The 72,089-nt window shown below is 39.6% G+C and overlaps 2 protein-coding genes across 2 annotated transcripts; both read right to left on the bottom strand.

The window, feature by feature from the left end:
• Positions 1–16,822: 16,822 nt before the first annotated feature.
• On the bottom strand, positions 16,823–49,553 carry CPZ (carboxypeptidase Z). Its single transcript, XM_032186773.1, has 11 exons — positions 49,396–49,553; positions 38,193–38,216; positions 36,563–36,937; positions 35,572–35,784; positions 33,274–33,470; positions 32,074–32,235; positions 26,885–27,043; positions 23,672–23,807; positions 22,468–22,607; positions 19,361–19,460; positions 16,823–17,503 (listed from the first exon to the last, which is right to left on the bottom strand). The coding sequence occupies exons 1-11, from the start codon at positions 49,496–49,498 to the stop codon at positions 17,157–17,159; spliced, it is 1,956 nt and encodes a 651-aa protein (XP_032042664.1). The 5' UTR covers positions 49,499–49,553; the 3' UTR covers positions 16,823–17,156.
• A 13,379-nt stretch (positions 49,554–62,932) lies between these two features.
• GPR78 (G protein-coupled receptor 78) lies at positions 62,933–70,319 on the bottom strand. Its single transcript, XM_032187412.1, has 3 exons — positions 69,387–70,319; positions 68,804–68,917; positions 62,933–64,946 (listed from the first exon to the last, which is right to left on the bottom strand). The coding sequence occupies exons 1-3, from the start codon at positions 70,052–70,054 to the stop codon at positions 64,709–64,711; spliced, it is 1,020 nt and encodes a 339-aa protein (XP_032043303.1). The 5' UTR covers positions 70,055–70,319; the 3' UTR covers positions 62,933–64,708.
• Positions 70,320–72,089: the final 1,770 nt, after the last annotated feature.

The raw sequence follows: 72,089 nt of genomic DNA, 5'->3' as shown, positions 1-72,089 counted from the left end.
GTCCTTTATTTTTGGGCAAAGAGAAACTAGCCTGTCTTAGCAAACTTCTCCCTTACTTAGTGCTGATCTTGGACTTTTGCAAAACTGACAGTATTGCTAATCTAATCCTGATGTCTGCAATGAGATTTAACACTTGGAACATCCAAGTGGAGTTTAACTGGAGCAATTTACTGAACTTTTAGGTCCGACATCTTCTGGGTCATATTCTGCTTATAGATTGAATATGACAGCATGTCTTGATTAGCCTAGTGTTGTGAAATAGGGAACCAAAGCCTCATTTCAAGCTGGGAATCACAAAGTAGGTGCTTACCAGGTACTACAGCATTCATAACCATACTGAGAGTTTGACCACAAATGCACTAAAGATTTGCTAGGGCTTTTGAGGAACCAAATTTTTTTTTAATTTTATTTTATTTTTTATTTTAACGGAAAACTAAAAAATGGATGCCAATCTCTGCTTAGTATTATCAGGCTTTTTTTTTTTTTTTTTTTTCTGACAAACTAAGTGCAAAATGGTTATTTCTTCTCTACTTCCTCTACCCACATTTTCTGGAAATGCATTTCACTTCAAGATAAAGCTTTTGCTGCATGCTTTTCTCTGGTAGAAATGCTCACGCTGCTCAGCATTCTTGATTCTGGCTTTTAAAATATCTAATTTCCTTCAATAATTAAAAAGACAGTTTAGAAGAAATTATTTCTGTTTCCTTGCTACCTATTCACCTGCTCCCCTATCAATTTATTTTCCAGGATTTTGATCTCTGTTTTGTTGGAAATCACTTTTAAAGCAGACCATTAATAAAGTAGCAATGCTCCTGCTCACAGTGGTATTAAGAATACCAATTCTGGCATTCTGTAACACTGAATCTAACATAGCAATAACTGGCAAGCCCTAAAATTGCTGCAAGTTTTGCCAGTACAGTAGGACACCCTGGTACTCCAAAAACTGGGTACTCACTTAACCTAGTCAAACTCTTTTAAAGTTTAGAAAGCCAGCTGCCTTGCAGTGACCATCAATTTTATTGTACAAATCAATTTGTCTCCACTGACGGAAAATAATTGCAAAGCAAACAAATTATCCATGCTACATTGAACCCTATTCACTCCAGGGACGCTGAGCTTACAGCTTGAGAAGATTTTCCCTTGCCTGTCTAAAAAACAGAATTTATGATTTAAAACAAACAAAAAATCATAATAAAAATGTATTTTTGTTCTTATTCTTACTGCTGCTGGAGAACTTCAGTATATTAATTTTGCATTTCTCTAGGCATTAAGATGCCATTATGTGGAACTTTTCTGAGTGTATTCAAATCCTAGTCCATGATATGGCTTTATATACTAAACTTTTAGTACAAAGAGCACTGTTGTTGAACGTGAGGGTTTTGGAAGCTGCTGAATGCTTACAAAGTTGCTCAGGATCTTATGCAAAAACACAGTCCAGCAACTTTGTTTATAGGCCAATATCCACAGAGGGTTTTAAACTCCTGAATTGAATGTAGGCTTGGAGTGAGTTTACTCAAATTTCACTCCTTGAAACCACCGCCCTCTTGTTGGCTGCCACTGGAAACATTTAAATTCTGTTAACACGCATAATACCCCAGCAGTTCTGCTCCTGAAAACTCCCCAAAGTATGTACAAGTCTGGCTGTCCCAATTGGAAGACGGAGAACTTTAATCTGCACAAATTGTGAGTACCCCAGAAAATTTGTTACTGGTAACTGTGGTTCCCCAGTAAAGGTGGACAGACTTGTGCAATCCCCTGTTTCCTCTTTTTCCCTCTGGCATTGCAACTCCATAAGTACTTTGGTCAAACAGAACACACTGAACTGCCTCCAAGGGAAGACTGGCAGACACAGGCCTGTCCCCTTCTCCATGCCCACATGAAGCCTCCCTGAGGACAGAATAGCCTCCAGTGTGGTGGCTCCAGCTTCTGGGACGATTATGATGATGTCAGCACCAAATTCCAGTAAGATTTTGAATAAAGTGACCTACCTTTAGGGAAGGGTCTGACTGTAATCCCTGAGGAGGGGAAGCCATACAGCTACCAGAAGAAACAACTTGCACCTTCAGCACTCACTAAGGAGTTGGAAAAGTCCATGATTCAAAATTAGGTGTTGGAAGCTGAGGTAATGTATCTACTGGAAGTAGAGAGCATGAAGGTCAGTTCACAGACCTAAATTAAGATGTCTGGTTTTGGATATTTACAGATTCTTGCCCTAAATTTAGTGAGTGGGGAGTTCAGGCCTTGCAGAGGCCTCCAATAGCCAGTGGATATATACAGACATAAACACATATATGCATATATATATGCATACAATTTACTCTCTTCTGTTTAGATTTCAGGTGCTGAAAGTGAATATTTATTTCATTTGAATTACTTTGTCACTTTCTGATTTAATCTACCTGGGCTTATTTATTTATAGAAAGTCTTCAGCAGTATGGCAGAAAGAAACCTTGGTATATTTAAGGGTTTATGACATCTATAAATTTCAAAAGAACAGTAGGATCACTTCACCTATTTTTAAATAAAACTGAGGGCTATATACAGGGCTACTACTGGTATTCCCAGTCTCTCCTGAAGATTGCCTGGGTGGTAATTTCTTGTCCCAGTAAATCAGCTTTTTATGCTGGTTTTCTTTCCAGAATTAGCTATTTCATTTCACTGCTGCATTTCAGAAATGTTGTGCTAAAAGCTGCATTTTTTCTGAGAATGACATTAATGACATGGTGACATACAGTGTTTGATGAAATGTATCCCATGTGGTTTATTTTTTTTAAAGGTTTTCTAAGAGAATGAATGCTGTTGTATCATTCTACATGAATATTAAAGCCTATTGTCCATTTCTTTTTACAAATTAGTGGAGAAAATTAGCAAAATTTACCTAATTGTACTGATGTAAATTTGACAGGAGTACACTGGAAGAGATCTCAAATTTTCTAAAATATGAAAATAGGTATTCATTATTAGGAAAAAAAAAATAATTAAAATTAGCTCTGTTAGGAAAGAGTTACAGCAAAATCCCTACCTCTTGTTTCACACTGTAAATCCTCCCTGAAAGAAAATCCTTAGGAAACATCTAAATGCACAAAATGGGGCATGGACTGGGGTAGAACTTCCTTCTTCTTAGGTATCAAAGCCAACAAACCTTTAGACAAACAGCAAGGAGGAGCCAGACTTCCTAAGTTCCAATGTTTGTGAACTACCTCGTGTTACTCAACAGACATGAAAAAAAAAGAGAGGCCAAGAAGTCAGTGGAGGGAGTTACAAAATACTTGGTGGTGTACAGCCTAAATTCTTTAATGACATTTTTAGTAAATGTTCTTGCTGCCAAATGTGGTTTGCTTCACCATCAGACCTGTCTGCATTAATAACATGTTACTCCACTTCAAAATTATTCCTATAAAGCACTTTCTTAATAGCATACACCAGCTTTTTCATTGCTACAGAAGTCAGTAGGACTTGATTTTTGTGAATGTATGGAGTTCTTTATCTGAACATTCGCAACTTAAAGCATCTCTAAGAACTACAAGAATTCCTGACAGAAATCCATCTCAAGAGAGAGGCTAATGTCAAATCACTGGAGACACATTTCTATGATCCTGACCTGGGAAGAGCATTACCCAATCTAGTCTATGATGGGCAAATATTTGAAACAGGGACAAATTTCTCATTGACCTCTTCTTCCCCCCACTGAGCTCACATTCTTCACCTTCACTTCATAATTTTTCACGAAGCCAGAAGAACATCACGTATTTTCTCCATGTGTTTCTGCTCAACCTCTAGTTGTGTTTGCAGAGAGGTTAGCTTTCCAAATAAGAGGAAAAAGTATATGTCCCTTAGATATTTTTAGGAGTAGAAGGTCTGAAAAATAATTGAAAGATTTTCAAAACAGACCTTTCATGAGATTTCCATGAGAACCTTCAACAGCTTCCTAGATAAAGTGAAATATTTTTGCCTATCTTAATCATGTGCCACTTTATATCTACTTCCTGCTGAAATTATGTGAAGTTTTGAAAATTAATATCTGGGAGGAAAAAAAACTACAAATGCAAAACAACTGTGAGGAAATAGGAAACAAATATACAAAAGAATTACTTTCACTCACTCATTAACATCCCAGGAAAGGTCTGTGAACCATCTTTATTATCATCGTAAGCTAACACTAAATATTATGTGGGTTAAATTATATGTTAATTATCATAGCCCTTAGTTGGCATGTCAAAATAAATTCTATCTGTACATCTGACATTTTTCTTTCTCTTTTTGTATCTCATTCATCTGCTAAACACTAAAAAACATTAATTATGTGGTTATCATAACATCATTATGTAAAAGTGGCTAAGATGAGTACTAAACTCAATCATGTGTAAAGTAAACATACCACAAACATGCATTTGGGACCTGACTTCGCCCTGTGAAGTCATTTACTGTTTTAAAACAGAAACAGCAAATTCGGTATGGTCTTTGTCACTGGTTTAGCAAAACCATTTTAAAACCACCTTTTCACTCCAACTGGTACAACTTTGCTGGAAATGGCCATGCTTCACAGGCTCTGTACATAAATTTATGAAGCATAGCTCTTAGATCTACACTTATTTAACATTCAGGTAACTCTTTTACCTTTAATGTCTTTCCTCCCAATTCCCACCTGCAACTCTGAGGGCTAAAGAAGCCTATTGCACTCATTTAATATTTCATTAATTGCATTTTAAGACCATTGTATAACCACGCACTGCTACTGGGAGGATGAAAGGAAACACTGTATTAAGAGAATATTGATTCATTTAACCAGCATAAAATGAACAAAAGGTCAAACTGGGGCAAAGCTGGTGCAAGCAAATACATCCCTGGTTGTTAACAGTTGTGACTCAGCTACCAACAACTGCAGGAAGGACATGGGAAGAGACTCTCCAATGCTCAGTAAAGTGTGCCATTAGTGTGTTGTTTGGAGTCATCAGACTGCCTTGAGTTGGTTTTTGCCCCCTAGGCAATCATCACAATTAATTGGGCATGCAATTTATCATAGACTAATTAAGTGGCTTCTACTGCATTTATCACTGCTTGTAAACTGAAGGGAGCTCATTCTGGCTTTTTATTTTTGTATCACTGGCAGAGCAATTTAGAGCACATGGATTCATCACTTCTTGATAGATCCTAGATTCCCAGCAATTGAGCACCCTTGCACCTAGGAGGGAATGGCAGCTCGTCCCAGTAGTAAGGAGTAGGTGTAGGAGTAGTAAGGAGTAGGATTTGTAAGAGTATTACACTGGCTTCTGTAGGAAAATACCTTGATATACTCTTGGCGTTTCTGTTTGATTATATCTACAACTCCTGACTTTTGGTCAATTTCAATCAAAATTTGAGAGAGAAATATCTCAAAAGAAAGAAACTCTGCTAAGGCTCCCACTAAGAAGGCAACTTTACAGTGTGTTTAGCCCTTCTTGGGCATGTGGGAATCTTTGTGGGAATTCTCTACTGTGTCACAAATGAAGAGATAACAGGTAGCCTGGGTTCCTGTGGTCATGGAGTAATCGGTACTCACTGCTGCTCTTCTGTGCTGTTATTGCATTCTGATTTTATTGGAATATTTGCTTTGCTCATGCATCTCTGGGAGTCACTCTGCAGTCAAAAAGAAGATAACAATTTCAAAAGAAATCTCCAAATATGACCAAAACCCCAAATCTACAGTTATATCTCTTTTAAAGACAAGCATGTTAGTGGTGCCCACATAGTCATGGTGGAGTACAGTTGCTTCTGAAAGGTGTCATATAATCAGAAAGTTTATGAGCAGAAGTTCTGGTAGCTTATTCCTGCTGGCATTATTAATTAAAAGAAAAGCATTCACATTTGGCTGGTGCAGTATCCTGCATCATCGGCCAGTATAGGCATCCCAGTCTTCACAACATTATCTAAAAAATAAGACTTGAGCCATTTCCTTGGTCCACCACTCCAAGATCAATGTTGTTTTAGCTAGTCAGACACTTGAAAAATTCCAGGGAAGGGTGTACAATTTTTATTTTTATTTATCATTATTTATTCTAGAGGTTAGCTGACTGGAATCATACACAGAGGAATGAATTACGTAAGGTAACTGAGGATGGAAGAATTTAAATCTAAATGAAAAAAGGGAAAAAAAAAATATTCAGCATTATTTTTGCTATTGGAACAGGAAAGCAAACCTCTTTCCAGCATGATAAGGCATTTTAGCTACTTTAGTCAATTATTAAGGCATCATACCAAATACCAAAAGTAGTCCTCATAAGGACTACTACCACGTGCCCCAAAGGGTTGTGCTTCTTTTCTCAGTCTGTGCACTGCAAGGTTGACTGCTGTTCTTTACAAAAAGAAAGTCAAGATTGCAAAAGCATTTCTCAACATGGAGATATTTCCCATTTGGTCCTCAGCTCCTCATTGTATTTCCTGTCCATTTAACCACAACACTTATTTTTATAAAACAAACTGCCAGGAGCAGGCCGGCACCACCCTTCTGTGTTTTTAACAGGGAAAATAGAAGGAAACTGTCTTGTGTTATGCCAGCTTCAAATCTCTGCAATTACCTCTCAATACAAACAGCTTTCCAGTCATCACTGAGGGCAGAGGATGTATTTAATGGCATGGTTATACTGCATACTACTATGTGAGGTGAGTGATGGTGAGTTCCTAAGTTATTTTTAAGCCAAGTATATGTGGGCACTGAAGTTCTCTAACCAAAGCTGCATTGAGCGCTCTAAAGCTCTCTTTTTCCTTATGTTGCGCCATGCCACAATTTTCTCCCTTTTGCAGCAGAACAGAAGCAGGATGGATATCAGCAGCAGTAGGAGGAAAGCAGAAGAGTCCTTATCCTTTACTCTACCCCAAGGTGTGTCTCTTAAGTCTTTACTTCTTCCTTAGAAAAAAATAAGCAGTAGGATGCATGTTCATTAAAAAGCAGGTACGGTAAGACACAAAGACTGAGGTCTGTTTCTTCTTATATTGATTGAACATAAACTAGACCAAGCTGTGTTCTCTTACCAGTGCATATATGCTTTGTACTTATGGCTGGGTTTTATTAGAGTTTTTTTACGTATAAGCATATCTTTCTACATGATAAAGTGATATAAAAAAGACTTGAAATGGTCCTCAGTACAGTTTGACAATATCCATTGAAGTACAAGATCTTCAAAAGTCACCTAACACCTAGGTATTTGAAGACTACAGATTTCTTAATTTAGTCAGTAAAGTTCTCCAGTAAACTCTATACCTACTTCTGTGTATGCCAAGGATTGTACTGGAAAGAGTCCATGTTGGAAAATGCTTTATTCCCTACTTAGGACCCAGTTAGTGTTGGTACAAAGAGATATATATACATCCTAGTTATTCAGCTCATAGCCTATGGAGAGAAATGCATATACTTTTGGGCCAATCCATCCTATTTCAAAGAAGACATGAAGCAGACCTCTAGGTTAGACAGTTAAAAATGTTTAATTCCATACATTAACTATATACTCAGCCTACAGCTATTATCTTGGTCACACACATTTACATTAAATTCTTGTGAGGTGAATCTCTCTACAAGTACTCCAAGTCCTCACATGTCCAGTCTGATAAGTGTATTCAACACAATGTACTAAAATTGAGCAACCCCTTGAAAACAGAGAGCCATGATACACGGTTCTTCTGTCTTTTTGTCTTTTTGTTGAAAACATATTCATAGAAAATTATAAGTAAAATCAAGTAGTTTACCCAGCGTGGCTTAGTGATCAGAAAAATGGTCCAGTTAGAGGGAAAAAATGGGACCAAAGCAATTTTCATGGAGAGAATAGCTGAATGTGTAGTAGCTATATTATTAACATTGGGCTATTGAAGACATAGTTCTGCCTTCTCTAGTTGGGATTTAAATGAAAGTTGACACAGATGAGCCACCTGAGCGCTGAATGGACCAAACGTTTCAGGGGAGATAGTAAGAGGAAAATCCAATTTGTGAATCCCAGCAGAGACTGAAATCGGAGTCTTATCCCTGAGCACGCAAAGACTGATGCTTTTGAGCAAGCTGACAAGTAGACATTTAAGTGAGCATTATTAACATTAGAAGAGAAGCAACCTGAAGACTTTTGGTACAGAGATGCAAGTAGCAAAGGTTCCAAGAATTCAACATTTGGGCTTGTCTAATTCCTATGACTGGAATGAAGTGGCATCCTAGTCAGAAATGGCTTTTTACATGCCTTCTACACAAATAGGACAAATGTATTCTTAGTGATTTCAACCAACTGCAGTGACCAGAAAAACTGGTCTGTGTTCAAATTTTTATGTAAGTTTCTCCTTTCTCTCTTCCTTCCCTAACATTAGCAAAAGAATAGAGATTTTGTCAAAGCAATCTTCCAATTTCCTAGTTCCTTACTGGAGGGCAGCAGCATTGCCTAGAGCATTACATTAACCACATAATAGTGTCATTTTAGGTTGCCATGTCTCTGCTTTGTTTGCTCCTATGAGCTCTAACCACTAAGCCTTAACACTGCTTTAAACTACTAAGGTTTCACCTTTGATTTCATTGGCAGTCTGTTTACTGAAGGATTGTACCTTGTGAACTGCCAACATTTGATATTTTACATTAATAGAATCAGCAGAGGTAACTAAATCACTTTTACAGAAGTAATTTTTGGCAGGAAACCCACATATCCATATTTTGGCCACTTCAGGGTTTCATTCAGTTTAAAATAAATAAATTCATGAGGAAAAACACCTTAGGTTTCATGATTCACCTGCTTTTGAAGCCTTGTTTTGGCTTCAAACAAGGCATATTTATTGTGTCTTCAAAAATCACAACCAATGAAACAAAGGCAATATTTTTATTTCAGAGGGTCAAATATATTTTTGATGGCAATAAAAACATGAGTAGTATGTTATGTAGTATTTTACTTGTATATTGAGTAGTATAATAATGTAATTTATGTCAATGTTCATGTATTCATTTTATATAAATATATCTCTATGTCTGTGTGCATGTGTTCATGTGTATGTATGCTGTGTGTGTAAATTAAGAGATGTTCAAAATGAGCGTTCTAATTTTTGGAGTTCTGGTTTTTGATATTTGTGTTTAGTAAATATAAAATCCTTTTTCCAGTCCAGCTTTTCATTTAAAGAGCAAAGCCTGTTGTGGGTTAATAGAAGCTCATGAGATTTCTTAAAGCCTAAGAAGGACTCATGTCATGGGCAGAGGGACACAGACGGAGACACACATGAACCTGTCTCAGTGTTGTCCCAGCCCTGGCAGCAAAGCATGATGCCATCCAAAGCTAAGCCTGGCAAGGCTGTTCTATCAGTTCAGTTGAGCACTGCACAGACAAAACCACCTTGCTCTCTTCTGCTCTCCCCAAAGGGCTGGTAAAATCAGTTTAAGCATCTTTTCTTGGGAGAAGCAGTATACAATGAAATTTTAAACCAAATGCAGCCACATTCAGGCCCTGCCTGAAGCCTTTAAAGGATTTTTTTTTTTCCATGGTCATCGCCTTTCCCACCTGGCTGGGGAGAATCAGCTGCCATCCACAGGGAGCACCTCATGGAGATGACCACTTGTATGATTCAGACCAGAGTTTCCTTCATCCCTCTCCACTGACCTGACTGTCTCAGTAGACATTACTATTTTCCAGCTGAGCCAGCAAGAGCTTGCCTGTGGATGCAGCCATATCAACACACAAGTGTGTTTTGTCTTCTTTCCCCAGGGAAAGTAGATTTATGGATTATTTTAAAATTACATTTGTGACTGACATTAAAGTTGACTGAAACATCCAAGGTATGACTTAATAATATTCATTTGAATACTGAGTTATATGGTTCAAGTATATATTTAGCTGAAATACTATTACAGACATAAAATGCTAGTTAATGTCGGTGTAAGAGCTATGCTGTCTTGTTTTTTTTTTTTTTTGTTTGTTTGTTTTGTTTGTTTGTTTGTTTTTTTAGTTAGCAGTGCATTGCTTTCTACAATATACTGCTGCATACTTGTCTGTGATTTTTATCTATGAAATTTTATTTTCTGATGACAAATGTTATCTTTATTCTTGTTAAAGATGAATAAAGCAGTGAATTCTGAAGTCATTTTTTATTAATATGACTTACATACGTTTCACCAGTCTACTCATCATGAATCATGTATTACTGGTAGCATCTGCATTAGCAGTTACACATGTAAGTTTAATAGGAACTATAAGTTTAAAATGGATGGCTACTATTTGACCTAAACAAATATTATTTTGTACCTGAGGACAGCAGGCTACAGCTACCACTGCACGTACCTGAGTGAAGAATAAGCACAGGGCTATTTCAGCTATTTTCCTGGTTAACAAATGAAACAAAAGCTAAGAGAAATACATGCTGGAAGAGCCATCGTTGGTTTCCATTTTACTGACTCTATATGGTAATGTAAACTGGATAGTTAGAGTTTTTTTACAGTAGACCCAGCACAGAAAAGGCCAAAAAGGCATAAGATCCAATCCTTATTCTATCACCTTCATGCATAGCCTTAAACATTCCCTTAGCTTTGTCAGCAGCCAGTTTTCCCAAAGGACTGCCAGCAGGAGACAGTAGGAAACACCTCAGAACTACCTAAGTAGATTCACAAGCAAACTTCATCCTCATCATGGCAACACCTTATTTTCTAAGACCCTGCAGCTTAGGGGAATCCAAATCCCACATTAAATACCTGTTCATAATACACAGGGCACATCACTTGGTGCAAAATTCATTGATCTGTACACTAAACTGATGGAAAACCAAGAGACAGAGTTTCCACTTTAGTGTACAAAGTATGTGCTGGATGTGCTAGAGGTTACAAGATTACAGTCCCTTCAGAGCCTTTGGAAGTATTTTATTGCAAGCAATCATTAAAATTGAAATTAATTAACATTAAAGTTAGGGAAAATGAGAGTCAAAGATGAGGAGCAGGAGCAGAACACTCCTAGAGCTGAAATATCCTCATTCAAAGCACACAGTGGAAAAGAGACCCCTGAGCATGGAACAGCAACTGCCTTGCATGGACAATGCAGTGTGGAGCCTCTGCACCCTGTGGCAAGTGCTTGCACTCAGCAGCAGAGGGAAGCAACAGGCAAAACTAATGTGGGATGTTCACAGGTTGTGTGAAACAGTCATGATTCTTCCCCTGCTGCAGTGCTGGGTAAGCCAAGCAGAAAAGCTAAAATAGCTATGGCATATTGACAGCTATAACTTAGGAAAAATAAAACCTTAGAAGTTTGGATAAAACCTTCGGCAGAGATTCAGAGCTTTTACTTAAAAGCTCTGTGCCAAAAATGACAATTATGTTCTTAAAGTTACTTGTAAATTTATTCCTTCACCTGCTTAAGGTTTAATCATTGTAACACTACTCTCATTTTTTATAAATGTAGCTGTAGGATAAAAGGTAGTACCTAGGCATATATTGCAGAGCATATATTACATTGACAGGTCTGAGGCTCCATGGTGAATTTTTAATGAGAAATGAACAGCTTTTGCAGGAAAAACCTTTCCTCCAAATGGTAAAATGAATCAAATACTGCAAATTAGGACTTTTATCAGATTATGCATAATAATAATTATTAATGAGGTGAAAGAGAAAAACAAACCTATGTTTCACACAATAAATTACAGTTCATAAAAGAGAAAGAGTAGAAATTATGAAAATACTCTTCAGAATGTAACTGGCTACAAGTTGCAAAATGAAGTTGCAATCCTGCAGGAAACCAGTATTTCAGAATTGTGTTTCTGTGTGAATCATGTAAAATGAAATATCCTGACTTCATAAGAATGAAACTTTCCACTCCCTCCTTCTAGCAAATTTCATTAAATTAGTAGTTTTTTTTTTTTGTTTTGTTTTTTTTTTTTTAAGCAGAAAACATCCTAAAATGCTTAATCAGATCCAGTGTAGAGCAATGCCAGTACTAATTGTATGAAAATAAACAGTATGTATCTTGTGACAGACAAAGAAAACTGAAAGGCATGAGTGTGCATTACATTACTGAGTGCACCAAAAATACTTAAATTCCATTTTCAAATATGGACAGTAAAAACAATGTCAGCATCCACTACCACTATTATTTTAGGTTAGTGAAATTTGCCTATGTTGTTAGAAGGTGATATAATTCCTTAGAGAAATATTTAACTTTGAAGACTCCTCTCCCATCACTTAAATAATTCCTGATAACAAAATTTAATTATGGATGTAAAAAAAAAAAATAATATATAAATATGCTACTTCTCTTTCCATAATTTGGTTCCACAAGACACTGCAGCAACAAACACCTGTCAAAAATTCCTGCATTTCATATATTTATAAAATTATTAATTTTCCTATTCACTGATACAACCACATTTTTTCCAGCTGGCCTTATGAGCTGCTAATGTCTCTGAATGAGATGTGAAAATGATGTTATACTTCCAAGCTCTGCCCATAAAAGCAATCCAAATCATTCCCAGTTGTACGATGTACTTACTGATTGATGGTGTGTGCTCTTCCCTTTTAGTGCCATGGCACCAACACTGGTGCTGCTGTATCTGTGTGACACTGGTAGCTGTGGGAGCTCTGAGTAGCTGCCAAATTGGGGGAAAATCCCCCATTCATCAAACACTCACTCAAACAGACCTACAGGCCACCAAAAATCCCCTACAGAGAAACCATTCTGGTGTTCCCCCCCTCACTCAGGGCTCAATGGGTGGCTGGAGGCAGCCCACCTCCTTGCTGAGGTCCAGCTGCCCCATCAAGAAAGCCAACTTGAAGCCCTCTGGCAGCACTACTGGAGACTGCATGACATCAGAGAAGACAAATGTCAGACAATCTCTCATCCAACATGCTGCAAAGACAGAGCAGGGAAAGGGTATTACAGACTCCCCATCTACTCCTTTTAAACTTTGGTAGCTTCAGAATACAAATATTATGCAGCAAAGGAAGAGAGCATGAGAGTACCACTGTCAGGAGCTTTGTTAGGAGGTGTATCAGCTTTGGCTCACATTTCCATCCAGGCCACGCGAACATCTCCATGCCCTGTTGTTCCTTGGCTCCTGAAAGCAGACTGCAGTGCCTCCCCGCAGGGGGGCAGCCCACCCACTACAGACACCTTCCAGCCTGCCTGCAGCCATCACCACAGACACATACAGTTTTGTTTCCTCTTCGCTCTTTGATGGCCACTTTCATAACCGTTAAAGATATCTCTGGCTTGTTTTTGAATTGCAGTCTAAGACAAGAATGATAGACACAAAGAAATGGCACTGGCCTGGCAAACCCTGCTTGACAGCTGGTTTGCAGGACTTCCAAACAGACTGCAATATTGCTTTGGAGTGCTTTCATTATTCTGTTAAGCTGAGGCATGGAGAGGACAAGAACAGTATAAGCACTATAAAAAATGATGGCAGAAAAAGCTTTTTTAGTTAGCGATTTTTACATAACTTGTGTTTTTAGACGGTTAGCTTAAAACACTGTTCTCTTCTGCCTTGTGGAAAATAAAGATGCTCCTTCCTATGTGTGGGTGGCCCAACAGTGGAACATCATTTTGTTACAGGAGATGAAAATGTCGACAGCTGCAAGCTTTCCTCCCTTTGTTTATTGTTATTATATTGATCTAAAAATTTTTTCTGAATGGAACAAAGAGACCCAAAGCTTCTTCGGTGTAATTCATATATGCAACTTGTAATTTATCTCCTGATATTTTCTGTATGTGTTCTTTTATTTTTTCTGCAATAAGAATGAAAGATAAATTGTACATATGATATAAACATACCTTCCTCTTTGTTGCTTATGCTTGTAATGGTATTATTTAGATTTACATACTTTGACTTGTTGGGAAGATTGATTGTTGGCAGACTGACAAGGTCTGGGTAGCTGACAGGTTGGAGCATTTATTAATGCTCTTGCTTTGTGCAGAAATAGTTTGGCTCCATGGTAGAAAGATCCCCTCAAACATGGAGACTGGGAAATTAATTATTAAGAAGGATGTTACGAAAACATATGTCAATACTGTTCAATATGTGGCTGGAAGGTAATTGAAAAAATTATGTAGACTCTGACTTAAAAGGATAGGAAGTCTCATGAATATACACTGTAATTCCTGATAACACAGCTTAACTGCTGAACATGTCTCCCTCTGGAAAAAGGCCAAGCCAAGTCTGTAAGGCATGGTTTAAGCATGGTGGAGACTGTTGGGGTACTTTAATTGTTTTTTACTTCTTTCCTATAATACTTGTACTTCAGCTGTTGGAGCCCATGTTTCACTGAAGCATTTCAGTGAAATGCAATGAAGCATTTCCTAGTCAGAAAGTATTTAACATGCCCCTAACTTTATATTGCATGAACTGCTCCACATAATCATCTTCCTGAGAAGTGCACAAAAAAGCTGATTATTGTGTTCATTTACATGCATTTGTTACAGATCTTCTGCTTATAGCTTCTATGATGCTTGGATTTCATTACTACAGTCTTTTAAAGCATATTTTAGTTTTTATTTTTTTTTTCTTTATGTGCCCTATCTGATATTAACCACACATTTCCTTATTGAAATGAGAATTAAAGAAGATTTTTGTAATCCAGCCCAGGGTAGAAATGCAATCCAGTTCTTTCTCTCCCAGATAGATGTAGAACTGAATCGATATCTGTATCTAATCTCAAATAAAATTTGAAAGGTGATACTAATTTTGGCTGCATTGTTTTCAGCTCGTTTTGACCAATGCTTTCTTTTTTCTTTTTGTAGCCTCAAAACACCAATAAATACATCTTAAATCTAATCTAAACTCAAATGGATTTTTGAGAGCCACCCAGAGAATTCTGGCAGTCTTTCCCACTTCTAAGGAGCTGAAAATGGAAGATTTTATCTTACAGAAAAATTAAGTAGTTCCAGAAGACTGAGGCATACCTTTCCCCAGGAGCCTCATAGTGGTTTCAACACACTTTTATACTTCCCATCTATACGGGTTTCTGTGTACAAACCAGCAGAAGTCTGCTCTTAACCTTCTGTCTGCTGGACACCTCCGTTTATGGATGATGTAGAGAGATGCAGGGAGGTCAAAAGGCACCTCTTTTTCTATTGTGCCAATTTCACATGAGGAATAGTAGTCTAGAATAGCTGCTTCTCACAGTCTCTCAAACTTAACATATCTTTACAATCTTCCCAGGAAATCATCTTTCCACAGTCTTGACTGCCATCTACTATTTCATCATGGGACTCGGGGAAAGGAATGGATTTTCTGCACAGTCATTCTATTTTGTGTTTCAATTGGATTGGTTTTACTCTGGTTACTTGAAAAAATTCCAAATAGCCCTGTGAGAATCTGGGATATATTTATAGAAAGCATCTTTCTAAGTGTGCAAGAGATTATATGCATAAAAAGAACAGCTAATAGCCAGCAATTTAGCATATTGTTCTGATTTTGCTAGCTTTACCACTGTTTTCACAGGATACTGGCTTTGAAAGCATTACCATAGTAAACACTAGGAATACCTGTTACAGGAAATACAGTCTGAAGGTATTTCTCCTGCTTGCTTCTCTGTGACAAATGTAGGATTTGGTGTTTATTTAAGTTAGCAAGCCTGGGAAAGGAACACATCAGTGTGCATGCAGTACATTTGGTCTGATATAATTACTTTTTGTTAATGCTATGAATTTGTTTTATTTAATTTTTTATATAGTCTTCAGTCCTGCAAACATTCAAGCACATGAACAACAGACTCCTAACTTCAATCAAGTTACAACAGGGAATAAGGTATTCAGGCATGTGCAACATCTGGTTGCAGAATTAAAGTCATTCATCTCCTGGGTCTTCCTAGGCAATTATAGGTTGGACATGTGCACATGGACTATAGGATTCATGCAATATGTTTATGTGTTTTTTTTGTTTTGTTTTGTTTTTGTTTTTGTTTTTGTTTTATTTTGTTTTTTTACCTAAGATAAGGAAACAAACTTTTAGAAATCAGAGGGCAATCTAGACAGCTAATGCAGCAGTTCCTGCAGGAAGTTTATCAGCTCCAAACAAGCACCCTGTAGATGAAACTACGCTTCATCAAAATTAAGGGTATCCAAAGGTATTAAGGATTTCTGAGAGACTGCCATCTTTCAAGACCACTATTTACCTAATGAACTATCTTAAAAAGAACATAATGAATGCTTTGATATTTACTAATTCCATTAACAATCATCTGAACTAAAGACACTCCACGTTAACATCTGGATAACAAGATGTTAACATCTTTAGCAAACTGTGTCACATTTGAACCTAAATTCCTCTCATATTATCTCATGTATTTTTCTATGTCATAAGTTGTGCACATTTCCAGCAGTAAATATGTATTTCAGTATTTTGCATTGTTTAAGAACTTTAAAACCTTCAAATTATATTAATATTTATATTTCATAAAGATTGGATATTCACACTGCTTGGAACAGAATCTACTTTCCAAACATTTTTCTTGATTTTGCCTAGTGATGCAAAAGAGTTCAAGAGAGGAATAAAAAGTATTTATCACTTTTGTTACTTATGACTTCAAAGCATAATTTCTAAAAGAGCACTTGGGAAAATATGGTATTATTTAATGATTTTTCATTGTTTCTTACCTGTCTGTGAGTACCCCATGCTACTGAACATGTTACTTATTTGGACAAAGATTTATTTCCATACTCTTAATGATTTCTTTTACTGCTCCCAATCAACATTAATATCACATGGTGGACTTCAGAAATCATTGTGAGCTCTATCAGAAGAGTTAATGAACTGAATTTAATGTGCTAAAATAACATAAAAAGAGAAGAGTTTTCTGAATGCTTCTGAAAGTTGATTTTAGTATACAGTCATTAATGTGTTAAGGCATGTACAAAAATACATTAAAGGATCAGGAATATATTCCTGCAGGTACTTAGAACTTAATAAATAATGAATGCAATGATTAACTACATGGGCAGAAGTACAGGACATTCCTATGAAAAAGGCTATATACAACCCAGCCTTTGGATGAGTGTGCACCATTGTTTTTAATATATAAAAACACTTGAACAGACTCAGTTGTATGTGAAGAGAAAACAAAAGTAAGAGGGCTTGAATTAACATTGTATTTTCACATGAAACATTTAGATATTGCCAAGAGCAATCAGGGTGCCTGGAGCCAGGTGGAAGGACAGCAGAACAAGGTGAGCAGAGCACAATGGCACCATTCAATGCTGTTTAAGCAGCCAGAGAGGTTTGTGCAGGTCTAGAGAGCTGAAATAGGACCACCACCACGGCTTCTCCCTGGGCTGTGGTGACCCTCCCTGAGTCCCAGGCTGGGCATGAGGATCGAACAGTTCCAGTGGGTCGTATTGGTCGTGCATGTCCTCCATGGGCCGGCGGAGAAGCTTGTTAGGCCAAACCTCAACAGGTCGCAAGACAAAGTCAACTCTCCCAGCCCGTTTCATCTTGGTGGGAAGGGTGACCCTCTTCATCACCCTGCTGTATCCCGCAGCTTGGGCACTGATTATGTATGTTCCTGGAGGCAAGAGTCGCCAGTAGTCACCATCGGCAGCTTTGGAAAGGCAAATTCACAAGAAGACAGTTTAGTTGGTCTTTCTTTCTGTATAGATGCATACTCATGTATACATGCATCCAAGGACAACACAAACATTTAGGGGATAGGTGTTTAAAAGAGTCTTAGAATCAGGTCAACTCAAACTTTGAAAAAGACTCAGCCTGTGAAAATCTGACCATAGGAGCTAAAGGAGTAAAACTCGCGTACAAACTTTCTGCAACTGCTCTGCCTGTATAAAAAGGAAGTGAAGCTTTCCTTCTTACTGCTTTCCCAGGGGCACAAGGAATAACTCCAAAGAAATCAAATGAATGAAAAACTACGTGAAACTTAAGAAGGTGAAAGCAGAATCCAAGCTGTAATATATATATATATATATATATATATATATATAGCATGTCTAAAGAGCTAAGAAATCCCTTTTTTTATTATATTACATTCTATTACTTTGCAGACATTATAGCACATAAGACTGTGGAGTCAAAGCTGCAGCTGGTATAAATTTCCATTAGTGTAAAATGGGTGTAAATTTCCTCCAGCTGAAGGTTAGAGCCTGCAGGCAAAAAGCAAGGAGTTTTAAAACACATATTTATTCTCCATTTTATATTTCCTTTATTTTGAATGTTAATTTTCTTAACTTAGTTAATGTTGTATTAATGTTTTTTTTTTTGTTTGTTTGTTTGTTTTTTCCATCTTGGAACTTCTCAGTCTTTTTTGACACTGAAGTTAAAAGACATTTTAATCATATGACATTCTTAACCCCACCTAACACAAGAACAAATTCTCCTTTTTCCTTCAATGTAAACACATGTTTTATTCAATTCTTAATTCTTTAAATGTCGATTGCCATGGACAATGTCCAATGGAAAGCCATTGTCTCGGAAGAAGTTTGAAAGAGACCCTAATTCATGCCAGAGTCTCCCACCATCCTCAAAAATCTGCATCATCTCCAGTATTGTATCCCCTCTAATGTTAAGTTTAAAAAAAAAAAAAAAAAAAAAAAAAAAAAAAAAAAAAAAGCTGGAAAGCATCCACTACATTATAAGTTATTCTGGCTTTCCAAATTGATTCAACAACTACCATTAGAGTAAAATGTTACCATTCACGTCTTCTGTTTTGTGCTCCTATGGCCTACCATATTCTCACTAAAGTCAGTAATAAAATGGGAGCATTGGTTCTAGTGAGAGCTCAGAACTTTGCAGCTGCACATGGCTCAATACATGTTTTTCAGCTGGTGACAGTGACCATAATTCAACATTCTAGCTGGCCTTTTGGTTGGTTGGTTTTTGGTTTTGATATAAATATTGTTCACAAATTGCATATATTTATCGTTGTTTTTTTTTTTTTTTTTTTTTTTTTTAATGTTTGTTTGTTTGTTTTCATGAACAAAAGAGGTTGCTTGCCCTTCAATCACTGCAGTCATTCCAGTTGTTAAAATCAGTGTTTTACACCTCAAGTTCACAATATTTCTACTAAGTAATTTTATCTGCTCTGTGAGTACAAGATGGACAGAGTAGACTTTTCCCCCCAGAAGGGCTATTGATCTATTCCCCCAAGCATGAAATATGTATGTCAAGGTGGATTTCGGAATTTTTCTAATACATGTGGTCTTTGATGGCTGGCCAACAGCTTCAGGTGTTTTTTTTTTTAACTGCAAGGACTGAGTCATCCCAGAGACATCACAGGTTTAACAACCAGTTTGATGTCTTCTCTCCTACTTTTCTAGGAATAAACCCACAGATGAGCCCTGAATTCTCCATTAAGGTGAAATTTCCATCAGATATGACAAGACTTTGTGGGTTCACTTCTCAACACTTTCACTCTGCAGCAGGAAAAAGCTGGAACAAAAAATATTACCTGTGGTGACATCATGCTGGATGCCCCTGACTGAAATGCGAGCATTTTTAATTGGATTTCCAAATTTATCAGACACAATTCCTTTTATTCCCCGATGAACCTGGCAAGGCAAAGCAAAGCAAAGTTAGATGGGAGCCATTTGTTATATTACTACCTCCTAATATTCTACAAGAAAACCATGTAGAGAGAAAAATCTTTCAAGAGATTTGGTGCAAGAGATTTGGAACCTACAGAGGTTCTTGGGTGCTAACATCCCTTCAGATCACATTCTCTGTTTTGGGCACTACATAGTAGCCGTAACATCTCGGAGGTAACTGAGGAAAATAGCTAACTTAATGAGTGCTTTCTTGGGCTAGGTATGTGGTCTTGCATTGCATTGAGGGTCCTTTTGCACAAATCAGTAGTATCTCATTCTTCTGTACCTAATACATCACCTAACTAACAGTAACAGAACAGTAACAATACCTAAAGACTGTTTCTAATTGCCTGCCATAGATCCAGAACCAGAAAGAAATGAAAAGTCTGTAAAAACAATCTGATGCACACAGTGAAAAGGTATCATTGGTGCTATGAGCAGAGTCAAATCAGGATGAAGTAAATGGCCATTTTTGAGTACATGGCCATTTACTCAAAGTGCAGCATTAAAACTTGTGTGAAATAAATCAAAATCATGCATAATTATTAGCTTTCAGACAATACTATACTTACATACAATCCTTAATGCCATATTTTAAATCACTTTCAATAAACATTTATGAATGCAAATCGATATATAACAATATAGTTATGAATCTGTTCATATTCTTATTTAATATCAGTGAATATGAATAGTTCAGAGAAATCTTTAGCTACTCATCAACTCCATGTTGCCTACACATCACTACACGTCAAAATGTCATGATGGCAATATGTACATGTATAATATCCTTTTTCTCTTGTCTACATGCACAAAACTCAGTTGCTTGAGCCAATGAGAAATGTGTTTGGTGACAAACTAAAGAGCAATGTGAATTCTGTCAAACAAAGAGGTGCACAAACAGCTCATTCTATTTGAAGCTCAACAAAACAAAACCAGAAAAACAAATCAAAACAAAACACTAGAATACTTAAAGATTTTTTTTCAGCTTTCCAAAATGAAAATATTTTATCTTGGAAGTTTTATATGAACTTTTTAAATGAAAAGTAATTCCATTTCAGTTTTTCCCATGAACTACTAAGGTTTTTTTTCTCTTCCTCTTATTTTGACTTCTCCATTTCCTTTGTCGCAGAAGAATGCAAAAGAAGAACAAAGAATGAAAACAATGGGAAAAAAATGGTGGAAAATACAGATGTTTAAAAGTAAGCAGTAAAATATCTAACTTTACAGTAATTCTTAATATAAAGCTTTAAAATTATTCAGTATGGTCCAATAACGTCAGGTTTTTATTCAAGGTGAGACTGTGTTGTCATTGCTCTTGTTAAATAGCTATTCTGTATTGAGTGGAGCTATTCATTGGAGGATTTAGGAACAACTCAGTCTAAGGACTTCAAAACTGTCCCTTAAGAACTATTATGATGAAGCACTGCAAATTGCTTTTCAGCATTGCACTTGAGGATTTATCATATGGATAGTGGGTATATCTGGTCAGAAGAGTCATCTCAGAGACAAATTTAATTTACAGTGTAGACATACTCAAAGTAGTATGACCTCATCCAACTTCAATAATAATTTCACAATTAGAACATGAGGGGATAAAAATGACAAAACTGAAATTTCTTTAATGTTGTTGATTTGTTTTGCTTTAAATACACTATTTTTGTTTTTGTCTCAAACCTGCGCCACATAAGTTTGGGAGATTGTTTTGGTACCACTAGCAATAGGGAGAAGAGATCAGCGTTTATGAAAATGAATACTACTTCTGCGTGTTAAGCCAAGTAGATTTGTACACACACCAAGCAGCCTGGTATATATCAGAATAAGAAAAGTTTGAATTGGTTATGGCAGACTTAATCCTTATCGGGAGTAATTCAGTCATCCTTATCTACAAAGTTGTTTTGCTTACTGTCCTGCATTTACTCAAAAAGCTTTTCCAGCACAGACTTCTCCAGTATCTCACACTATAAAAATCTTTACATCTTGAAGACTTCAAGTGCAATATATATGGATTTAACCCAGCTCCATTTGGATTCTCTAAAACTCATTTTCATCAGACAGCTGTAAAATGAAATGAGTTTGGTGGTCTGTACTGTAGACTTTATTGAATGATGATACTTACCACAAGTAGCAAGAGGTTGCTTAGAAAGGCCATAAAAACACTCCTAACAATTTTAAATTACTGCATACTCTATCAAAATAAGGCATGGCAGAAAGCTAATCTACTAATGGCTGAGAGAAAGATGAGCAACTTCTACTTCTGTGTTCACTTACTTATTGTCAGTGAGGTATTTGCTTTTGCTGAGCTCAAACTTATTATTAAAATAATATTACTATAAAATAGGTTGGTTTAATGCTTACAGGCATACAGTTGTCTCTTTAGAAGATAAGACCTCCAATCATTTTAAATATCAAGAAATTGAGGTGGAAAGTGAGTAAACAACATTTCTAGTAAGATAACTATAACCTCCCCATTGCAACCAAATCTTCATCTCCTGCTCTTGTACAGTGGGTTTAAGTCCAGGAACATGGAAAATGAAAATGGAAAAATTCCCAGAGGCTTTCTGGAAAGTATCTCTTGGTTTACTCTCCAAGAGAAAGGATGATTTTTAATTTTCTGAATATACGGTTTTTTTCTTAGCATTCAATTTCAGACAGTTGATTTGTAATATTGCACAAACTATTTACAAACAATTTCCTTTTGAATTGTTTCTAAATCATTTACAAGTTTCTAAGTCCTTTACAAGTCCTAAGCTCAATCATTCCTGCAAGACAACAAAAACATTATCTGTGTGTCCTGTCAGACAAGCAGAGGCCCCAGAGCTGCAGGTGAAATGTGATGACTGATTCAGTGCTATCTCAGTGATAACTAACAGGTGAAACAGCAAAGAAAGGAATATCAACAAAAACAAAAAGATTTTATTCCAAAGAAGAAAATTCATAAGCACTAAGGTCTGCAAAAGCAGAGCCATACCATCTCCATATAGTTCAGAAGGGCGTCTCTGTTTTCATGCCAGATTGTAAACAGTTCTTCTTCCAAAGGAAACTTTTCGCATCCTACCTCCACAGTAACTTCAAAGCAATTTGTATGAAGGTAATTAAAATCTGCCATACCTACAGGTTTAAAAAGAAAGAGATCATGGAAAACCCATTTAAACCCTAAATGGAATTTTGCTGTTGCATTTAGTTCAATGTAATGGCCAATGCATATAAATTATTCTACAAATTCAGAATATTACTTGTTTCAACTGTGAATTAACTAATGACTGTGACACTTCTTTCAGGTGAAAAAGCATCATTTTAAGTTATTATTCACCTGACCAAGAAACAGCAATAGAAAGATAACGATTGGCTAATCACAGTAATTGGATAATCAGCTGTATCAGAGGTGATTGCCAAAGGTCACAAGCAGAGAGATGACCTTTTGCCACTAGTACGTTCAAAACTGTTTCTACACAAAAGACATTGGATATAATTTTCAGAAGAATGTAAGCCTAAGATATTTAAACCTGATTGTCTCTCATGCCCCAAAGCTTCCTAAATGCCCAGTTTCAAGAGAATAATTTGGGGAGCTGCTTGAGTCTAACTGGAAAATATGATTGAAACACTTCTGAAATTTTTATGAACATTAGTAGTTCATCCATGAAATCCTGAATAAAACCAAATACTATTATTAAGGAAATCAAATTAGCAACTTAAGCACAAATTAATGGGATGTTAATCTTTCTTGGGTTTTATACTTAAAAATAAATAAATAAATATATTTGAACAACTTGAAAAAAAAAAAAAAAACAACAAAAAACACAACTTGCACGAAGCAGAATGCAAGTCTGAAAGACGGAATCAAACTCAGGCTGCTAAGGAATGATAGCAATGCATTAAGTATTTAAACTTCTCTGATTTTAAAACTAGAAGAATCTTGTATATGCAATAATGTATTTGACCATTGGATAGCATAACTTCTATAAGATCTTATCAGGGCTGAATAAGTCTCTTGGTGTCTGAATATAACTGCTACCAACATACATTTGCTACTTAAATCCCTAACAGGTTACTTTTTGCAAGTATTTGACCTAAAATAAATTGATATGAATAAAATTATCCTGCCAAACCCTTGTGTCTCAGAAAGGTCATATAGAGGTTTTACCTCACTTGATATGATGGTAAAGTGGTTTTACCTCCAGTGAAGCTGTACCACTCAGCACCATTTATAATACCTCCTCGTTTTACAAAATTTCCACCACAGCGAAATTCTGATCTGTCTGAGATGACTGGATGTGCATCTGCATAGGCTTTTGCCAGCATTTTAAACATCTGTAACAGAAGAGGTTGAAATACATTTGGTTTTGAAACAGTAAATATGTTAGCCTTCAGTCACTGATGTTGCTGCCAGTATGTCTTGCTGTTGTGAGCCCAGACAATGAGCCACCCTGTGTCCCTGAGGCTGATGAAGGGGGAGAACCTCTGTGCAAGGATATTCCACCAGGAAGGTTTCACATGCCTTATTCTCCAAGGTGCTTCTTTGTAATCCAATGTATTTAGCCAGAAATAACACTGAATACTTCTTGATTTTGTGATACTTGGCTGCAGTGTATCTGGAGCAGAAGTAGAGGGCTTGTTTTGTTGTACTTAAAGTCATGGGTTTCAAAGCCAAAATTAGCTCTCCCATTATGTCCTAGCTGTTGGGTTTTCAGAAACACCTACACCAGCCTCAGCCCCACCAGATCTTTGCGTTAGCTGCTGGTGTTTAAAATAGACGGCGTTGATTTGCTTTGCACTTATCTCTATCGCAGGACAACCTGCCAGTTTGATCTCAATGACAGTCACTTTTTTGTGAGGCAGAAGCCATCCCCCAAAAAGTGAAGGATAGGATGTGGTGATGGTGGATGTCACCACTGATTTCCTAAGAGTGTTAATAATGATGAAGAGCAGATGAGTCACGACCCAGAAAGGAAAACTGATGGGTACATGAAGTGAAGACAGAAGCAAGAGCAGTGATATGAGGAAACCATATCTTTGGATCTGTTTTGTGCCATTTTATTACAAATGTGTTTGTTACAAATTTGAACAGAAATGATCTCCTTTTTTATTTTATTCAAATCTCAACTACAAAACCTATCACTCCAGATTTCAATATTAAAATGACAGCAATTGTCAGGTGCTACTAGATCAGCTCAGCATCATAGGTTTCATTGCATATTTCTTAAGATAACATGTGCCTTAAGATAACATGTGCAAGCTGTTGGGTGGCTAAAATCCTATTTTTGCAAGTGGCTTAAGATTTTATGCTTGAAAATGTATGGAGACCAAAATGACTATACATATAATTTTGGTGTAATATTGAGGAATGATTCAATAATCACAAAGTTGGACCAATTATGGGATCAGGTAGCTAACTAAGAAAAGGTGGAAACAGTGTTATGTAAGTGTAAAGACAGTTTTCCTTTTTTTTTTTTTTTTTTTTTTTTTTTTTTTTTTTCTATTTGCTCTTTCCCCTGATGAACAGACACATTATGACTTCAAAAAACTCAAATGTTTAGGCATTACATAGATGAACGCAAAGGAGAAAACAGAGGAATCCTTGTGACTTTGAAAGTGTGATGTTCATTTGATAAAATGTGTACATATTGTTATGTTGCCTAGCACTCTGACTCCACTGACGCTCACAATTTGTTTTTTGGGGGACAGAGGGAAGGAAGTGTTTCCATTTGCCAAGGGTAGTGAGGTTGAATTTGTGTGTATCTTTCTGCCCCCATGAACAAAACTTCAATGTAATTTTTTGTGTAACACAAAGCAACAAAAGCCTGCTAGAAAATTCCATCTCCACAAATGCCAAAAAAAAATTTGAAAGTTCTGTATTAGGAGGTGAACCAGATGCAGGAATGTGAGAGGAAGGACATGGAACAGTTTTGAGACTCTGTGGTCCCAGCAGTTACCAGACCAGGCTGTGATAAAGCTTAAAGAGGCTTGAAATCTGCTGCTGCTAAGAAGATCCCCATGCTACCACATATTCATCAAGAGAGACCACCACAGTGGAGGTGGCAGCATCCAGGAGCCTTTGCAAGCTGGGCAATCTGGTTTGAATGTACCTTGAAGAATTTGACTTTTGAATTTCTGGCCATTATCTGCATTGCAGCATTTCACCCTGGGCTGCAGCCAAGGGTACAAACTTTCCTTTTTTCCCCTTGCATTGTGAATTTTGCAGATCAGCACACAGAACAAGGATTACAGCTAATATATGGCAGTTAAGACAAACTGCAATATTTCAGGATGCCAATTCCCCAGCAGCAGATGATGATGATAATGTTACTTAAATACAGGTCCTTTCACAGGAAAACATTTTGTAACTTTCTAGACAAATGTTAAAGCGATACTGGTAGTGTTGTTAAGGTTCCTATGCTGACTCCCTTGAAAAGTTGGTTTTAATTGGGGAAACTCCCAGCCCTCCCCTGTATGTTTTAAATTTCAAAATTTGCGCTACTTTCTAGGATTTTCAGCTACTCACTAGTCAGTAGATATTGTACAGCTCAGAACAAATGAATTGACACAGAAAATGTTTAATAGTGACAAATATTTAAATATTGAATAAATGCTGGTGAGGACTGTTACTTTAGGAGAGCTTCAACCCAGAGACGTGCTCAAAGAAACGGATACTTCAAATCAAAGATCAATTTCTGATGATTTTCAACTGCTTTTCACTATATAAGTAACCACTTTCCCTTAAGAGGTCAGGGACAATTTTAACATACGCTAGAAATCTAAAAAGCTGGCTGTTCTCCTAGTGGACATGTCAGCAATGAATACTAGATTGAGGAAATCAAAGTGAAATAGGAAAGGTGGCAAAAAATTTCACAGAAGATTAACACTAAATCCCAACTGGGGAACCTGAGAGAGGAAAACCGTTGCTGTTCATCTGACCTGGAATAAATATTACAAGGCTGCCACCATATGGCAGCCAGCCTTTTTATTTCTACAGATTTCATCAGAAAATGTGAATTCTGATGAGGTTTGTTTCTTCTCTCCTGGAATCAGTGGTAAAAATAGCTGAACCTTCATACTTTAAATAGTAAAATCCTGACTTTTCCTAAACTATGCCTTGTGAAATCATGTTTGGCCTCACAAAAAATGGGTAAATCTTTACCAATCAAGCTGGTAACATATATTTTAAAGCTAATGAAGTAACTGTATAAATCATATTATACATATGCATATATACATACATATAAATATATAAACATATGTTTTATTTTATATTTAATACATACATAACTATATACATATGTATAAACTCTAAATAAATCTAAGCTGTTTGTTACTTGTTAGAAGAAAATACTCCTACAGTTCCACATATGAAAACTATATCATATACCTACCCTACAAAACAATCTTACCTTCTCATCAGGTGTAGGGGAGAACTCTTTTTCTTCCAGGGGGTGCCTTGAATAGTCATAAGGATAGGTAACAACCAGCTCACCCCCATGGAGGCTGGCAGAGAGCACAAAGGGGATAGACCTCAACCACTTCATGACTGCCTTAGTCTCAGGTGCTACCTGAAATCCAGGAAAAAAAAAAAAAAAAAAGTGTGACTGAACATTCAGCTCTGAAGGAAGTTGGTCCTGAGCAGGATGAAGCCCAGTGGAGAAGGTAGTATATCAGAAAGGGAAAAGATGTGACTCTTCAGCTCTTCCATCCCAAAAGTTAATGGGGGAAGAGCAGCAGTTTGCTCCAGAGAACAGATGAGACATTCTGTTCCTAACTCCCCAATAACCAGAGGCAATCACTGTGGAAAAGCTGAGAAAAGACATAGAAATTTTGATGGGAAAATAACTTTTTTATTACAGAGACATTTTCAGCAGTTCAAAATGATGACAGACTTATGTTAGACCTGAAAATTCCTGGTGGTGTACCATTATTTGCAAGCCAAACCCCTTTTCTAATTTTGTTTCTGAATCAGCAGGATTGACATTGGATGGATAAAACAGGGTGTGGAGATTTGCAATGCTCAGCACTTTTTGGAAAAACATTTAACATCCTTTGGTCCAGGTTTATCAGCAAATAAATGAAAACTAATGGATATCAAGCACAGCAACAATTGCACTTTACTCGCAGAGAACTGCTGCAAATAGGTCACAAAATTTGTGGGAACGGGACCCCGGGGGCACTGGGGCTCCCACCTGCCCATCCTGCCTGCTTCCTAGGTGGGGTTTCCCGGACCTGCTCCGGAGTCAGATCATTCTTAGGGGTAACAGTGTCATCTGGTGGCCAGCCCCTGCAAGCCCGCAGGCCAGCGCCTTTGGAGGAGGTGAAGCTCTTTTCTTTGCCACTTGGGAAGATAGCAGGGAAAAAGCACGTTGCCAATCCAGACTCTGCTTTGCACAAGTGCTGACAGGCAAGTTTGAATAAGTAAATAAATAAACGAGCAAGGTTTGTTATGGTGGATTTACTCCAGAGTTTCTATAGGGCTGCTAGCAATGCACATCACCCTTTGCTTTTATTCAAGATTTCATTAGGAAATCTGTCAGACAGCATCCTGGCATGGCTAATAACTAGAGTCGGTGAAGCAAGTGCCTCTAAAGTTTGTGCCATATACTCCAAACAACAACAGGCCTGGAAAAGTAAGCAAACAAAACCTAAAGAGCTAAAGATTAGGGCTACAACAGCAGCAATTTCTGTTTTCTTTGTATCAGTCCCTCTTCTGCTCCACAGGCAGATCACAGCTTTGGGAATGCAATGGGTAACACACAAACTTAGGAGAAGAGCAGAAACACCACTGTGAAGCAATGGTTCACTGCAGACATATTACAGCTCCCTGTATGAGTCCAAAAGCAAAGGATCTCAGGGACAAGTCATATCTAAATGCGGTTTTACATATATCAGTATAATTATAGCCACAGTAGGAAATCACACCTTTCTATAGCCTTTTAATTTATTCAGCCACTTGTAACTCCATGCTCATCTGCATGTGATTTCAGTGCATTAGCTGTGCTATTTGACAAGGCTATACCTTGTATTGGAAGTAGGAACTTGTATAGGAACTTGAGGTACACTGCTCAAAGTGAATCATTAAGAAATGAGTAGCTCATGGTCAGCATATGTACACAAGCCAGGTTATACCACTTGTCCTCAGGCAAATCAGACCAGATCCATTTTATCTATCAACCTCATGGAAGCCTCTGAATCTGTGTCACAACCGTTTCAACCTCGGTACTATAAAGACTTGGACTCGATGGTCTTGAGGTCTCTTCCAACCTAGAAATTCTGTGATTCTGTGAAGAGGCAACCTAAACTTGAGATGCGCTGTAACCACTAACTGAGGAACACAGAGAATTGGGTTGGGCTCATAACAACTACATTCTTCATTTCAGAACCCTAAAACTAAGGCATTTTGTATAATTGTGAAGATTAGACAGAGTTTCCATGAAGGGCATAACCTGAAAAAACATTTTGAAAAGTCAGATAAAAGGCACTCCAACAGAAAACGGTAATCCTCTGCACTTTTTGAAGTCCTGCACACCTGCTGGAACAATCAGATGTGGGAGAAGGACACAGCCCACCAGGCTTCATGACAATGAACTTGACAGTGTCTCAAAAATGCTACTTGCTGATCTAAGTATTGCACAGTGCCTTGAGCTAGTCCAATAATGATCTTTGTCATGAGGGAATATAGGACTAAACATGCCACTCCCACCTGAACCCTGAAAGCACTGTGCTCATCCTTTGAGTTCATCTCTTCTGAAGAACAGAAGATCCCAGCTGGCTTGTGAGGGGTTGCAAGCAGCACTCACTGCCTTCCCTGTGGGTTCTGCATGGGGGCTTGTGGGGTGGCTGAGAGCTGTCTCTGTGCCCATGTTCTCCCAGCCCCACAACACCAGGGATCTCCCAGAGGCTGCTGCCCCAAAATCTCAGTGGCTCCCTGTACCACCTGCAGCAGCCTGGCCAGAGAGGGCATGCTTGAAGCCAGAAACAGACCTGCTTTCAGTGCTGTCAGATCTCAGTAAGATTTTTTAAGCTGTTTCTGCAATTCAGTGGGCAAGGGTGAAATAAAAAGTTTGACTCAAAAAGTTCCAACATTCATTGCCTCCCCCTGATTAGCCAACTTGCTTGCTAGGTACCTGCGTAAGCTGCGAGACACTGCTGTGTCACAAAGCAAACGTCTTGTTGAAGCAAATGTTGTGGAAAAACAGTAATCTCAATGCCACTATTTTTATCCTAATAGCATTTCAGTGACTTTGTGTACCATGATTAAAGCTTTGAAATGTGCACATCCTTTTTTGTCTTGGTTCAGATCCATCAGATGATGTCAGATACTATCTGTGTCACTCTGGCCTTTGACAATTCATAAACTTTTATTTTACTGTGGTTTCTGTGTTTGTTTTTCTTTTTCTCTCTCTCTCTCTCTCTTTTTTTTTTTTTTTCTTTTTTTTTTTTTTCACCAGGGTTCTTGCTTCTCAGTCAGAGGAGATCAGTCTTAAGGTATTCATCTCACAAGAACAATTTGGAACACAATTAGAAAATAGCTAAATTATTTGGGCACGAGTACAGTGAATGGTCACTACCCTTTTTAAACCTGAATCTCACTTATGCCGATTATAGTGCAATTAGTTACTGTCTCCATGACTTTCAAAGATTTCTTTTCTCCCTTTTATAAACAACCAGACTCAGTTTTCTAAACACTATTCCAGCCTCCACTGGCACAAACCTCCAAATCCCAAGTGAAACCAATTTAACTGAACTCATCTCAAATGAAACCTGAAGTCTCTCAGTCCTAACTCTCAGACCACTTATTACAATAATTCATAATAGCAGGGAACAAAGCACTGTACAACAAGGATTATGGGGAGGTCAGACCTCTCCTGACTTTATGGGATTGGCTGGGACCTCACTCTCCATTTTCTGATCTTTATACAATGCCCTGCAATACACAGATAATTACTTTAATAAGGCAGGTAATAAACACTATTAAGTAAATGAAAGCTGAGAGCCTGGTGTTGAAATGCACAATCTAATGCTTTTGTATGCACAAAGCCAACTTGTGTAAGAGACATGGGTTTGTCTGCCTGAAACTGAAGCTGCTTAAGTGAGAGCTTCTTACATTCGTCATCTAACATGGTCCTGAACACCTCCAGAGATGAGGCATCCACATCCTCTCTGGGCAGCCTGTGTCAGTGCCTCACCAACCTCTGAGTGAAAAACTCAGAGTAAAGAAGAGAGAGGTCAGAGCTATAAAATCCAGAGAGTTATGGGGACTCTGGGCTGCACAAAATGTGACAAGCTCACAGCTTGCACTGGGTACAAAGAGAGGTAAAGGAAACCGTTATCTCTTCTTGGTAGTTCTTGGGCCTTCAACCCTGCAACGCTGGTTGCAGTGAGAAAGCCTATGTCTGGAGGGAACTCTCCATCCCTTCCTTCATACCTCAAAGTCTGCTGCCCAGCCACTACATCCAAACGTAAAGGGCAGAAGCAGACTTCTTGGACACCTCTATGGAAAAGCAAATGCATTTTCAATTAATTTTTCAGGTGTGCTAGGCACGTCTGTATCCTGTCTGCACATACCTCAGGGGAGACTACAGCCCATGAAAGAGCTCCCAGGAGACTGGCACTCTCATTACTGAATCTGCAAAGGGCCATTCAAAGAAGGGACTTAGTCTGGTAAGATGTTACAGACACAGTTTAACTCATCATCTATATCTTTATGCATAGGCATAAAGGTAGTACTTGATGGCTGAGCCACACAAATATTGACAAGAACTGAAGTTAGTGGCAGCAAGTTCATAGAACTGTAGAATCACAGAATCCTTAAGGTTGGAAAAGACCTCCAAGATCATCTGGTTCAACCATCCCCCTACCACCAATGTAATATGGGGTTTAGAACAGCCCTTATATGAGATCACCTGCATCACACTAGAAAGTTGCAGTATGGTCTCTCAAATCTGCTAGTACTGAATACAGCTACTGAAATAGTTTTTCCCTATAGGAACCCTGGACATCATGCAACGTAAAGCTTAGTGATGGTAAGAATGAGGTCCTGCAGTGCTGCCTCCATCCTGCTCCCTGAGATTGGAGGTGGCAATGACTCTTCCTTCCAAAAACATTGCGACCCATCTAGATTTTTCCATTGCCCTAGCTGTTTATTGTCATTTGTAACCACTGTTTTTGTGGAAATCTCATGCCACATGACTTCACATGAAGCCTTTTTATGGTTTCCAAGGCAGAAAGCACTATTGCATCAAACCTGTGCAGAATTTAATGGAATGAGGTCCAAGTCCCCAAAAAAGGCCTTTCAACATAGTGCTGAAATCATTAACATTGAATCATTACACACTTCTGACCTCTCCTGTTATTGTTCTTAATTTAAAATAGCAGAATCCAAATTATCAACAAATTTTCCCAGTGATTTGTGACACTTGCCTCTTTGGCCAGATGTATACCTTTTTTTTTCATGTCAATTCCTAGTCTGTTCAGTTTAGTCCTACATATAAAATTTTATTACCAGAGAATAACTTCAGACAGAAAAATCTCAAGATCTTAATTTCTGAACTGTTCTGTAATAAATGTGATTTATAAAATTTGTAATTCATACCTTACCCCACCAATAGGATTGTGGAATGGGGATGTGGTCTAGGCGTGCTCCACGAATTCCAGCTCTTCTGTAAGCCTCTGATGTCAGATCAGGGAAATTTCTGTTCAGGTCCAAGTTCTGAGCTGTCTGTCGGCCAATGACCCATCCATTGTAACCAGCTCCCTAATTTGGAATACAGAAACAAGTTCAGTATAACTTCTCATCTCAAAATGTCACTTTGTGGAAAAAGGAAGTGTTTAAAATGTCATTTTATAATCAGAAAGTATTAAAAGACATAAGAGACAAGTCAGAAATGTCTATACAATTAAAAAATAAACAAACAAACAGCAACAACAACAGAAAAAAAATAATAAATAAATAAATAAATAAATAAATAAATAACACAAAAAAACATACTTATTACTCATTTTTATTTCCATGATTATTCTTACTAGCATACAGGAATCATTTCACTCACCAGTGATTTGACTCATGAGAGGAACACAGCGGTTTCTTACTCAACTCAGAGCAGCATGCAGAGTGGGTTAGAAGAGAAGAAAAATAAAAATAAAAATAATAATAATAAAAAATTACAGCTCTCACTCCAAGAAAAGATCAGGCAGAATGTAAAACCCCAAATATCATTCTAATAGAGCTCACTGCACAAGAAGCTCAGAAAAAGGACCTATTTTCATGTTAATGATGTTAATGATAGAAGTGAGGTGAAAAGAATGGCAGATATATAATAAAAGTGCTTCTTTTGTATGTCTCCTTCAGACACCAGCTGATCTCTGAAAACTGCCATCCTTATGAAAGCTAGATAGTACAGAAAATATTCCCATTTTATTACACCTGCTTTTCTACAAGAGGAATAATATCTATTCCACAGTATTAAATTACATTTCCTTGCAAATTAATTTAAAAGTCATTAAAGTGAGTCAGTGGGCATTATGTTCTAGAGCTGATAACAGAGAGTGCTAAATGTGTGAAAAAGTAGCAGTCATTCCCACGTCAATGCATGCAGGGAGCAGGAATGACAAACATAGCTCTGGTTGATTTCTAGGTTTGTTCACGTTGTCTTCAGAGACCAACCTACTGCCAAAGCAGCCTGGGAGCCTAGCTGCCTCCCATACATGACACTTCACTCCCAGTTTGTCTTTTCCAAAGGGGAATTTTAGAAACAGGAAACACTGAACTTTTTCTTTATAAAAAGTCTTTTACCTCTTCTGCAGCCAGTTCATATCCGTCTGGATTGAGTGAAGGCAGGAGATGAATTCTGGTGTTATTAATCAAGGTCTGAATGCGAGGATTCCCAAGAAGATATTCTGAACATAGATACTGTGCAAGGTATATCAGCAGCTCTTTCCCCACGACTTCATTTCCATGCATATTGCCAATGTACTTAAATTCTGGCTTGACTGTGGAATATAAAGTACTGAGATGCTTTATTTTGATTATGCCTGGATGGCTTCCAAAAGCAGAGTAACACAGACAGATTACTGATGAAAGTTTTATTTACACTAATTTAATGCATACACTGCTGTAAACAGTATACCAATTCCAGATGAATTTCACTCCATTACAAGTCAGTTCAGCAACAATTTGAACAGCTTTCTGGATGTGCGGAAAAAAATAAAAAATAAAAAATATCCATATCTTCAGAATCCCAAACTTTAAGTGGTAATCATTGCTCTAAGCTTTTGCTGGACTCATCGTTAATTGTGAGGAGAAAATGCTGCAAACAGAAATGTCAAGCTGGTTGGGAAGGAACAAAATACACCCCTGGCACTCTCACTTACCTTGGGCAGCTTCAATGCCTTGTATTGTCACACATCCTAGAAATGACCTGCAGATCTGTAATATATTATCCATGTATTTGGAACAGAAATTAGGTCATGCATAAAAAAGTGGCTTTTAGGCTAAATAGACTTGGAATAAGACTATTAGAAACATAGCCTCATGATTCCCTGCAGTTATTCTCTCAGTTTCCATCCTTCCTTAGAGACTAATGGAAAGTGGAAAATAAATGCCCTTTGGAGACACCCTTTCTTGTCTAGCCCTTCATCTTCATCTCTGATTCTGGCCACCCTCCCGCACTAGACCCAGGAGGGGAGCTGGCACAAAGCTATTATGCCAGCTAACTTAGTCTTGCAAAATCTCAGCTGTCCTGAGCAGCATGAAGCAATAGATTTAGAAGGAAATGTTAGGTAATGTGTTAAACTACCATCTTTTATCATGCTATATCACAGTTTTAATTTAAAAGCCTGGTTCACAGGCTTTGTGTTATCCTGGCAAATGGAGTATCAACTAGAAAAGACACCTGAAACTTCTATTCTTTACACAAGAGAGGAAGGACAATGGGCCAGGAGGTAGGAGTTTAGATCTTTGCTCTGTTAAAGACATCTGGGATCTTGGTCAGAATATATCTACACTATGTAAGTCAGCATGGGAGAGAGTAAAGAGAGCTAACACCAGGCTCAGTTGCCCTCTCTGCCTCCCCAGTGGCATAGTGTACAGAGGATACAAAAGCTTTACCTCAGGTAATAAGCCTGAAATATATTAAGTCAGATGTAGTTCCATTCTGCTACACTGCTGAGGCTACTTTGATACTGGAGCTAGTTTGATGAGAAGGAACCAGAGACTATTGCCATATAGCAGTGGCCGCAGTAGTCTACCCAGATTTAATCGGATTCTGTATTTGAGCTGGGATCTGTTAACTGGAAAATAACATCTAATACCCCCTAAGAAAAAGATCTACATTTTTGAAAGATTATATATGTTTTAAAATCTGATCTCTGCTGTCTCAGTGATGAATCTACAAAATCAGAGAATGAGATTATTCCTCTCTATACTGACAGGTATAACACTGACCAGAAGCTCTGTCCAGAGGATTGTTTTCTGTGCTGAATTGCCTTTTCCTTTATGTATGTATGTATGTATGTATGTATGTATGCATGTATGTATGTATTTATTTATTTATTTTTATTTCAACATTCTATTGTACCTGAGGCTTTCTTGCAAGTTCTAAGGTTGGTTTTTTTTTTTTTTTTTTTTTTTTTAGGATGTGAAGGGTTACATTTAGACTAGAAACAGGCATGAGTTTCAGGAAGTATGTAGGGTTTGATGGAATGACCAAAAGGTGACTGGGGAAGTGGTAAATGATGGAGAGGGCAGGTCAGCAGCCAAAAGATCTCCAAGCTTCTTCATAAGCTGGGCACAAATAAATAATAGTCACACCACTGCACCCACATATATGATCACATATCTGTGGGTGATCAAGGAATGTCAACCCTGGTCATAAAGTTAGTTTATAAAGTTAGGACATTGCAACTGTGCAGTAATTGCTGCAATGACTCATCAGCCATCACTATAATTCGGGAACACAATGGATGACAAATATTTTTGAGTCAACCTTTTTTACAGTTTAAGTGATATCCTGTTCAAAGAACCTGTTTTCACTCAGAGTGATAATATCCTGGATTTCCCTCAAGCAATGCAATCAACATTGATATAACTCACGTAGTTCATGATGTCCAGGCTTGGTTGAAAACTCAATCACAAAAAGGTCCTTTCCTTCAAAACTGCGACCTATGCTGTAAGTTGTTGCAATGTGGGAGCATCTAGAAGCAGTCTTCTTCAATGTGCTCACCATTTGGGCATACGAATGGTGTTTAAACTGAATAAATGTTGCTGGCAAGTCTGAAGGCAAATCTTCTTCAATTTCTACTTCTCCTGAAAAGAGAAATTGTAAATCAGTGTTTAAAAACAAAGGATTTTATGAATGCCTATACTTTTCCACAAAATGTCTTTTTCAGTAGTAGAATTTTAGAAAATACATCTGCAGTCAAAATCTTAAATCTATGTAGTTCATCCTACACTGTTTATTTTGGCATATTTTGCTTGCTTTCAAAAAAAAAAAAAAAAAAAAAATACAAAAAACATACTAATGCATATGTACACTGACACATATTTTGCACAATCTCTGGTTATAATTTGTTCTTTGGCATGCTTAGCACATTTTAGTGACAAATGTACAGATTTTTTCCTTTGAATCTGGTGGATCAAATTCATTTCTGATGTGATTCAAAATGTCTTGAGTTATTTGGATCTTCTTCATCTAAACAAAAGTCTGTACAATCACCAATGAGATAATTTTAATGAGCTTGTCAAGTAGTCATGAATTTATGAGTGCATTAAAGGTTCAGTTTTTAAACAAAGTATTTCAAATATATAGACAGCTGTCAAAACTGCTGTCACAGAGGGCAGGATTTATCTAAATGCAAAGCAGCAGTCCAGACATCTAGTGCTGATCTGTCAATCTTTGTATATGAGAGAGAAATTGATGGTTCTTGAGCACAATTTATTTAATTGTTTAAAATAAGTGGCACAAAATGAATCACAACTTACAGGTGTTTATAAAGATGACAGTCTCAGAGGTTTTGTGCTGTAGCCATGTCAACCTCAGTGAGATGATGTAAGATGTGTCAGCAGAGCTTCCCTGCTTCCTTACCTCGCAGCTTTGCCAGTGGGTCAAAACATCCTTCCTCTTCCCCAGCAAAAAAGCGATCACAGTCTAAGAAGTAGGGCCAAGCCATGTCTATTGCATCAAAAGCTGGGAGGCAATTTTTTTTCAGGTTTTCACAGACATGCCTGCAGGGCTTTATAACTTTGTCCTTTTCGCACTGTGGGGCCAGCACCGAGCACCCCAGGAGCCTCAGATCTGGATTGCATTCTCCCTGCAGCAAGTTGTGCAGAACACTTATGAGAATGTACTCAGAGCTGTACTCAATCACTTCTCGAGACTTCTGATCCAGGAAATTAGGATACATCGTTTGAGTATAGGCAACATCAGTACAAGAACTTAAAGAGATGTCCACGCATTTTGCTATGAAAAGGAGGTAAACATATGAAAAATGACTTGCTTCAACAACACTAAATAGGTAAATGACAAAATAACAACATATTTAATGAGCTTTTAAAGTCATTATTATTCACAGGTAGACTGGAGGCAGTTTGCAATTCACTCAAATGAATTTGACGTTTAACACCACTTGTACAAAAAATGATGGAAAATATGCTTAGTCTGGAGATTGATTGTGAACAATTTGATGCAAGTAGATGTCATTCAGAATTAAAATGGCATCTGATAATTTGCTGGGGCATCAGGGTTGTCTGATCAATAACCACAGCTCTTAAGATAAGATTTATTTGGATAATTCAATACCTAATCACCACTGAAAGGACAAATCCTTGGCCAGAAAACACTGGAGTACCTGGCCCATATGGGATTCAATTTAACAAGTAGATTGGAAAACAGCAAAATTAACAAAGTCTGGTTTCCAAATAAAAGGTTGTCTTATATTCAATCAAATCTTATCATATTTAAATTAAGAGTACATAATGAGTTTATAAAATATTTGAAAATCCATATAAGAAAAAAATCCCTTTTGGTGGTGTTAATTTTCTGGTGTCCAATAAGGTGAAAACTCAGATTTCTGGAAAAAAAAAAAAAAAAGTGTGTTTATGATATCAGTCTCTCCCCTGTTCTTACCTTTGAGTATGGATTCACTAATAACTTGTGAGATCACATAGACTTTTTCTTTAGTGGTGAAGGCATTAGTAAGATATCTCTCTTCTTTGCTTAGCCACATCAAATCTGTGAGTTGAAAATCTCTGAAACTTCAGCCCCTCTGTGAAGTTTGATTGACATTGCCCAAAGCATTCAAAAGTCATTCTGGGTATTGACTCAGACATGCAACCCCATAAATGTGTTTACATTTATATTCTCATAAATCTAATATACTTTAAGAAATCAGGTTAAGGGGTGTTAAGAAGCAAAAATGCTCTTAATATTTACAGCCAACTCAGAGGTAAAAAGGAAGTAATAGATGTCTGATAAAATTACTGGATATTACAGTAGTGGGTCTGTGTTTCAGCTTCCTTCTCTTGCTAATGTCTCTGGCTTGTAACAAATGATACCACTGTCATAACAGCTAAATCCTCCCCAGTGTGAGAGAGATCATCTCTCTTGGAACTAGAACTACTATATTATCAACATCAGAAATCTTGTCAGAAAATAATGAAAAAAATACTTAAGGTTTTGAGATTTTCCAAGGAGAAAAAGAAAAGTCACATCATACCTTTCTGTACAGTTTGGCATTGACCTGCAAATAAAAAAAAAAAAAAAAGCATTATGGGACAGCAGCATCCATGGTACCTTATGTTAGGAGTTGCCCAGTCTCACTGGGGCTGCTGCAACTTCACATACACACAGACATACACACAAACACATATATGATCCCCCAGTAGCTAGGCTCAGTCTACCCAGTAGCAGGCCCCTGGATCCACTGGTGAACTGGTTGGCTCAAGCATTGACACTCACGTTGGTCTCACTGGTTGCTGGCTCAGACCTAGGGCCTCACTGCCAAGACCCAGGCTCCATGGTCTCCTCTCTAGCTAGCTTGGACCTCCAGGTCCCTCAGTTGCCAACTTTGAGACCCTCCAGTGTCCCCAGGATAACAGTTATTCACATACCTCTTGTCCTGTTTTCCTGCTAATCCAGCTTGATGTTTACTAGTAATTATACACACTGACACAAAACTGGTCCACACTCTGGTCCCTCCAATTGCTGCACATCCAGGCACAGGAGGCACTCTGACCTGCGGTCCCAGGCATGCTGCTGGCAAGAGGAGCCCCATTCAACCACAACCATGCAGAAAAGAGGACCCTCATCCAGGCAAAGACTTGGAAATGTAGTTTAATAAGAAGACAGGACATACTGCAGTGATCAGGCACAGAGCACGGTCACACAAGCTCACTGACCAGCTGGTCTTTGGCTCAATTTAAAAAAAGAAGGACTCGATAATATATATATATAAAGTGTAGTTGTATAAGAAATGTGGCCTATGTTTGAAATAAGCATTGTGCTGTGCAACCCTGACATTTCTAGACATATTTAAAAACTATAAGTTATGTGCCTAGCAAATTTCACTCATGGAAATTCAAGAACATGGTTTAGTCCAAAAGACCACAGGAGTCCACTTGTACATATCAAGATGCTTCACATATTTTTGCCTAAAAAATCCATTGGTCCCACATAATGTTGTGTGTGTAAATTTCTCGTAAAGAAATAAAGCCTCTGTTGGATGTGAGGGGACATATTTCTTCCCCATACTACTTCATTCTCTCTCTAGCAACTGCATTTTATAATCCATTTAATAACATCTTGAAACTAATTATTTGCTTTCCCAACTACTCTCACAGGAAAGCTTTTCCAAAAGCTCACTCATCTAATTGCTAGAAATTGCCTTTTAATTTCCTGCCTAAAAGTATTCATGGCCAGTTCATATCCATGTGTTGTTGTGCCAGCATTGTCCTTCAGCCTAAATAGCTCTCTGCAATCCCTGGTGCATGCTGTCTCCACGTGTTTATGGAGAGCAGTTAGATCCCTTTAGCCTTCTATTTACTAGGTCACATAAACCAAGCTCTTCTGACTTTAAGGAACTTGATTTGATGACCCAGGAGAGTCTTTTTTTGCTCATGTAGCCAACAATTCTATATTACCCTTCTCTGATTCTGGCAACAAAAGAAAATACTGTTACTAAAGTTGTTTTCATCAGTGCCTCATAGGAGCTAAGCCATTATGTTTAAGCTTTTTAAACATTGAAGGGCCTTGTGATGTATTGGGGAATCTGGCTACGTTGCTTTTTCTTCTAACTCTCACTGAGAGTACAGGCATCTAGCTCTTTGCTCAGTGAATTGAACATTTGTCCTCACAAGACATTTTTTATTTTTAAAAAATATTTTCTTTTTTTCCTACTAAAGAAAGTTTAAACTTCTCCTCCCAGCATATTTGTTTAAATGTAATAATCTGCATTATGTGTTGCTAATCAGTTGATCGTTCTTTAGCCAAAATAGAATCATTATAATGAGAATAAAATTAAAACCTGGAATTTTATCTTGGAGGCAGACATTTAATTGGAAATGAGTCTAGTTCTATATTATGAATTGTCATTGATCCACATTATCTCATAAAAGAAATGAAGGATCAGACCTATCAGAAGCAACCTATCTCCAACACCAGCAAGTTCTGATAATCAGCAATCTGGAAAAAAAAAGTTATAGCCAAAAAAAGTCATTTCCTGGACTGTTTCATTATGCTAATAGCAATAAACAATACCTGGTTCTTTAACAGTGCCTTCTGTCATAGAATTTGAGTATGTTTCCCTTACTTTGGAATGATCCTTCAGTGAGTTACCTACTAAGGTCAAGGCATTTGTAAAACAGCCTCAGCTCATCCAGATCTTGTATGTAGTGTTACACCTGGGGATAATCAAAGGAGATAATTTTGTGCAGTGTTAGTTGGGAAGGAGAAAGGAGTGATCACTTAGTGTGAGCTCCAGCTATTCTCAATGCTTATAAAATTGAATGTCACTTCCTCGTGGAATCTGGTTAGTTTATATCCTAATGTCATCACACCTAAAGCTACTCACGGGGCCTTGGACACAAGTCTGGAGTCAGCCAAATGTTCCACAAAGGAAAAAATTTGGTGTGGATGGGATCAGCTGGAGTTCAGCCAGGTCCCAGTAAGAAGAGTTATGCTACCTCTGGTTATAGCCAGAGTCATTAGCAATTAACACCCTTCATTACATTGAAGGGTAGCTAAGAAAAAGACTGTATTGTTGCTACCCTTATGTTAGACTGGAAGGTTGTGTGCTGTGAGTGCAGTTCTTCATCCGTTCATTTGGGGAGTATGAATGGTCTTTCTACATGCCCTCATGTTTTCTCACAGATAAGAGCCATTTCCCCTTTGCCATGTCTGTGACCCACTACAAATATCCTTTTTGTTTGTCTCACTGACATACAATGATCAAATAATGAAACTGAGGCATCCACAGTTTTCCATACCACTTGTTGTGCAGGAGTGCTATACTCATCAGTTAGTTTGACACGTTGCACAAACCTATTTTCAATGGTGTCCCAGTATTCTGCTTATTCAGCTGGAGCAGAAAGGTATTCTGGCAACAAGCTGGAACAAGCAGAGTGAACCAAAGGGAAAATGCAGCAGGCAGGGTCTGGGCATGGTGCTGCTGCTTCCCCCTGCTCTGGCTCTCCAGCAGCAGTCTGACTGCTTTTAGCAGATGCTTCTTTCTGCCCAGCTGGCCAGAAGGAAAAGTGCTGGGAAGCAATGGATAGCTGTAGGGAGACGTGAAACTTTGCTAAGTCATATCCTGTAGCTGGGTTCACGAGAGGTCTGGATCACTTTGTGAGCAGGAAAATAAGTTAATACAGGAGAGACAGACAGCTCTTGTTCCAGATTTTCTGCTGCTTAGTTTCTATACTTTGTAGTTTTTATCATATTTATTAGGAGAGGCAATCTATAAAGTAATATGGCTATTACCCATTAGGAAAGACACTGCTTTAAGATGATAGATTTATTTTGCAGGTGAGAAAAACAAATCCACATAAACAGATACTTTTCCTGTGGCAACTGAAGTTGTTCATCTCAGGATGTGATAAGCAGGGGCAACCTTTCAATAAAGGATAAAGCTTTTTAGGATAAACCTATGTTTAGATTCTGTGTTTTCAGCTACTTTTTGGCCTGAGATGTTTCTCACAAACTTGGAGCTACTGAGCCTCACTGACTGACTAGCAGTAAAACTGACACCTTCTTCCTAGGTCCTAAACTTAGATTAAGCCCCACGTATTTTCAGCATACCATGCCATTTTCTCACTGTCTGCCTCTGCCAAAGATGTCTATGCAACTTCTGCCATCTCAGAAGCCAGCTCTGCCCAGCCTTCTCTCTACCACAACCCCACACAGGCTGCCATATAATCTAAACATCAGCCACATCTCTGTCATGTAAACACCCATGAGTGAAACAGCTTGAGCTTCCAGGTTATCAGGAGTTAATATACATACAAGCAAGAAAGAAAAGGTCTGGCACAAAGCAAGCCTTAAATGTGTATGTGTGCTGATGTGGTGTTTGGACATTTCCTATGTTTTCTAATGCCAATGCTTGCATATGTTTGGGAGGGTGTGGCTCTGTGAGGGCCAAAGATAATTCTCCAGTGCCTGTACTTATATAAATAAGTGTGGATGCACGTAGCTGGGCCAGAGCCTCCCCGCGTATTTCTCAGAGGCCAGCCCCAGAGCTGCAGCTGCATACTCTCCTCCTGGAGCCCTGCATCCATGGGCTCTAGGTCCCTGGGCATAGAAATGACAAATCCCCATCCCTACTTGTCACAGCTTGCTTCAGCAAAGACAGCTAGGAGAGTTCAGCCTCCCCCTTTCTCTTTTTCATAAGAAGAACAACAAGCAATGATATACAAAGAATTTCTCAGGCCTCTGGATTAACTTGGCAGGCTTCAGCTGCTGTTTCTTGTGTGCTTGAAAGAGCCTAAAGCTCTTCCATTTTTTGAGCATAGGCTTCTCTGGGCTCAGAGGAAGACAGTGCTACCTCCTCTCATAGTCCCATTTGTGGGCAGGTTGCTACAGAGAGACCTTTTTCTTCCTGACCTAGAACAGTCTGTTCAATTTTTTATGTTTACTTTTCTACTTTAGCTTTTCCACCAGAGGTACAAAAACCCTTTCAGTAGCACAGCTTCTATTTAAGATTATGGACAAAGTCACTTACTGAAGAGGAGAAAAGCCATTTCAAGCTTTCTGAGCCTTCTCTATAATATACGCTTCTGGTTTTAATTTGCAAAAGCAAGCCTGAAAATCTACAATGCAGCACATACGTATTTTACTGCCAAGTTTACATTTTTTCCCCTTGATGATTCAGCACGGAAAGCAGAAAGCTGCTGTGATTAACCCTAACCCAGACAATAGAGCTCAGCTACTACTTTCAGTGCCATGTCTTGGCTGTTTGCCTTTTCAAGAGCAATGCCAACAGGAGACTCATGTGCTTAAGGATATGGAATAAGCCCAAGGGTCAATCTTAAATTCAAAGTATCTAAATCATTCAGTAAGGCTTACACAATTGCATTGTTATGACTGACAGATTGAACAAGATTAGATGATTTATCTTGTACAGACCAGTAACCCCCTACCACGTTGCTGGTTTTCTAACGTTATTTTAAAGTGGAAGACATATGTATTCATTTTAGCCTGTTTATAGTCAAAGCCCCTGCTTTTCCAAACAAAATGTTTCAATTTCTAATCATGTTAGTATTGCTGTCTCTGTGGTTCTACATGGTTCATGGAGTCCCTCTATGTTGTAACACTAAAGAGGCCAAACTTACTACCAGCTGCAAGGTGTGAACACCGAGGGGCTGCATCATTTTGTAAAAGTTTGCAACAGCACCTGCAAACAGCAAAATACAGATGGCCTCCAGAGCTCACTCCTGGCTAAGGCACATATGCAAGGGCAGAAGTGGACAAGATCCCCAGCCACAAAAAAGGATTTCCAGCAAAATTGGAGGAGATAGAATAATAAAGCAGACCATGTGATTAACTTATTTTTCTGGATACATCAGAGCCTTTGTGAGAAGAGGACTATATTCCTGATATTAATCTTCTACTCTGGTAATTACTGTAACTGCCCCAGGAGAGTGATGCTTCTGCAAATGGACAGTAAGTGGTTTGCAAGATCCCAACACGTGGGTGGTAATACAAGCCTCTTTTCAACCCTGTTCCCTCACACGAAGAGGCCTGAAAGCACCTGAAAGAGATTAATGCCTAATCTGCCTTCACTTTGCAGAGCAAAATCACCGCAGGAAAAGACAAGCCGATGCTCATTATTAATCACCCTTCTTTCTAATCCACCTGCATCTTGGCATTCAGTTAAGCACCTATTTTTATTGAGGTGAAGGTGTTCCCACATTGATGATGCTACAGCCAGTTCTTCCAGGCTTGTCTCTATCACAGGGCTGTGGCTGAAGGTTTCCCACAGGTGATGGGATCTCATGTAATCTGCAGACCTCAACCCCAAATCTGTGAAGCTGCTCAGAGACCTGCCACTTGGCAACAGCTCTAAGCCAGCCTCAACAGCGGCCTGCAATTCTCTGCTGTTTCTGGTTATCCAGATGAAACTCAAATAGAGCTGTAGATATAGGAACCTTAAACAAACTGAGGAAGAGCACTACTGCCTGTCCCAACAGACTGTCTTGGTGCCTTTAGTAATGGGATTTCCAGTGCTAGCTCAGCTGTGTCTGTCTGGTAAGTGCTGCTCCAGGGAATCAAAACCCCCCAGACAAAACCCACTAAATGTGGTGGGTGTTTTTTTTGTTGCTGTTGTTTATTTGTTTTTTCTTCCCCTCAGCTGAGATGCTTTCCCAGTTGTGAGGGAAAACCTACCAGTTGAGAAACAAAAACACAAGAAGAAAAAAACAATACCAAAAACACCCAGAAGCTACCAAATTGGCTGAAGCCTTGCTGGGCTGCACACATGATGGTACTGCTATTGAATATGTATTTACTGTGAACCAAGATGAGCTGGCCATGTATAGGAATCATCTCTTGGTGTCTGGCTAGTAAAAGAAAGAGAAATCAGCTCAGATATGGGGAATGCAAGTGTTAAAACAACTATTACAGTGAGCAGGCCGAAGAACTCAGGAAATATTTACAATAATCTGCCAGAGGATCAGGGTTTTGGCAGGGTGATGGGAGAAAGGTGAAACCACCTATGAGGTTGTTAATGGGGAGCTGTGATACTTTCATAGCTTTACTTTGTGATTGTATATAGCCTAGAGTTCAGTTCCCACTCTCTAAGTGCTTTGACCAAAAGCTTACCTTAGAGGTTACCTTTAAGTAAATTCAACTCTGTTGAATGCCACAGGACAGAGGCTTGCATCCAATAAATTGAGGTTTTTATCTTTGATTCCACAATCTTTCCAAAACATTTGCCAAAATATCATTCCACCTTCTTTAGGCAGTCTCTACAGCTCCCTAGCACGGCCCTATCTTTTCATTAGGTTAGGCATGTGAGATTGTAATTGACATCCAGCTTGGTTTTGCTGCAACTAGATGAGTTTTGGTTGAATGTGGTATTTTTAATGTTACAAAAGATTGCTAGTTACTTCAACAGGCAACTAAAATCTTAATAACGCTTGAATTTTAAAGCCATGGCTTAGCTTCGTATTGTCTCCCAAATTGTTGTGTCCTCTGATAACCCTGTAAAACTGAAATAGTGCCAACTAAATCAATGGAGTTACAACAGGATAAACAAAGGGATTGAAATTTCAGGGATTGAAATTGCAATGGACAGACCAACCCTAAATCATTAAACTCCATTGACATGTGACTGCTGTGTCCAAGTGTGATGGTCACTGTCCAAATGAGATTTAGCAGTCATGAGAAGGGGCAGAAGCCTTATAGACAGACAAGTACACGGCCCACCAGCCTCAAACACCATATTCACAGAAAGATAGTTGACTTCCTGGCACATCTGCATGCTTAGCACCTCCTTGCACAGTGACATCCGCAACATTTATCCAATATTAGGCCCTGTTTCGATGAGGGGATGGCTCTCAAATGGCCTGAGCAGCCCAAAAGGGAGCATGGTAGTTGTTAGCCCTGGATAATCCCAAACTAGCTGTGTGACAGGAAAGATGATGTCAAGAAATGCTAAAGAGTATTAATGATTAGTGCTATGGAGTCTTTCTAACAGCCTAGTTGTGTCTCACAGCACTAGATTTTTTTTCCTGAGGTTTTGATTTCTGTGTGTTTACACACCCATACTTTAGAAATATCTAAGAAAGTATTCTGCAGAAAACTTCATCTTCAGATTAAAATCACTCATAAACTATTTCAGCAGTAAAAATGTATGCCCACATATTATTTTTCAATATAAGCTTACTTTCCCCATGTAAGCAGTGGTTTCTGATCCCATTTCCTGTGTTAAATGTAGCCAAAGATCAGTGTTGCTGAAATATTAGTGTAAAAAATACTAGAGCCACTGGTGGGAATCCAAGCAGCTCGCATGACTTGATGATAAAATCTGGGTTTACAAGAGCTGGAATTTCTTGTCTTGTGAGCATGCATGATGTAGTACTGCATTTTTTTGTTTTGACAAGACTTGGACACATCTTTCTCAATATGTCTAAGTAGGCAAGGCTCTCACAGCTTGGGCTTCCCCACACGGGTGTCATGGTCATGGCTACGCTTCTGAACCATTTCTGCCCATGCCAGGCATAGTGGGGTAAGGGACCCAGGTGGTACCACTAGCCCCGGGGTCAAGGAGCAGCACATGAGCAGCTGGAGAAGCTCTGCCTGTGTGAGGACACAGGCATGGTTTCAGTAAGGGAGGAAAAAAAAAAAAAAAAAAAAAAAAGTTAAATAAATAAATAAATGGGGGGGGAGGGGGGGGGGAGGGGCACAGCAGCTGAACTAAAACGCGCAGGTCCCATGAGGCTGGGGCCAGCCTGAAGCTCGTGAAAGGCAATGGCGTTTCTCTTTGTCACTTTGCAGCGAAGCAGGGTACACTATGAAGATTGGAACACTGGGAGGAGAAAAGCATAGTGCCTGCATGTGAAGCTGCTTTTTCAGTCAGTTTGGCTTTGCAGAAGATCTTACTCGCTGCTGAAGCTTAGGGAGCTTCCTCCCATCCCCGTTGGTTAAACTCAGAGACCTTGGGAGGGGGGCAAGAGCAGAGCAGTGGGAAACACCAGGGGGTGGGAGAGGAGGTGGTACTCTGGTGCCAAGCTGCTCTTCCACCTCAGCAGCGCTGGTGACAGCCTCATAAGTGACTTCCAGTGAGCTGTCCCATCTATCCCCCCCCCAAAAAAAAAAAAAGAATTACGGAGCAGGGGATGGATTTTACTTCAAGGCAGCTGCTCAGGCATCCTGTTTGCCTCCAGAGCCGCTCTGCCTGCCCAAAGCCCACACGGTGGCACCCCGGGGCCAGCTCGCGGGTGTTCCCACCACTCTGCCGAGCTAAGTCAGCTGCCTTTTGGGTTTCGAGGCATGTGACCTCAGCCCGCTTCTGCTTTGCTTTTTTTTTTTTTTTTTTTTTTTTTCTCTCCCTGCTGCATTTAACTCATCCCTGCCGGAATATGTCACTGTTCAGAGAGGTGCGTGACGCTCAGATAAAGCGGGAACCTGTGCAGTTAGCTCCCCCTACCAAAGGCTGGCTACCTTTAGGTCAACATGCCAGGCTGTGCTTTTCTTGCCCGAACTACAGGCTAAAAGGCCAGTAAAACTCACTGGAGTCTGGAAGTGCTGCCTCCCCAGGGACACAACGCAGAGCTGAGATGGGATCTCTCCTCTCTCAGTGCCGTGGTCCCCAGCTGTTACTTAAAAGGCTCTCCACACACTCTATGGTGCCTGTGACACACATTAGTGAGTGTCCTGTTGTAGGGCTGGATGACAACAGTCATCTTGTTATTTTACTAAGCAGGAGGGCACAAAGCATCTTGAGTGGATCTTGGTATTGTTAGCCTAGTTTGGGATTGATTTCTTATTTTAAAAAAGAAAAAAAGAAAAAAAAAAAGTCACAGCACACAGCAGAGCAAATATTGAGAAGCCTGCAAAAGCAGCTTCAGGCTTGCTGTGAGCCAGGCAGTAGCACTGCTTCCCTCTGCCCCCACTCCTGCACAAGCAGCTCAGGGTTTTACTGATGCTGCAGGGCATTGTGACTCTGGCAACTGAGGTCCATCAAGATCCACACCTGACATGAGGGATCCCTAAAGAAGGGAGACACTCACAGCACTGCAGCTGAAGACATAACCTACTGCTGCTGAGTATTGAAAATGGGTTCAGCACTGCAGCCCCATCTGTTTTCATGTGGCCATACATGACATTACCTTCCCTTTGAAAAAGGAAGAGGAAAGCTGGCGGGTCTCTGGGTGTCCAGGTTGCTACTTCATTCCTGGTCCAACAATCCTTATCACGAAGTGTCCCCCTTCCTCACATTGCACACCCTGTAACGATGCTGTCAGCTCACTTTCCCTGCCATTAGCCATCCTCTAGAGTTGTATTCAGCAGTCCAGCCCTTTCACGTGCAAGCTGTGTTTCCATCTCCTGCCTCTCCTAACACCCTCCCCTACAGACAGTACAGTTGCAGACACACAGAAAACAACCTGCCACGGAGTTACCCCTTGATGCTCCCTGCTTTTGCAGTCACCAGGATTAATAATACCCCAGAGCACAACTTTGATCAGCTGGAGCTGGAGCAGAATCGGAGCGCTCTGAGAAAGGGCATGCTGCAAACCACACAGCCTCTTCCTGTAATTGGCTGTAAATAGTCAACAGCGCTTCTCTTTGTGCAGCTTTATCCAGAAATAAAATCCCTTCAGGCTGCGGTAGACCTCACTTTGATGTTCATGGGAACAGCACTCTCAAATTATATGCAATACATGGCACATGGGTTGCATCGCGTAGCAGTTCAGTGTTAGTGACAGTCTGTGGCTTATATTTAAGAACTGAAGCATAGCTGAACTTCCTTGGGTAACAAAAAGGTCACTTGCACTGACTTTCCTGTATTCCTGTAAACTGAGTCTTTTTCTGAATCATTTTGAATTTGAACCCGCTGAAAACAGTTTTCCTCTCCCTTATAGTTTTCCTGGAACTGACCTTGTCACTACACAGGAATTACTCCTCACTCACCTCCCCACTGTCCCCACATAAAAGAAATCTGAATTAAGCCAACTTGTTAAAAAAGCCACCACATATTTCTAAAAGTTATTCAATTTTTTTTTCTTTATTAGTCAAGTGGTTCCTGAATTGAAAGCTAAAGAGCTTTCAATTCATTTAGCAGCATGTTCCTATCTCACCTCTACTCTAATGGGCAGATCTGTCCTTCCAGCCAATCTATTCATACAAATTCCATGTTGCTTATAGCAAGCTACAACACACCCTCCAGCTGTCACACCCTAATAAATCTTCTCATACTTTGGACTTGAAAAAAAAAGTGACCTAAATCTGAATATAAGGAAATTTTTTTTAAGCAGAAAAACACACATGAGGTCGAAAGTTCACCTTCCTGTAGTCTGACTGCCACATTCCTAGAAGGCAAGGCCAGAGATGGGGAGAACCCACGGCACTCCCCAGACAAAAAGAGGGACCCTACTGACAGGAGACTCTTTAAGTTGACAGAAAGACATATCTGCACATGGCCTTAAGACAATGATGGGAAAACTTTACATTCCCTTATTTTTCAAGCTTGCTTTTCTGTTTCAGAGCCACACTGCTGCTTTCTTTCCCATCCATGCTTCCAAGGCACAACCCCAATTTCATCACTGGGGAGGGGGGTGCAGATTCCCAAAGAGCTGATCCCCCCATCTCTAGGTGAGGGTGACATCTCCTGCCTCTCTTGTCTTGAAACCTGAGCTTTTTTCTCTGTTCATCAGCAGAAGAAGGAAAGAGAAGGGAAAGGGAGCTTTTGGGGTGGTTATCCTTACCTAGGGTCTCCTGGCCGGTTTCGCAGCGGGGCGCTGGCTCGGTGGCCCTAAGCAGCCCGGTGAGGAAGAGCAGGAGCCTCAGGACCATGCTGGAACCCCTCATGCAGGCAGCACAGTGATGTGGCACTCACTGCCTGATGGAGTGGCTCCTCCACTTGGAGCCTCAGCACGGCTCTGGCTCTCCAAGCCGCGGAGGAAATCAGTGCACCACGAGGGCATGCCCACGTCTCACAGCATATGCAGTCCAGGCGTCAGATTTCAGCTAGCATTTGAGCTTGGAAAGCAAAAGGCTTTGAGGCAGAGAGGGAGGAGGAATGAGCTCTCCCTCCCCTCTGCCTCCCCACAGCCTCCCTGTTGCAGCCTGGTTTGTAATTTCATTAGCGGTGTGAGCAAAGGGGAGTCCTTGCGGGGATGTGCTGCTTTGGCTCAGGGTCCCACACACTGGTCTTTGGGCAGTGGTTCTCCCAAGGGAGAGGGGAGCTGCATTAAAGCCTGTGACACTGCAGCCAAGAGTGACTGCCTGAAGAAAACACAGGGAAGAGGCACAGAGAGAGAGAAAAAGAGACAAACAAAAGCAACTTTCTTCCCAAAGAACAGTGTTTCATAAGCAGCTTAAACTGTGAGTTTAAAATGCAGCATGACAGCATAGGGAATCCAGGCTGCATGTCCTCCGGCACAGCAAGAGTGGGAACCCAGGAAGTGGGATCCTCCTCCACAGGCTCCTCCTGGGCTTGCCAGTTGCTTAAGATAAGATTCAGTTTACATGAGTAAATTTGGAGGGTTATAAATCTTTTCTGTCTATTCCTATTAAAATAAAATGAAAGAAAAAAATCACAAAAATCTGAGGAATGTAAAAACTAAACAATATGTACTTTAACTGGATAGTTGTTCTATATTAAATGTATTTTAAATTATTTCTTTTTTTTGTTATTTATTTTTTAAACAGAAGAATGTTTACAGGTATAGTGGCAAAGCTTGCCATAGGTAGGATGTGAATTCCTTCCTTTTTTTTTTTACCTACACATGGAAAAAAACTTCACCCCCCCCCCCCAACCTGGATTTCCAAGGATTTTCTCTTCAAAAATGTGGACTAAAATAAACTAAAGTATCCTGTCTTTCCAGGCAGTGAATGTTCCCCTGAGGAAGGATACCTGCTTACACACAAGAGCAGAAATCCTCACCTTGCAGTTAGAGTACACCAACTCCCGGTGATCGCTATCAGAGGGATCGGTAGGGAGTTACAGTGCTGTATGATAATGTAATCAAATGAACCACCCTGCAGGGGAAGACACAAAACAGGCTAACAGGGCAGGAGAATGCTGTATGCCTCTAAAAGTAATTGATGCCTCATCATGTTTCGGGGGTTATGCTGAAAGAAGGATTTGGGAGCTCAGCGGTAAAGGAAGTCCTCTGCTGATGAGTTCTGCAGGGGAGGGTGACTTTTCTTATCTCCAGTATTTCCTACTGCATCTGGAGACTGCAGAGCCTGCCCTGGGAGCAAACAGCACCAAAGCCCATCAGGGCTCAAAGAACCAACTTCTAAGGAGGAGAATAGAATTTGGCTACCCTGACCATACAGCAGTGCACCTGGGCTGTCACAAGCACAGTCCTGAAGGGTCTGAAGGGTCTCCAAGGGCAGGATGTGTTCCACCTCCTGTCCAGCTCCCCAGCACCCTGCAGTCAAGCTGCTCAGAATACCAATCTGCCACGTTCATGCTTGATGTGCTCAGGATGCATGTGAGCCCTTGTTGTGCACCTGGGCTGTCATTAGTATTATGGGATGCCTGAAGGGACTTCAGAGGCCATGTAAAAATTATTATGGCATGCTTAGGTGAAGGGTCAAAAGCAGTGCAGGGGAAGAACCAGAGTGTATCAGTGCAACAAGACAAAGAGGAAGGGAATAAATGGGGCAGCTTCATGAAAGCAGGCTGCCAGCCTGTGCACTTAGGTGACTGAGCCCTGTACGTCATTGCAGTCTTGTCTACTATCATATTAAATCCTGCCTTAGCTACTCTTTTTCTTGTGCAGTCTTCCTTCCTATCCTAGACATGAGTGCTGAAAGGTCAAAGTGCCTGCAAACAGAGAGACCAAGGTATAGTCTGCAAGGTCTGGGCTTCAGCAACTGGAGAGACCTGTATGTGTTTATATTTCCGAAGTGAATATAAACATCTGTCCATGTATGTGTATGAATAGTTTGTTAGCAAATGTCAGTCTGGATTAGCAGGCAAGAAGGAGAAGACCCACATCTGGAAAGACTCAAGATCTGAATCAGTGGCTGGATGAGTGACCTGTGGCATGGACTGAGAGCTTGTGCTGATAAGTGAGGGATCTGTGAATGTTGGTGGCAAGCCAGGGGATTCAAGCACCTGTGTTTTCACTAGTGAACCAGAGGGGGAAGAAGACTGGGCTCTCTGCACTTAAATTTCTGAACACTGTTGCTGCAGGGCTTTGTCTGGCAGCATGCATGTATGTATGAAAGCCGCTGTGGGAGATGTGCTCAGCTTTGCTGCTGGCTGAGCCTGCAATTGGGAACAGCGGCAGCAGTCATGAGCCTGGCACAGAAAGACCCGTGGACATCAGAATGTATCTGGGTAACAACAGCCATGTCTCCCAAAAATCTGGACCTGGTACCTGCATCCTGGTGTATCACATCATGAACAAACTCCACTGCACCAACTAAACAAAACCCTCAGCTGCTGACATAAAAAAGTTTTGAATTTCTTTGTTTTGCAGCTTTTATGGACCTTTTATATTAAAACAGTAATTCCGTTTGGTACCAAGATAAAAAAAAAATATATAGCATTAAGCAGGGTAGATGGGGCCTAAGCATGACATTAACGTAGCTAGCAACACAGGTAAATTTATCAGTTTGTCACCATTATCTTTTTTTTTTTTTCCATGTTTGAATATGGTAAATAGAGAACAGAAAACCAAAAAATGTTATTTTGTTTACTGTTACAATGTTATCTGTTCTTTTCAAGGGGAAAATGTTATTTTGTTTACTGTTACAATGTTATCTGTTCTTTTCAAGGGGAAAAGAACAGATAACTATTCCTAATCCGTTCCTTTTCAAGGAATTTGATCCCAATCTTTATAATGTCTATCTGTGAAGTTTTGTCCATTCCAGTGGGTACAGTCAGGAGGATCCTCTGGGTCCTCCTTTAGACTTGCATCTTTCTGAGGTGGATGGTAGTTCAGCTACTGCTCCCCCTATCCATTCAGTATTTCCAGCCAGTCAGCATTTCTACCTTGTTTAGTTATTTTTCAGCCTCATTAATGAAAATACACTAATTAAACCCTATTAATTAGGGCTCTGTATAGAACACTCATCCTTCTCATATGTTTGTTTTGTGTCAACACTGAGTATATCAAATGGCACTACTAACATGTATAGATTAGGTATACAGTCGAAACCTAAAAATATTAAAAACAGGTAGGGAAAAGATGGTTGAGAATATGTGAATGTACTTACCCATCTCTGTCATATCATTTCTGTGTTTTATCAACCTTGTAGGCTTTCCAGGGAGCTGACATTGGGTTATGGCTTATGATATATTCATCCTGATTCTAAAACAATCTTTAATAATAATAATAATAATAATAATAATAATAATAATAATAATAATAATAAACAAAGAAATCCCAGAGTTACAGGCAGATGTAACAGCATCATCTGTGTTTAATCATTTTTATTTGAATCATTACAATATCGTTAAGTGTTAATTTAAATATTTTTACCAGATCTTATTGGGGACTACCTGTTTTCTGCTCAGACCTTATTCCCCCATGTCCTGACTGTGCTTAATGCTCTAGCAGAGATCTGAGAAAGGTCCACCAGGACTTCTATTTCAGCTTCTAGAGCTAAGTTAAAAGAAGGAGTAATGTTTGTTCTTTAAACATATTTTACGCAGATGCAAGTTAACTTTTAGCTAAGAGAAGTGACTATTTTACTCTAATGATATATAGGATATTCTGCTCTGCATTTATTAAGCAGAATATATATTTGGGGATTTTCTTTGTGTCTTCTGGGACCATCTACATTGTACTTGGGGAGCTTTTAACTTTCTCACAGAATTTTTTCAGCCATGCCTTTCATCTCAACTTTCAATTTGTTCCCCTTATGACCCACAAGATGAAACCAACTTTAGAAACTACCACACAAACATCCAGAGCCAGAAATTTGTTGGAGAGACTGAAAGTAGAGAGAGGAGAAAAAGACCACACAAGAATTTTCTTCTTTTCCTACATTGCACTCTAAGAGTTTAACCAAGAATGGTTCATGGACTGAAACTTTCTCCATGTCTCAAATATTCCACAAATTCCCTGTAGCCTGCAGCAGTTATTTTTGATCATTATCAACCACAGTTGTACCAGCACACTAGGGAAGGAGTAGAACTCCAGTAGACCACCCCAGAGTGAACCAGCCTAGACATGATCCAAAAGCTAAACTTCCTTTAATGGCTCTAAAATTGAACTTTCCCTTCCCTTCCCTTCCCTTCCCTTCCCTTCCCTTCCCTTCCCTTCCCTTCCCTTCCCTTCCCTTCCCTTCCCTTCCCTTCCCTTCCCTTCCCTTCCCTTCCCTTCCCTTCCCTTCCCTTCCCTTCCCTTCCCTTCCCTTCCCTTCCCTTCCCTTCCCTTCCCTTCCCTTCCTTTCCCTTCCCTTCCCTTCCCTTCCCTGTTATATTTAGCATATTTTGCCAATTGCTTTCCCCCAGATTTTTTTACATGCTGGAAAAAAGTAAGCATTGACTGGGTGGGTTTTGCCCTATTAATATCAAGCCAACAGATATTTCTTTACTTCCTAGTTAAGTATAATAATTGTAAACGGAAAAATAAAATACCGCTCTTGAGAAAAATGCAACTTGTTTAAATTCAATACAAGTACAGCCAGTGATAACTAAAGCTTGTTTTCATCTTCTGTCAGACTTGTCACAGTTTGACTAAGTCAGTAACCCACAAAATTTGTTCCTTGTACTTCTTCCAGGTGATCCAAAGAACTGACCCTATCTTAAAGCAGAGGAATGTAATTAAAGCAGGAGAAGGCCTTGCCATTTTAGAAAGATTCATCTGGATATGTGCCTGTATTTTAGTACACCATTCATGTGATCTTTGTGCTTGCTTGGGCTAATCAGTAAGAAATGGAACCACTAAGGAAGTTTTTTTTTTTCTTTTTTTTTGATGACAGGTAAAAATGATATCTAGCCATGATCAAAGGTGCAAGTGATACAAAAACTGGAAGGAAACCTGGCGCCAGATGGTAGAACAAGACCACAAAGGAACTAAAGTAATAAACATGATGCTATATGCAGGAAAACGTGTGCGAAATAGCATGCACCAATCACCAAACCCTACCATCAGGGCACAACATTATTTAAACATAGTCATTAAAAAGATAGAACTAACATGAGGATCTTGTTATCCTCTCAAAGGCTCCCTTTTATTACTCCCACATGCAAAGTAGCAAAGAAGGATTACTGTTATAGGGTTGCTTTTTGTGGTCTTAGTTCAAGATGAAGCTCAGAGGTGACTGACTCTCATAAAGCAAGAAAAATAATAAAAATAAGTCAATGAATCACATAACTGAATATGTAATATCTACAAGAAAAAAAGAAGTGTGCTCAAAAAAGATCTGTGCTGAGAGCTAAAGGTCTTTCTTTTCTTCTGATTGCAGATGGAGTATTAAAAATTAATATCAGCTCTACCAGAAAAGAACTTGACAGTCCTATTTTGAGACTCATTTCACTTTGTCTCTCTTCCCTGTCTCACAGAACATTAATGCCAAAACATTCAAAAAAAAAGTCCTCTAGGGTTTGCTTTGCACATTTTCAGAGGTGCTGGGAAGGATTTTGAAAAAGTGACTTTGAATACTTACTTCTCTTTGCAGATACCCAACAGGAGAAAGACTTAACAGACCCTGTTTCCTTGAAGACAGATCCTCAGCACTTTCCAAAGAAATATCATCCTCCAAGGCTGACATTCTCCGGGTAAATGGGTGTTAAACTCAAACAGCAGGGACCAGTAGTCACTTCAGGTCTGGCCTGAAAATGTTGAGGATTTCAACTTCACATTTTGAAATAAGCTCCTGAGTCAAATAAAAAGTAAAAACAAATAAGCAAAAAGCAAACAAACAAAACCAGCCCCCCCACCCCACCCACCCCACCCCCAAGGAAAAAATTCCCCTAACTACAGAGTCTTTTTAACAGATCCAGAACTTTAGTCCAGTTTTGATTTTCCACATTCAGGAAATAACAAATCATTAGTGGAAACTACAGAGAGCCACTGGGCAAAGTTGCTATTGTAAGTTCCACTTTTTGCAGGAGATTGCCTCTAACCTCCACTTGCCATGTTCATATAGTCTTTTGTGGGTGACTTCAGACTAAAGGTGCTGGATAGAAATAGCAAAATAGGTGGAGCAACCAGGTTGGAGGCCATTCCTGGGATCATGCAGCACCTCATGCAGCCAACACATTCAGTATCATGCCACTCAGCCCCACAGATAAATCCCAAATAGACTGCCTGCTCACAGAAAACAAACAGACCTCAAAGCTGTTCTCCCAGCTGTTCATCAACATCTACTGGGCTTAAACCACAAGCTTTTTAGCCAGACCTATATGCAGCAACTTAGTTCCCTAAGGTTTTTGTAAGAAACTCATTGGTTCCTGGAAATGGATATCTATTTCTGATGTAGTCTGTTACTGTATCTCTGGGGTTCACTGGCTCAGGTCTGCCTCATGTGACTCATTCCAGGATTCAACTAGACTCCAGCACATCACTGCTTTCCATCAACCTTATGTCACATTATTGTGCATCCAATGACATTAAAAACATTAACAAATTGGAAGGAATTTGGAGAGGGGTAACAAATAGTCAGTCTTAAGCACTGACTCATCATAAGAAATATGAACATAGGTTTCTCTTGGCCAAAAAAGTGACTAATTGGATATTCAGGAGTCATCTACGAGTATTTCCAGTATGTAAAACACTTCTGAAAAATAAGTTGTCTAGGACAGGCCAAGCCATAGTTATCAAGAGAACAAGAACAGGACAGTGAAGAGTAGAATAAAATCTATAGTGTGGGCAGCACCAGCCAGTGGGATACACTGTGGGAACAATACCAGTCATAGTCTATAGTCTGGGAATGGCACCATCAGTTAGTGAAATCCTCCTTGCAGCCTTTCAAAAAGGCTAATATTTTGGATTAAAACCTCTATCAGTGTAATTTCACCTAGTGATACTGATATCATGATGCTGCTCTGGTTAAAGACCCGATCCACAACTGCTAAGATTTATATAGATATGAGAAATGCTGTGTCATCTACATATAGAATCATAGAATGGTTTGGGTTGGAAGGGACTTTAAAGACCATCCAGTTGCAATCTCCCTGCCATAGGCATGGACACCTCCCACTAGACCAGGTTGCCCAAAGCCCCATCCAACTTGGCCTTGAACACCTCCAGGGATGGGGCATCCACAAGCTCTCAAGTCACTCACAAGTGGGGGTTGGACTCGATGATCTCTCGAGGTCCCTTCCAACCCCTACAATTCTGTGATTCAGTGATTCTGTCTGCGCAGCCTGTGCCAGGGCCTCACCACCCTCAGTGTAAAAAAACTCTTTATATTTAATCTAAAATGACCCTTTTTTTAGTTTTAAACCATTCCTCCTTATCCTATCTCTACAGTCCCTGACAGAGTCCCTCCCCAGCTTTCCTGTAGGCCCCCTTTAGGTACAGGAAGTCCACTATAAAGTCTCCCCAGAGCCTTATCTTCTGCAGGCTGAACACTAAACACCATGGGAGAGGTTCATTGTCTGTTTTTTCAGCCTACAAGGATTCAGAACATGACCAATATCAGCTCAAAAGCCATCATCCGTGGTCCTAGCCATACTATCAGCTCCCTGAATTACTCTGACAGTGAGCTCTCTATGACAGCTGAGAATCTGTATTTTTCTGTTTTTCCTCAATTTGTAATTTCAATAAGTTATCCTGTAGTGTTTTACTGTGATAAGAGAACAAAAGAGAACCACTGATTCATCAAAAAAGTTAATTTTACTCATCAAAACTTTGATTAGTCAGGGCCCTCCTTTAAATCACTAATAAACAGGACACTTTTGGAGTACAGATATCCAGATAAATACCTGAAGGAAGTAAGTTTTTTGATTTTTCTACAAATTACTGTGCTAAGCACAGCTCTCAGTAGCTACTTCTGTCTCCTTGAAAGAAACTACTTTTCACCAGGAGGCAAGTCCAAATTCCAGCTTTTCTCTAAGAGCAAGATGTCAAGATGTCAAGAAACCTTGCTAGCTAAGAGAAAGCCATTTACATACTATATTTAAGTCGGACCTGTTTAGTTTCAAGTTGCCAAGCAACAGCTACCCTCAAGATTCATCAAAACAATGCAACAACAGTATGTGAAGTTACAAAGCAAAAGGTTCTGGGATCCATTTCTCTGTTTTTTGCAGGTTCATATCTTGTACAATTGAAAGCCAAAAGGTGACTGACACTCTAAGGGCTGAACCTGAGAGCATCAGCATTAGAAGTGAGGCTATTAATCTGCCAGTGTAATAACGGATAGTTAACCATTGCAGAACAAGCCCAGAGGAAACCAGGGTGTGTCCTCACATTGGGTAGGTTGCATTTCAATCCAACCTTCCCTTCACAAGGTTTATTGGGACAGTAGGTTCAAAATTTTCTTGAAGCTCCAAAAATAAAATTATTTCTCTGAGGAATTCATGCTGAACACCTTTTGCTTCTTGATTCAGACATAAATGGATATCTGCTAACTTTATGTGAAAATGAAAATGCAGCTAGATATGACAGCAGTTGTGTGCTACTGACTACAGCAATTTGTAGACTGTAAACCCAAAGGACAAAATAGATTTGGTAAGACTTTTGGTATGATTCCTTTGATTGCCTTTTTTTTCCCCCACAGCTTTCTTTCTAGTTTAATCAATTTGCATGTTGCAATCCTCCTCAGATGCACAAAATTAAAACAAAAAAGGCTGTGAGTGGAAAACTAATTAAAAAAAAAAAAAAAAAAAAGATCACAGAAAACTAAAACCACAGGGAAAATAAAAATAATAATAATAATAATAAAAAGAAGTGAGAACAGTGAGAACAACATAATAGTCCATGAGAACACATCAAGAAAAGAAGTGGTCTGCATTTCAGGTGTCACGAGAAAACAGAGGGAAGAGAGAGACTTTCAAATGTGTTAAATGGGGAGGAAGTGTGGGGATTGAGCAAGCATTCAGCATTTGCAAAGGGAACACAGGCCAGCAGAGATACAAAAAGAAAATGCTGCTGTTCTTGTGTCTGTTCAGACACAAGTCTGTTCTTTAAACCCAGAGATAAAAGTAACTAAGCAGAAGGGAATTTATAAATACTTACAAAAAACACTTATGAGCAAAGTGTGCAGTTAGAGAGTTTATTCCTTGTTCTTTGTGATAAATATTTTTCAAGAAATAAACAAGATTTTTAAGAAAGAAGGAAAGAAACTTTTGAGTTTGAATCACTTTTTAGCACCACTGTCACAGTGCTCTTCTGGTTCTTAGAAAATAAAAAATAAATAAAAAAAAAAAATATTTTTTTTTTAAAAAGGGAGCTTATGAGTGTCAAATTTAGTTGGCTGGAGTGACTGGCTTCTCAACAACAAGCCCAGGTATTCATCAGAGAGGATACCCAGGGAGCTATGAGAAAGCTTAGGAAAAAAAGCCAGACAGGTGCATGCAACTATCAGAGTCGTGGAGTGCTGATTACCCTATAGCAATGCTATCTTCATTTTGAGCTTGTTTAATAACTTTATTTTATCATTTGAAAGAAACCATAGTGTCCATAGTGGGCTGCTCAGCAGCTTGCAATATGTGATAGTAGATTGGACTCAGAGGTGAAGAAGATACTTCAGATATTCTTCATAGTATTTCTGAAGGCACCTGGTTAAAAAAAATGGCATTGAGTGAATGGACTGGAAAGATCCATAGTTCTTATCACTCAGAAATACCCTTTACCATATGGGCCCTGCGACATTTAACATACATGCTTTGCAATATGTTTCATTTGCATGAAGAGTGTACAAGAAACCTGGCTGGGAGCGACTCATGTTTCATTCATTGCTCACTCATAGAATAGAGCAGAAAGCACCTAGTTTCCATCATGCATCCTTAGAGACCTTTCACACTTTCATGCACCTACATGTCCTGGCAAGGCCAGCTGGCTTGTAGAGAGAAAAGAAACAAGGATACACATAAATGGGACCAGTTGTTTGGCCTGCATGACATCAGTAAATCACAGGGAAAAGCAGCTCCAGCTCCAAGCAGGAGCTGTTTGCATACATCGTGCCAGGTGACATTTTGCTCTTCAAAGTTTCTGGCACCAAAAGGTATTCATATATTTACAACCTTTCTTAAGGTCAGCTCTGCTGTGTCTCCAACTGAGCCATTAAATATTAATTGGACCTGCTTTCCAAAAATAAAAAGCAGAATCTCTAATTTACTTGTGTAATTAACACCTCCTACAAACCAGGTGTCCTCCTGAACCAGACCGAAAAAGCCATTTGCAATTCACAATCCTGAAATATGCAATGTGCTTTTGAGACAGACACACAGTTACTTGTTCAATTTTGCATGCACAACTGCACATAATTACTTCTGGAGAAAAATAAAATAAAATAAAATAAAATAAATAAAATAAAATAAAATAAAATAAAATAAAATAAAATAAAATAAAATAAAATAAAATAAAATAAAATAATAAAATAAAAACAACATAAAATAAAAACAACATAAAATAAAAACAACATAAAATATGCCTTCCATGTGATCTAGTCAAGCCTTCCAGCTCATGTAGAACTGTTCTTTTCAGTATTTTTAAGCGCTTTATCTAGATGAGTTTGAACATCAACAATTTTCAATAGAGCTAAATTTCTCAGAGTTTGAATTCTAATCCAAAACTGTAAGAAAAATAAATAAAATTAAATCACTCGCTGGTCCATTAGAAGTTGTGTTAAAGAGCTCTGATTTCCACATGCTTAATGACCTAAATAAGCCTAACATTGCAAATAGCTCTGAAATTTAAGTTCGGTACCACCATTACTAATGTTAAAATAGGGTAAACATGTATTCATTAATTATTGAGCAGTGTAGATTATTTGCAAATGTGTATTAGGTGTAAATTTATCCAGATGAAGGACACGTCTGATCTGCAATGAGGATAAGGAATTTGTGGAGTGAAAATTTAAAGACCTGGGGTCTTCATTGCCATCTAAGCTGAGAGACATATAAGTTTTCAGGATCACACAACCCAAGAGTACTAGTTTTGATTTTACACTTGAATTCAAGTACTTCCATCTTGCAAAGACTGAGCAGGCTGGGATAGAGGTCATACTTAAACCTTTTGGGAATTCATAGTCTAAGTACTGCTTCGTGTTTTTTGCCTCAGGAACTCAGCCTGGTTGACAGTCTCAGAGTTTATCTGCAGTTATAGGTGCTAAGCAATTGTAATAATAATAAAAATAAATCCTATTTTCTTTGGAAGAGGCCACTCTTTTTGATAAATGTTAGAGCACTCACTTAGGAAATGAGGTAAAAAGGTTTCCTTTTTCTGTAATGGCAGATTCAAAACTCTATCCTGAATCTTGTCAGAAAATTTCCAAATCTTCAGGCTTGGAAATACTTCGGTGAAGGTGTGTTAAGAAAAGCAAATTGAAGTTGAAAGCCTCTTCAGTTACATAGACTAATTAAATTGTTCTGTAGAGTTTTTATTCTGACTGCGTTAGGATGAAGATGTCACTCAGGGAAGGTACAGTTCTGAGTTCCAGTCTACAGCCAAAATGAAAGTTTGAAGTAAGGAAGAGGACTATTTTTGCTGACATAGATTGCAATCAGAAGCTGAATAATCACAGCCTAGAAACATTTTGGGCCCTACTACTATTACAGTGAGGAAACAATATTTCTCTTGCATACTCTTTAACAACAAACCATTGCTGGGTCACAACTCCTTCACACCAAGGATGTCAGTGCAAGCATGACGGCTCTACTACAGAACCAAGTATCATGATTTCCAACTCAACAGCAGACCTGCCAGGTATTTTCCAGTCTCCTGTCTTTTCTAGCAAAACCCACTCCAGGCTGTTGGGTGATAAATCCAGATCCACTTTCCTGGAGCACTACCTTCATGTTAGCAAGTGTGTCAGTGGCAAGATGCCATTTTGGATATCACATTTCAGGTTTTCTGGAACAACTTCTGATCCAACCGTCAGGATTGTGTATGTAATGATTATTTTAGCTAAAATATTGGTAAGAGAATCCACAACATTGACCCCTCTGGTAAATGCTCCCACTGCATAAGATGCATGTTTTCATCTCTGTTAGAGCAGTAAATACACTGATCTTTTTTGCAGCATTTCGAAAGATGATGGCAGAGTGTATTTTCCCTCTCCCTTCTTCTACCCCAGAATAACCCAGGGCATAATGAATGAAGAACCAAGTTAATATGAGTTTTTCCTGCATCAGTAAACTGGGTGAATGAAACCATGACCTCTTAGTGAACACTTCCTACTCAGTAAGGAAAGTAGAACAAGCACTTCTCTGGTATGGGGTGAGGAGGGGATGGTGAGAAGAAGGGAGAAAGAAAAGATTACCTACAGAGCTAGCTCTGCATAATTAGCAGAAGATACCTTCTGTTACAGCAAAACAATGCACTTAAACTTCACTGCAAATCAAGATTGAGAGGGTAAATTAGAAAAAGAAGAATTACAGCTCTCCTCACCCTCTCTCAGTTTCTGGTGTCTTTACTCTTCTTTTGAAGCATACTGTAGACTTCAGCTTCCTAATTTTTCATGGAAATTAAATCTAAAAGGCATTCTGTAACATGCAGCAGGCTTGAGGTTTTTTTTTTTTTTTTTTTTGTCTAGACCTAAGCACCTCCAGAAATGTTCTATGCTTTGCAAGATTGAGTTGTATTATGAAGTGTGTGCATGGCAACACCCTCAACTGGCATGAATCAGCTTCATTAATTAATTTAACAGCAGATGTTACAGTTTAACTATGTTCTGGTTTATACCTTTAAAATGTGGCTTTGGTTATGCTTTAGAGGTTTATTGATGTAATAGCTTTAGAAGATTATCATTATATTTTCTCTCATCTACTATTTTGTTGATACTAAAAAAGATTTTTTTTGTTTAATTTGTGTGTGCTGGAAGTGATGGTTTAATATATTTAACTATATGTAACATTCTTAAAGTGAGCAACATTTTCTTTGGGAAACTAAAGATCAGATAAAAAATTGTGGGTATCATCAAACTCCTGTTTCCACACAGAGCTGTAGATTATCAAAGTTGACTCTCAGTGAAAAATTAGCATTCCCCTTGCCCCCTGCAAAGATGTTTGGTCCTTATGCTGAAGCTAGCGTGAAAGACAAGAGCATCAGGCTTTTCTTGCAGCAAGACAGAGTGGGGAGGCATGTGGAGGCAGACAGGAAGATAGTAGAACTGGAAAGATTCCATATACATTTTTTTTTTCTGAAATATTGTATTTACACAAAATTGGAGAGAGTACAAATACTTTACTAAGAAGACAAAACCATTATAATACATTCAGTTTAAACACAGGCAGAACTATAAATGCAAAGCACAGAGGCCTAAGGTACTCACAAGGCTAAATAATAAATAAAAAATAAATAGCTTCAGAAAGGCCTCGGAGATTAAAAGCAGAAGATAAGAGAACATAGTATTTGTTACACAGCATCACCTTTCCTTGACTTCAGTGGGATTGCAATAAGGTGCTCTCCTTTTTCCATGTTGAGGATAGTGGGAACAACCCTCTTTCCATGTGCTGACTACTGAAACACTGATTTTACAAAACAGTTAAGCATCTACTTAATTTTCAGCATGGGAACAGAACAATTAACTTCAAAGGAAATTATATTTGTACCTAATCACATGCTTATATACTTAGTTTGACCAGAAGGAGTCTTCTTAGTGCTTAATAGGGTCAAATTCATTGTTACATAAAAAATAATTGTTCTTTAACGTCTTCTCTTTTCTTAAATATATCTTAGAATTACTTTAATTTTCCCTTTATATACTAGATTAGAAAATAGTAGCTTATCGAATGCCATAGAATATTTTGAAACATGTTTTATGTAATCAAAAGAACATTGTTCAAAAATAATTCCTACTTTTTTTTTTTTTTTTCCAAAGCCTGTTTAAATTTATAAATAAATAAAAATACATATAATAACAAAGCAGCTTTGTGTTTCTGGGCATTTGGCAGCAAGTTTGTTATAATATCTCTCAGACATCTCTTGGTATCTGTTAAAATCATCAGATTAATTGATCAATATAAAAGAATACAATATTATTACAATCCACCAAATATAGCCAATGCATGAAATATTTTACACATTGTATATTCCTTAAAAAGAATTAACATATTTTAGCCTGTTTTGAAACCAGATAGCTTCTGAAGTAATGTATCTTAAACACAGTGGAGTCTGTTACTTCTACTGCCTAACTGGTCTTTTTGCTGTTGTTGTTGCTGTTCTTTTCCCTCAATAAAAGCTTGTTTGAATAGGACTAGCTCAGTGATGGAACTACAGTACTATTTAACTAAACTCCATATATGCCTTTGTTACTGTTGCTGCAATTATTGTTATCATCACATACCATTGAAGTGCTAAATAGTAGTAACTCAGATATGTGGACTTTGGTTATGCTTGATAGAATACTGGCATATCAAATATATGTACCACTTCCTAAAGGCTATGTTACAATCATGATGCCTAGTAATAAAGAATAATAACAATCTCAGATTCAAAGTGCTGACCCATATCACTCACTTGAGGCACCAATACAATTAATCAATCAATTAAGAGATTTAATTTTAATGTTCAAAACTAATAGGACAGATCCAGGGCTGCCAAGGGACATGCACAGCACGGAGGACTCTGGACCTCTTCTTCCAAGCTGGGGATTTCTGTGCTCCCAGAAGACAGTGGGTTATTACATCTGATGCAGGATGCTCCGAGAAAGACCAAGTCTTCAGACTCGAAATATTAAAAGCTCCCTCTAAGCTTCTCCAAAGGCTTTCTTAAACCCCTCAAGCCTACTCCATTCACTCAGGAGCAAGGCCTTGCCTTATATTGCACTGACTGCAGATGAGGGAAGAGCCTTTCAGGAAAGTCCACAGACATTACATTTCTTTAATGCAGCTTCCATACCCTCTAGACACCGTTACCACTGTCAGCATGAGATGGAAAAGGCAGCTTTCCAACAGTGTCAAAGTCCTGTCTCACTCAAAGGGGAGTGCTTACCATGTTGTTAGTTTGTTCTGTGCAAGCAGTAATCATTTTCAGTGTCGAGAGAGCTGTTGTACCCTGATGATGGATACAGATCCCTCTTAAGTATCCTATTGACGATGTTGATCAGAACTTTTTTATACTGTTGACGTAAAAGTGAGTAAACAAATGGATCTGACGCAGCCTTACTGTAGGTGAGGCACTTGCTTATAATTCCCCAGTAGTAGTTTATGGTAACAAAAGGAAGGAGCTCTATCAACCTGTTAAACATTAAAGAGAGATGGAAACACTTGAGTGTTATGTTCACACTGAGTCCAGTGCACAACTCTTGCTTCATGAAACATTAAAGTAACACTTATTTTCATACAGTACATGGTCCCTGCAGGAGAAGGGTCCTCCTTGAATTCAATAAAGATAAAGGGAACTGTTGTAACAAAGCCACTAGGAAACAATAATAATTACCTCTATAGAAAGAGGGAAAAAAATGTGTTTTCATTGTTAATGCTCCCATACATTAGAGAAAAGAAAGTACTGCAGTTTATTGCTACATTTTCTGAATATATAGAGTTGTGCTGGTAAGCGACAGTGGTCAAAGTGATCCATTACCCCTCTCCCTCAGCAAGCTTGAGGCAACATGGAGGATCTGGACTCACTCATCTCAGTTGCCTAAATGTAGCTGCCTAGTGACATTTGAAACAATTGGACATAACACCCGTGGGATCAGTTTGCTGCTTCTGGAAGCTGTGGGTCTCCCTTACATACTGTCATATCTGCCAACCTATGTAGAGGTTTTAGGTAAGTAGCATGTGCTTCAGCATTGACTTACCTGTGGAAGTTTCTGTGTGTATTTGGCTGGCTGCTATTTTGGCCAAAGAAAACAAGGAGACAACACTTTTATCATCATTATATGGCCAGCCAGCTGTCTCCAGACCTATGTCTCCTGGCCTGTGCTTCATGGATGATTAGTGGTCTCAGCACCTCAATTGAGATTGGTCCATTAATCATGGGTGGAGAAACTGCAACTAGGTTAAACGTTTTTTCCACAGAAGTGAGAGAAAACCTTCAGACTATTCCAGCAAGTGTCTGGCATACGGTTTATCTAGATTGGACAAACTCTCCAGTAAGGTGAAAGGAACAGGGCAAGAAGTTTTCATTATCTCTACACCTTTTGTGAAACCTTTTGCAAGTGCAAGAATATGCTATTTTGTTATATTAATTCCAGAAGGAAAAAAAAAAATCACCATGAGATAAAATATCCCTTTTCTGTACCCTAAAACATCACAGTTTGAAAATGTGAGCTCTGAAGCTTTCTCAAGGCTCAAAAAAACTTTTGGCCTCTTTCCAATGTGCAGAGCTCCCAACTTGCAGGGTGTTGAATTTTGAAGCTGTTCCAGTCCTCCAATCTCTCTGCATAGAAAAGCTGACTTACCAATGCTAGAACTGAACTTTGCAACAAGAAGTTGAGCTTTATAAGGAAAATTTCTCATTTGAATTAATAAAAATAAAATAATTCCCATGGCAAGTACATTTAAGAATCAGATGACTCCTGCTTGAAGCTGCTTGGAAAATTCCAGTGATTTCAAAACAGAGAGCACATGAAGGAAACATGAGGAATAAATGAATATTTCAGACACTGAATGTAAGAAATAAATAAATGCATAATAAAGTACATTTGCTACATGGTTTCTTAGTTTATCCATTCCTGCAAATCATCATAATACAGGAAACATACACTTGATATTTACATGACTGACATTTTTATAAACACACCAAATAAGCAGAGTAAGATATCTTTCAGTTATGAAGATAGATGTATTACTATGTGTCCACTTTAATGTATTATGGGTCCAAATGTAATTGCGTTGAAGCCAACAGGGAAAAAAAAAAAAAATCACTCAGATTTTAACAAGATAAAAGGCCTGGACAGAAGGGTTCAGCCTTATAAATATCCACCTGGATGCATCTTAGTATAATTTTCTTGATTTCAGTGATGTTACAGCAAAGATGAAATTCATCTGTTGGCTTTTAGTGAACAGATGAATATATTGCTAATGATCATAATCTCATTCACATTTATGAAATGAGGAGCAAACACTGAGCTCACAACACAACCTGAGTCACCAGGCCAAAGAGCAAGAAAAGAGAGGATGAAATCTCTCCCAGGGCCTCCGTAGAGATTACTTCAACACAACTGCACTGAAAATGGAATAAGAATGGAGAAGTGAAAAGACAGCAAATCCTCCAACTTTATTGCTTCTACCACCTTCTATTCAGTGTTGCCTAGACACTGTCTTGCCTTTGAGGCAAAGGGCCCCCAGGATGTCCTCCCCAAATGCTTCCTATTTTGCAGTCGCCGATCCCTCTTGGTCCTTGTGACTGAGGCAGAAGCTTTACCTTGCCATGAACATTTATATAAACCAATCCTCTGCCTTCTCCCTGTTGACACATGCAGTACCCATTTGTCACACATAGAAAATGTACCATCTCACTTTTGCAAAATGCAAGGTTTGAAGAAGGAAGACACTTTTATTTTAGAACTTTATAAGAAATTATTTTAGAAGTGTGTAAGAAATATCTCTACCCTAAAAAAAAAAAAAAAAAAAAAAAAAAAAAAAAAGCGATGCTGGAATTTGCTGAGCCTGGTAATATTCAAATAGAAAGAAGATGGCAAGATCCACTTTGTTCAATACAATTATATCCTGATTATGGCTAAAGTGAATAGAAAATGACTCAGAATGTACTGAACACTGATCAATTAACCTTTTAACTCTGTGCTATAATGTTAATATTTGTAATAATCCTTTTAACTGCAGAAAAAAATGCAGTTATCCAGGTAATCAGACAGGAATCCTGCTTAACATCTAAATGGGAACTGAAAGAAATGTCATCCTAAAGGTTAAAAAACATTGTCATGTTTGTGCTCTGGCCTCAATCTGTCCCACTACCCATGTAAGAAAAGGGTAATAATGATGGTTGTAAATGACCTATGTGTATATGACTGTGTAAGTTCATTGGGCTAAAGCTGGCCAGTTTTGATAAGCTGGTGTGGCTGCAGACCCTGGCAAACTTGGAAGCAAACAGGAAAGCCTTCACCAGGGTGGTTTTGTAAAGACTAGTACACCTTCCTGAGCAGAAGTCAGTTCTCTCCAAAGGCATTTGAAAGCATTGTTGAATGGTGACCATTAAAAAATAAATAAATAAAAAAAATCACTTGTGAAACTTTTAGCCCATTTTAATTTAGAGACAAAAGGCTGAAATGCTGCAATTCACTATAGTTATGTTGGCTTCTAGCTCACTGATTTAGTCAAGCTTTAAAAATTATAACCATATATTGTATAAGGACTATACAAGTACAGAATAAGAATGATATATAACTCTTTTAAAAGGTACAGGCCACCAGAGTGGATGCAAATGATTCTGAACTGTTAGAAGCATGGTTATACATTCTTAAAGTCTAATTATTGGTTTTGCTGGGAGCTAACGCTCACACCTCATCACAAGTCCATGCTGCACCATTAGCAATATATTCACAGACATTAACGTTTCCAGACACAAATCTTATCTGCCAAATTATCAGCCTGGATAAATTTAAATTATGTCACCTCAGCTTCCAACAGCAGCAAGCTTGGCCTTATGCTTTGAAAAAAAAAAAAAAAAAAAAAAAAAAGAGCTAATCAGAAAAAGCGGTCTGCTTTCCCCTCTGTTGCTTGGGTTGTGCTAATAAGGAGGGGTGGCGAGTGTTTTAAACTGCTTTCATCGCCCACTGGCGTGTAATTAATTCCTAGTACTTGTCCTAAAAGCCTCTTGCTCTTGGCAGAGACTCCCAGAGCTGGCAGCAAGAAGGAGAGGAGAGCCAGAACTCGCCGGGGCTCCCAGCGCAGAGGGCTGGGCGTGCGCGCGTGTACGCGCCTGTGTGTGCGCGCATGTGTGCGCGTGCATGTGAGAGCGTGCGAGTGTGTGCTCTCACTACCGGCCCCAAGTCTCCGTCGGGCTCTGCAAGCCCCAAATTAGTCGTAACCCTCCCCCCCATCCCGCGGCACCAGCATCCTCACATCAGAGGGCACACGGGTGTCTCGGGAAGTCGCCCAACCCACCCCAGCAGGCAGGAGATACTAACCTGGTGATAATGTAAGGACCAAAACAGATCACGAACGACCCTATAAAAATACTGATTTTCTTGGTAGCCCTCTGCCTCCTCCGTTTCTGCTCGTTGAGACAGCGCTGCTTCACACTGCAAAGGGAAAAAAAGAAAAAGAAGGTCGGTGGGTTAATGCAAGGGGCGAGGAGGGGAGATCTCCCTAGCCAGTGGAGAGAGGAAGGGACTCGTCCCCGGCCGGGAGCCGCTGTCCCGTGCAGGGCAGGGCAGGGCAGCCCCGGCCCCAGCCCCGGAGGAGGGCAGCCCGCGGGAGAGAGGAGCGCAGCCCTCACCCCAAAAGCAGCTCCCTGGTGCAGGGACCTCAGGCCACTATGAGCCCACCCGCAGGCTGGGACTAGCATTTTAAGGAAGCAGGCTGCAAAGACACAAAGCACCGACTTCTGGCACTGTAAGCAGCGCCTGGAGCTGGAGGCAGGAGGGTCTTACCGGGCTGCCGAGGTAGGCAGGAGAACACGAAGGGGTGCCGGGGAGGCAGAGCATCCCCTCCGCCCTGGGGTACCCACCACAAGAGCCCCGAGGCTGTGAATGCAAACGCGCCCCTTACCTGGGATGGATGTCCACCAGCAAAACCAGAGTCTGCATGGTAATAATGTCTATCCGCTTGCAATGGAACCGAGCAACTTTCAACACCTTTAAATAGGTGAAACACAAGATCACCAGCGACAGCATGAAGCTGGTGGAGTGAAAGACGATGGTGAACACCGTAAAGCGTCTCCGCTCCGTCTCTTCCTTCAGGTGCAAGGTGCAAGAGGCATAAACGCTGCTGTAATCTACCCACGAATAAAACAAAGATACCAAGGGGAAGGTGAGGGAGTGAAGCCACGAGTAGCCCATCAGTATCACAGCGTCCTTATACCGCATCTTGCTGGTGTAGCTCAAGGGGAACACCACGGCAATCCATTTGTCGATGCTGAGCGCTGCCATGCTCAGCATCGTGTTGGAAGTGAGGAAAGTTTCCAGGAAACCCACCGCTTTGCAGACGCAGCCCCCGAGGGGCTGCTGGTTCCTCAGGATCCCCAGCAGGGTGAAAGGCATGTTCAGGACGGTGAGGAGCAGGTTGCAAAAGGATAAGTTCACCAGGAAAACCCCGGCGACCTGCTTGCGGATCTCCGTACTGTAGACGAAGCATAGCAGCACCAGGAGGTTGGAGAGCAGGGAGACGACCAGCACCAGCACGAGGAGCAACGCCAGCAGCACGCCTGCCAAGTCCATCTCTCAGCGGGTCGCCTGCAGCGGGCGAGGGCAGGAGGAAGGGGGCATCCGAGCCGGCACCGCAGCCTCGCAAGCCGCCGCCCGCAGCCGTCCGCGCATGGTGCCGGGGGAGAAATGGGGAGCTAGCGGGGACGGAGGAGAGGGGGAGAGCACCGGTGGGACCCTGCTAGCAAGGGGCCGGGGCACGGGGGCAGCGGCACCGGGGTCCGGAGGGGAGGCACCGGGGTCCGGGGCGGCGTCGAGCCGGAGCCGGGGCAACGGGGCCAGGGCGCGGCGGGGCGGTGGAGTCGGAGGCTCGGAGCGGAGCTCGCTGTGCGCTGTCCGCGGTGCTGCAGCCGCCTCTGCCCCGACGGCTCCTGGCTTCTAGCCGCCGCCGCAGCCCCCCTGGGCACGGCCCGGCCCCCTTCAGGCACTGAGCATCTTCCCCCGGTGCCCAGCCCCTGAAATAGCCCAGGCGCGGAGCCTCCCGCCGCGACTCATGCGCAGAGGAGGAGCGCTCAGCCAGGGATCGCGGAGTCGGGCTGAGCCACTCGCGGGCCGCAGGCGAGAGCAGTAGGAAGCCCAACTTTCCGCTAGTGCGCAGCTCAGGAAGGGTCGGAGCTGGAGACGGGTTGGTGGGAGTTGAAGCGCTGCGCTGTGCCGAGCACACCCTGATGCACCGGCTGGATCAGGCAGTTCGGGAACCTGTGGCAAAGCTAGGCTCTGTGCCCCTTGGAACGTCCCCCCTTCTACCTGATTACTTGCCCTGTCCTATTTTTTCCTTTATTTCATAGTGCCTGGAGGATTTACAGTCACCCTCCGGGTATTCACGTTTTCCCCATCAGCCAGCAACACCGGGAAAGAAGTTGCTTGGCTAGAGACTTTCCTTTGGCAGCTCGGACTCACACTCTTAAAGCCCCAAATGACTGAACAAGTGCCTACATTAGAGTGGTGCTGGCATATCCTGTGGAAAACTAACATCTTTCTCTTACCGTTTTCCATTTACAATGACATGTTAGCAGGGCAGTGAGATGGTGAGAAACCTGCTTTATCAGATTGTGGAAAAGCTGAAAAGAGAGGCATGAAGGAGTCTAGAAATTCTTCCTCTGTACCTGCCAGGAAGGTGCATCATAGCTAATGCCCAGATACTGTAAGTCTTTGTCTTACAAATAAAAGCAAAAGAATGTTTTGTTGCATCAAAACACCGGTGCAGATATAAGCTGCCACATCCAATCACTGTCATATTTTACAGTTGATTGCCAGAACTGGCATGAAAAAAGGTAGCTCGCCCGCTATCCAAAATGACTATTAATATCCTAAGGAAATGCTGTATTGTATATATTGTCCCTACAATGTAATCTTGTCACGCAAGTGTGACCACTGTGTGAATAACTGTACACAAAACTGCTTGAAAGAGCCTGCAGGCAGTATGTTCTTTTTTCCAACAGCATTTATAAGTTTTGGATCTGGCCCTAATTGAAAAGGTTGCTATGGTAAGTTATATGTCTTAATGAAAGAGCATAGCATCAAGACATGAGATGTGTTATTTGGAAGAGAACCAGTACTGTATTATTCCTCAGGATGGAAAGAAAATGAATGTTTTCTCTGATCAGAAAGCCATCATTTCCAAAGTTACAAAAGAGCAGATACATTGAGAGTGCTTATGCTTGACAAACAAAAATCCAATATATATCTGTGTGAGCATTTCAGAAAAAAATCTATAAAAGCACGATAGTTCTCTCAGAGTTCATCTGTTTCATTTCTGTCATCAGGGAAACAACACTGCAGAGCCAAAAACCACACAAAGGATAAGAAAGGACTGAACCATCATGGTAGAAGCTGGCTATATCCATGCAGAGGTTTTGCAATCGATCCCTCTCCCATATCAGCAGTTCTTAAGGGTTCCACTAGTAAGAACTCATCTCTGCCCTCCCTTTCATTTAATACTCTCATAAGGTTATGGAGCTTTTATGTTAGCCATATGGGAATAGAGGCTGCCTGTGCAGTGATGTCAGGTGGGGTAGATGTTATTTTATATCATCACAGAGCCAACCTA

This window comes from Aythya fuligula, chromosome 4, assembly GCF_009819795.1.
Source record: "Aythya fuligula isolate bAytFul2 chromosome 4, bAytFul2.pri, whole genome shotgun sequence".
In the NCBI taxonomy this organism is placed as follows: domain Eukaryota; kingdom Metazoa; phylum Chordata; class Aves; order Anseriformes; family Anatidae; genus Aythya; species Aythya fuligula.
Note: the sequence above shows the minus strand (reverse complement) of the source record. Positions and strands in the feature narration are given on the sequence as shown.

Coding starts and splice junctions, on each gene's coding strand:
- CPZ (XM_032186773.1), bottom strand. CDS start 49,498: ATGAGGGGTTCCAGCATGGTCCTGAGGCTCCTGCTCTTCCTCACCGGG. Junction 38,217..49,395: donor AACCGGCCAGGAGACCCTAG/GTAAGGATAACC, acceptor TTTTATTTGCAG/GTCAATGCCAAACTGTACAG. Junction 22,608..23,671: donor GTGGTACAGCTTCACTGGAG/GTAAAACCACTT, acceptor TTAAACCTGTAG/GTATGGCAGATTTTAATTAC.
- GPR78 (XM_032187412.1), bottom strand. CDS start 70,054: ATGGACTTGGCAGGCGTGCTGCTGGCGTTGCTCCTCGTGCTGGTGCTG. Junction 68,918..69,386: donor CTGGTGGACATCCATCCCAG/GTAAGGGGCGCG, acceptor TTCCCTTTGCAG/TGTGAAGCAGCGCTGTCTCA. Junction 64,947..68,803: donor GGTCCTTACATTATCACCAG/GTTAGTATCTCC, acceptor AATGTTTAACAG/GTTGATAGAGCTCCTTCCTT.